At 35.8% G+C, this 63,871-nt stretch overlaps 2 protein-coding genes and 5 pseudogenes across 2 annotated transcripts; 3 read left to right on the top strand and 4 right to left on the bottom strand.

Annotated features, from left to right (window-relative positions):
* Positions 1 to 3,179: 3,179 nt before the first annotated feature.
* Positions 3,180 to 3,514, bottom strand: LOC120209216 (probable terpene synthase 2). Its single transcript, XM_039208278.1, has 2 exons — positions 3,369 to 3,514; positions 3,180 to 3,291 (listed from the first exon to the last, which is right to left on the bottom strand). Exons 1-2 carry the CDS (start codon positions 3,504 to 3,506, stop codon positions 3,202 to 3,204), a joined length of 228 nt encoding a protein of 75 aa, XP_039064209.1. The 5' UTR covers positions 3,507 to 3,514; the 3' UTR covers positions 3,180 to 3,201.
* A 17,541-nt stretch (positions 3,515 to 21,055) lies between these two features.
* On the bottom strand, positions 21,056 to 22,425 carry LOC120209267 (annotated as a pseudogene).
* Positions 22,426 to 43,876: 21,451 nt separating this feature from the next.
* Positions 43,877 to 48,434, top strand: LOC120209235 (annotated as a pseudogene).
* On the bottom strand, positions 45,128 to 45,886 carry LOC120209204 (annotated as a pseudogene).
* Positions 48,435 to 48,706: 272 nt separating the features above from the next.
* LOC120209255 lies at positions 48,707 to 50,288 on the top strand (annotated as a pseudogene).
* A 900-nt stretch (positions 50,289 to 51,188) lies between these two features.
* Positions 51,189 to 54,878, top strand: LOC120209226 (annotated as a pseudogene).
* Positions 54,879 to 56,277: 1,399 nt separating this feature from the next.
* On the bottom strand, positions 56,278 to 58,103 carry LOC120209244. Its single transcript, XM_039208301.1, has 2 exons — positions 57,402 to 58,103; positions 56,278 to 56,999 (listed from the first exon to the last, which is right to left on the bottom strand). The coding sequence occupies exons 1-2, from the start codon at positions 58,042 to 58,044 to the stop codon at positions 56,368 to 56,370; spliced, it is 1,275 nt and encodes a 424-aa protein (XP_039064232.1). The 5' UTR covers positions 58,045 to 58,103; the 3' UTR covers positions 56,278 to 56,367.
* Between the last annotated feature and the right edge of the window lie 5,768 nt (positions 58,104 to 63,871).

Genomic DNA, 63,871 nt, shown 5'->3' with positions numbered 1-63,871 from the left:
AAGGAATCAATGACGTTAAACAATTTAATTAATCAAGTTAATGAAATTTTAAAGAAATCAAATCAGATCGTATCAAAAATGATATGATCGTCATTTCAGCAAAAAAAAGGAAAAAAAACTATTAATTAATTTAATTGAAGTCCTCATTGCATCCATAAACTTGTTCAAAATGGGTCTAATTTATCAAACTTTCACTCCTTTATAAAAAAAATCATCTATATATAAACATATAATAAAAATCAGAATAAGTATATAAATGATCCCGATTATAACATATTGTTTATTAAGTCCCTCAACTATTAAAAGTTATAAAATTATCCTTTTTTATAGAGTATTTTTTTTTAGTCCTTCGACTATTAAAATTTACAAAATGGTCACTCGACTATTAATTATGTTCCAAAACTCATCATTTTTTCGCTAAAAAATGGATGATATTTTATGCTCAACGTTAACTGTTGACTATCATGTGATAAAATCTGATCTTAGAATCTTAAATGACTATCATATTACAATCATGTGACGTCCAACTTAAACAATCGACAAATTTTAACAGAAAATGAAGAGTTTGGAACATAATAAATAGTCGAATGATCATTTATAACTTTTAATAGTCAGTGGACTCAAAAAAACAACAATCTATAGTTAAAGAACCATTTGTAACTTTAATAATCAAATACTTAATAAAGTAATATCCTGTAATTAAGAGACCATTTATGCATTTTACCCTAAAAATCAAGTAAAAATTAAATATATTAAAAATTTTAAATAAAAATTGAATTTTAAAAAAAATTGATCAATTCGAAAAATTTTAACTCGACTCTTGATTGAATATTCATTCTAACAACAACAAAAAAACGTTTTCTGGTAATAAATATGGAGTGCAAACTCAGCACACAAGCCCTCATGCCATGAACGAAGGCAGCCACACAATTCTTTGCATTTGCCTCTTAGTAAACACACAAAATCAATACCGTTTGGGACGCTATAAATTAGACCTCAATTCCACTTAAAGTCTTAAACACTTTCCCTTTACCCCGCTTCTTCTCTTTGTTTATTCTACTTTTCTTTTCTATATATAGTTCGTTCGCCATGAGATCTTTGTTGGAGTGTGTGTCATGTTTGGGCACGGCGACACATGAAGTGTCGATGATGGAGGAGGTTGTGACGGTGGCGGTGACACCCGCGACGGAAGAGGAGGAGGAGACAAGGTCCTTGATGCCTGCGGGTACGAGGGCAGCATCGAGGAGGAGGAAGACGGATAGGAATAGGGTGAGGGTAGGGTCGACGGGTCTACGAATCCCCAGTGGAAGCCCTCCTGTGTTCCATAACGGAGGATAACATCATGGCGGAGAACAGAAAGAAAACGCCGACAAGGACAACGACGACAGTAGGTAGAGGGGTGAAGAGGAAGAGCTCTTCGGGGTCACGTTCTAACGTTCATGTTCGAAGCTATAGCAACGACCGGGTAATTTTTTTATTTATTTATTATCTAAAATACATTAAAATATTAAACTTCATTAACGATGGTAATTTTAACTGAGTTAATTTATTAGAATGTTTACGGAAAATTAAAGAGTTGTATTTGGTAAAATTTGCAGGCGAAATTCGGTGCCGGTGTTCCTACCGGCGTTTTCCCCTACACCTTTCATGTTTGGCAGTGTACAGATATAACAGTAGGGATATATGAAGTGTTGTAAAATTTGGATCGAATCGGAATAAACCTGAAATGAAATACAGACTTCCAAGTTCTTCATCTCCTCTTTGCCATACACATATTGACTGAATTCAATATTTGTTTTTCCTTTTAGCTTAATAGTATGTAATAATAAGATTCTAAACAAAATTAATATGATATTTAAATTCAAAAATAAATTATTTTTTATTAATAAAGTCAGATATTAGTATATTACGATACTAAAGTTAACATTGCAATTTTAAGTGCTTAAATTATATTTTAAATTGATTTTCTTGCATAAAGATTTTTTTGCTAAAAATAGGTGCTAAAGTTTTCAGCGTTAAGCTTTAGGTGTCTAGACCGTAACGACTTTTAAATTTGATTGTTATCTGACACTGTCGACCATATAAAAAATTTAAAAAAAATAGAAAACCTTAAATTATTATTTTTATAGAAAAAACCCAAAATTTTTGAAATTATAAAAAAAAACTCTAATTTCAATTATCTTACCACCACAATCGTTGTCAATTGATCGAAATCTAGACGACACCCAATCTCTCAAACACTCAACCACCGAACCCCCATGATTCAAGCAACGATTGCCGTAAAAATGGATTATTGTAGTGATCGAAGATAGAGGACAACGCGACTTCTAACTACTTTCTGACGGACGATGATCGACGTGATGACGATGGTCGGAATTTGATCATGGGACAATGGCAAACTCGGGGTGACATCGACACGCCACAAACAACTAGTGAAGGGTGGTTGATGGACGACGAGGAGGGTGGGGGTTTATTTTTTGTTTTTTTCTTTTTCTAAAAAAATATTTTATTATTGACAAATCAAAAAATTTAAAAATATAATGATGGACACATAAAAGTATACGTAGAAAACGATATAGACCTACTTTTAGTATTAAAAAAAATAACCACTAAAACTCAATTTAAAGTATAATTTATGTACTTAAAAGCGTATTAATCCCTTAATATTAATACGAAGATGCACGGTTATATATGATAATGTAATAAGAGAGTTAAGTTAACTGCACTCTTTTCATTACCGCTATTATTTATGGGAAATAATAGTTTAAGAACCACAATCATCAATAGGTGCAGAATTCAACATCTAAAGGTCTTGGAATTCTAAATACATTTAAGTTCTTATAATATGCAGTTACTTCATCTGAATGTTTGTCGTCAAACCTAAATTATATTTACTGGCTTGATTCGTACGGCACGGCCTTCTTTGTCTTTGTTGTTTTTTTCCTTTTGTTTCTGGGAATTTCAGGTCCACAAATGCATTACCTTCATCAGATCGACACTTGATGAATCAACAACGAAGCGATTCCAGTCTTGACAACATTTCCACGTGCGTATATCCATCTCGTTCCTTGTAAAGGAAATCCATAACTCTAGTCAGATTCAGAACGCGGGTGAGGACCGGCAATGGAACCGCAGCGGCAGCTGATGGTTCAATCAGCAACTCCTGGTTTATATCCTTCCAGGCATTCTCAACCAGCTTACTCAACTCTTGCATGCCTTTTCTTCCGAAACTCCGTGTTGCTTCATGTAGCACTCGACGGCCGACGCAACGTGTCCTCTCTCTTGCTCAAACTGCACCCCGAAATCGAACATTATGTGAACGTATGATCAGATGAAGTAGTAAAAAACAAGACTAATACGGTTGGTACCTTGCGTGAAACGATATCGTCCATGAGACGGGCGATCATCGACGAAACTCTGATGATCTTAGGGTTGTTAGATGCCCAATTGAAGGTTTCTTCTGTAACATCGTCTCCCATTCCAACAAAAGATGTGATAGTGTCCATGATGTAGCCAGGTGATACCAATGCATTTCATGTACTTTTCTACTGTTGGTACGCGGTTTTCATTGTACCATTTGGCCTCAACGAAATAAGCTTGTGATAATTGTTTGTTTCATCGGAAAATGAAGAAAAACAAACCCCAAGATATACCTGTAAGTAGAAATTATCTCTTTTATAGTACATAATACATAATGATAAATGAGATAAAAAAAGTGTTTGTTGGTGTGAATTTACTGCTGCTTTGCATAATGAACTCTGTGATTTCCCTCCTTTGTCATCGCTTCCTCCATTCTACTCCCAAATGTAACATTCCCAATCATATGTTAGGTAATGCTACATTCATGTTAGGTAATGATACATTCCAGGAATTCTACTCTCAAAGGTAATCTTACATACCATGAATCTAATGCCTCCTAAAATATTGTGCTTACTGTATATTTGCAATTACATCTTTGTTGGCATGGAACATCACTACAACAAAACAAGTTTGTAGCGAAGCTTTTAGCTGTGTTTTTGAGTAAAAATCGTTAATTTTGTACATATCGCATCGTTTATGGAAATGTGCTGCAATAGACTGATATATGGTAACGTTTTTGGAGAAATACCGCTATAGACATATTTTAGTGGCATTTTTATAATAAAACGTTGCAACATAATTTATATGTAGTGGTGTTTTGTAGTAAATATTGCAATCGAAAAGTACTTTAGTGGCGTTTGTAAAAACAATCACCGTAATTATTTAATTCTGTAGTGGCGTTTGTATTAAAATACCTCAAAATTTCTGTAGTGTCTTTTTTTCAAAATGCCACAAATAGCTTCAAATATTTAATGAAATGACGACATTTTCTGTGTTGATTTACTGCTCGATCATAGAATTTTTCTGAAACAAAGAGAGACGTGCAGTCGTGAAAACGCAAATCTTCATAAAAGTCCTAACGGGGAAGACCATAACCTTAAAGGTTGAATCCAACAACACCAACGACAATGTGAAGGTTAAGATTCAGGATAAAGAAGTTATATGTATCTCTTTCTCTTCTAATTTTTTCTTTCTACTTGTATGAGCAACAGTGTTTGCGTCACGACGGGTAAACACTTTGATATTCGGATGTGAAGCAAGAAGACATCTAGCTTCTTCCAGGTAAAGACCAGTAACTGAGAGATCAGGGTTGTTATTCGTCAAGCTCTGAACAATACTTCTAGCATCCCCTTCAATGATGATCGAATCCCATCCGTTTTCAATGGCAAGGTTAACACCCTCGGTAAACGCTCGACCTTCGACAATTTCAGCACCAACCAAATTTTAGCCTTCTCGCATGGCCCCCAACAACCAGGCCATGATGATCTCTCGCGATGACACCAATGGCTGCCGCTCTCGAGTTTCACACCATGCACCGTCAACATCTATTTTCAGGCAACCATGCGGAGGGCGAATCCAACAAGTTCTTTCTGGAGCGACTGGGGCTGGTCTTTGAATTGGGAGTGATTGGAGATCAGAGAGGATGAACTTTGCATAGTCATGGACCACTTTTGGCGGCAGCAAAATCTTTTCATGCTTCAGCTTGTTTCTTCTGTTCCAAATGTTCCAGAGTAGGGAGAGTTAAAGAGCAAAGTGCTCACCATCTATAAACTCCAGGACGTAATTAGTCAATCCTTGCAGGTGAGAATATTAGGGTTGAATATCTTGTTGTTCCAATGAGTGAAGGCGAGAGCATCTCTCGTAAGGGGACAGTCTCGGAGTGCATGGAGACTAGTTTCAATAGCAACACCACACAATTGGCAGATACCACCATCTAAGTTTGCAGCAAGAAGTTTCGAACCAGTAGGGATTGCTTCATGAAAGACGCGCCAGCCAAAAAATTTGATTTTTGGAAGGACAGGAGCAGACTCCAAAGCTTGCCAGAGTTTTGATGTTCTTCCTCCAAATTTAAATTGTTTAGTAACCAATGATAAGCAGACTTCGTTGAGCAGATCACCGAGCTTGACTCGAACTCAAAAACTTTAATTATAAGCTTGACTCAACTCAAAAACTCGTAAGCCTAAAATTTTCAAACTAGACTCAAATAATATTGAAACTCAACTTGAACTCGAAAAAACTCGAACTAAAAAAATTCAAAAGCTCAACTAAAACTCGAGACTGAGCTCAATTCAAGCTCATTTAAAACTCAATTCAAGCTCAATTCAAGCTCGACAGGTTAAGTATAATTTGCTGAAAACTCATCCCCTTTTATCACTCACTTTACCCCTTATTCACCCAAGGACCACCAATGTGGGATATCAACTCACAAATGCATAATCCATATATTCCAAGCTTCTTTTCACTCTCATCTTTGATCTCTGCTTCAAAAACAAAGCTTCCTGAGGAATTTCAGTCCACTTTTTTGTCTCTAAATCATACTCCTCGCCGCAAGTGAGAACCCGTAGATCCTTCCCAACTCCACCAATTCCTCCGATCACATAAAATTTCTTATCCATAAATACCCCACTACACATTTTCTTGGCTTATTCATGCTTGGTAAAGTCTCCCATTTCTGAGTCTCAGAATTGTACATTTCTGCAGAGCTCAGGATATTACCCTGAGAATCACAACCACCAGCTAAAATTGCAATCTCCCCAAGACTAGTTGACCCAAACAAGCACCATGGAGCATTCATACTAGTCCCAGAAGTCCATGAATTTGTTAAAATATTATATCTATATAACCTGAGAAGTTACCTCCTTCCCAAAGACAAGCAACTCAGTTCCCACGGCCAATGATTCCTTATCTGAAAAAAATGAAACATTCATTGGGAGGCATCCTTGGCAAATGCATCCACCTATGTCTAATAGGATCAAATGCCTCCCATTGAAGGAGGTGCAAGAAAAGTAAACCCAATGCTCAGCAACACCGTTCTGCTCCTCAACTTATAGATCTCTCCACTCCTGATCAAGGAACGAAAACTTCGATTCAACATGGCAATGGAACCATAATCAGACCTCGAGCACTTAATCAGACAATTGATGGACTTATCTCGCCCTATTGATTGGATTAATGCAACCGAGTAAGATGAAAAACAATAATTAACATATGCAAATTTGTTGAAGCAGGAAAAAACCGAATTCACGATCAAACACAGCTTCAAACAAACGAGTACCAGATCTCAAAATTTCATTGAACACAAACAAGAACAAAAACAAAATAAAATAAAATGACAGTCAGATTCAAACGAAGAGAAGAAACAAATCTAATCAGATCTGCTTATAATTTCATCTCATTAATCATGAGATAAACACAAAGCGGTAAATAAAATAGAAACATAAAAATGAAAAACAACAAAAGTAAAGAAGTGATTGATAAAGAAAACAAAACAGGAATAGTAATACTAATGTTGTGAGCGACTTACTGATTGGATAAGGAGAAGTTTGGCAAGGAAAAAAGAATTCAAATGAATCTCTTTTTGCCAAACAATTAATACACTATCTCACTCTTTTTCTTTCTTTTTTCACTTGTTGTTCCTTTGATTTGTTGTTGTAGTTCTTGGGTTCTATTATCAGATCTTAATAGGATTAAAAAGTACTCGGTTTCAATTTCAGGATGTTGTTGACCCTGTAACAGTAGAAATGCTTGCACAGTTTGTAGTTGACAGCCACTTCAGGTCACAACCTAAGGGTGCTAATATGGATGACAAAGCCTTCAGTGAATCCCAAGAAGAGACTCGAGCCTCTTCTGGACTAGCTGATTCAAAGGTTCATAGTGGCTGTTCTATTATGCTGTTTTAACTGCTTGTAGTTTTCATATCTTGTCCTCCAAATAATATGTTTACATTGCAGATTCTTTCTCAAGAATTGCTGAGGAAATATCTAAGCTATGTCAAGTTGAACATATTCCCAAGATTCCATGAAAAGGATATGGCCAAGATTCTTTCTCAAGAATTGCTTGTTTTCAATTGTGTCTTGTAATTTTAATTATTTGACATTGTAATCCCTTAGTTGGCTTGTTTAATTTAATGAGTAATTTTTATTTTGTATGCCTATTTTCAGTTTTATATTGTTTTGGTCCTTCATGGCATTTTTAAAATATGAGTTTAAGTTATTAATAGTAGGTTTAATCTTATATTGTTTCATCTTAATGTATGTGCATTCGCATTTCATTCGTATGCATGCATCTATCGTGTAAGCACACTTTAGTTTAGGTAATAATTTAGTCCCTGTTTAGGATTGTCTTCTTTAAGTAGTTGTGTATATTTATTTTGCATGTTGATATGTTTATGTATAAGTATGTGAATGATTTATTTAGGAGTCACATAACATCATTTTGCATAATTTCTATGTTAGGTTAATGTGCATAACTTAAACCCTAAATCCTAAACCTTAAACCTTAAACCTAAACCCTAAACCATAAACACTAAACCTAGGGGTGTTCAAAATTTAGTTTTAACCGAATTAACCGACCGAACCGAATTAGTTCGGTTAATTCGGTCGAACTAATTCGGTCAGGGAACGGTTAAGGATTTTTTTGGAATTTGGTTAACGGTTAATTCGGTTCGAAATCGATTAATTAACTGAATTAACCGAATTAACCTTTAAATATAATTATATTAAGAGGCTCAATCCATTTAAAATCCATTTAAAACCCAAATCAATATTAATTAATTAAAATAATATCAAAACTAAATGCAAATTTGAATCAAATTAATTAGATATTATTTATAATTAGATATTATTTGAATTAATTGTAAATTATTTTTTTTAATTAAAAAAATATTAAATTCTAAAATTCTAAAAAATTTCGGTTAATTCAAAAATTAACCGAAATTTATTCGGTTTGGTTAATATTTCGAAAAAAAGTTCGGTTCGGTTAACGGTTAAAGAAAAAAAAGTTCGGCTAATTCGAAAATGGTAGTTCGGTCGGTTCGGCCACCGAATTAACCGAATGAACACCCCTAACTAAACCACAAACCTTAAACCCTAAACCCTAAATACTAACCATAAACCCTATTATATAATTATAAGGGATGAGATGTCTTAGTTGTATTATAGAATTTTTAATATATTTTTAAAAATTTTATAATTATCAATAATGTATTTTTAATAATGTAATTTTAAAAAATCTAAAATTATAATATAATATTTTTCGAGTAACTCACGAGCTTTTCGAGTCGAATATCGAGTAGCTCGTTTCGTCTCGTTAAGAACTCGAGTCGAGTCCATTCGATCCGAGTATTTATCGAGCCTTGATCAAGTCGATTTCGAGTAGCTCGCGATCTGTCTCGTCTCATTTACAGCCCTAATCAGAATAAGGATTATCGAAAACAATTTTTGAAGACCCACCCCAATTGTCAGCATGAATTTTTGCTTTACTTTCAATATCGATCCTCCCGAAGAAACCCTGCCTGAGAACTTTTGTTTTGAAGATGCTTTTCCAACCGTAAGAGCGCTTTGAAGGCTTTGCGTCAAGGATGTCACATTCTGGAAAAATTTAGCAGCCAGGACCTTATAGCAAAGGGTATTTGTATGATGAGTAATCTCCAGACTTGTTTTCCAATCAAAGCTTTGTTGAAAAGGTGAAGATCCCTAAAGCCCATACCACCTTTCCGCTTGGGACGACAAAGATTCTGCCAGGTAACGTTCGCCCATCCCCTCTCGTTTGCCCTTCCAGACCACCAGAAAGATCGAATTGTGCTCTTCCCCCTAATTTTGTTGAATTATGGATCTTGGTTTGATGTATGATTCTTTGAGGGTTGAAGAATACCTTATGGCCACATATAAAATTACATTATCAAATCAAATGGCTCGCTTTTTGTATGAAATCTTGTCTGATTGACTCATCCGTAGTGAAAATTTATCGATGAAGGGGCATATCTTTGATGTAGGTGTTATGCTCGTCTGCATCCTCGTGCTGTGATCTGCAGGAAAAAGAAGTGTGAACACAGTAACCAGGTAAACCATCTATGTCCATCCCATTATTCCATTTGCACAAGCAGTTATCTAAAGAACATTTTTGTAAACTCATTCAAGTTTGTGGTAGTTCAATACACTTGATTGACATTTGCTACTTCGTAAATGACAGTTGAGGCCAAAGAAGAAGATCAAGTAGATGCTTATCATGAGTCAAGTCGGTGTTTATTGATTCAATCCTTACACTTTTTGTGGTGTTTGAGGATCAAAATGTCACTAATGAGGTATACATTTGTGGTGTTTGAGGATGTATATATATAGCAACGTTTACAAATCACAACGTATAGCGGCATTTGAGTAAACAAATGCTGCTAAAGACAAGGGAAAATTGAGATGTTTGAGAACAAACAGCACTATATATCATGACAATAGCGGTGTTTGTCAAAAATCCATTATAACCTGACCTTTTATAGCGTTTTACTTTCACAAGCGTCATTGACTATCATGGCATTATCATCTAATTATATAGATTATATTGAAAATATGAATAAATGATCCATGGATAGGCTCTTTCTCCATTCATTTCATGACTTAAGTAGACAATTTTTTATACATTCTCATCGTATATCTTTCTCTACATTTTTCCTTTTTTTTATTTTTCATATCTTTCGTTCAATCTATTATTATTTCTTTCTTTTATGCTCAACCATCATCTATACTTGTATGATCAACTATGATAGATGTTTTGATCACCAATGATCTATGGTTTATCATCTATGATGTTATTTTATTATAAGTTTTCTTTCTTTTCTTTATGAAATAGCGGATCACTACAACAAAATTGGTTTTTAGCGGCACTTTTTCCATCATATAGCAGCGTTTTTAAGCGTCGCTATATCCTTTGTGCGCAAACACAAAAGCCAAAAAAGAACCGCTGAAACAAGCGCCGCAAAAGATAGTGACGTTTGTGAACAACAAACATCGCTAAAGGTAATGATATTTAGTAGCGTTTTCATTTTATCCGGACAAATTTTAATATCCCTTTTATAAATGAGAAAATCGCCTCAGTGACCAAAAATGCCTTATAATATACGATTTTAACCAACTTTTTTTGGATTTGCCAAAATGACCAACAAAATCGCAACGCGAAATAAAAATCGCAACGCGATCCCCAGAATCGCAAATCAGTTTCCAAAATCGCAACGCGATTCTTGAAAATCGCAATGCGATAGTACAAATTCGCATTGCGATTTCAAGAATCGCAACGCGAATATGAAAATCGCAACGCGAACACATAAATCGCAACGCGTATCCGTAAACCGCAACGTGTATCCGTAAATAGCAACGCGTATCCGTAAATCGCAATGCGTATCCGTATATCGCAACGCGTATCCGTAAATCGCAACGATAATCCGTAAATCGCAACGAGAATCTGTAAATCGCAACGATAATCCGTAAATCGCAACGAGAATCTGTAAATCACAACACTGAAATTTTGGGTATATAACTACGCAACAGCAGCAAATCATAAACTAATCCCTAAATCGCAACTCATTCCATCTCCATCTATCACTCTCTCGGCGACATCCGTTCCTATATCCAACGACATCCTTCCCAATCCGGCAACAGGTTTTAGTTTCGCAGCTCGTCTGTTTAGTAAATTAATTTACAACCATGAAATCATCTAATGTTGATCATGTTTGGATAGATTTGTGTTTTGGAGGGTCATGGGATAATGTTCATGGTGTTTTACAATATATGCCTTTACCCATGAATCTTCAACTAAAATTGTCTTTACAAAAGTTAACTTATGAAACTCTAATGCTACGTGTTTCAAATAATTGAATTTAGAGCCCCTAAGTGGATTTAGGCTATCTTATCAGAGAAATGGTAAAGTTTATTTGTTAACCGACAATGAAGATGTTGAACGATTCATTGCTTACATTAGTGTTTCACAAGATGATGTTACATTGTATGTTGTTGAACCTAGAAGTAGTATTGTTGGGTCAGTAGCGGGTAGTAATCAACTAAGTTTTTCTCAAAACCCACAACCTTTCTCTAATCCAAATCCCAATCAACTTTCGCACCAAATTCCGGTTTTCGTATTGACCAGTTAGACGATGATGAGCCAACAGAAAAAATTGTGAGTACTAGTCAGTATTCGAAATTTGGTCTTGGTCAATATCCGGACTTTGATATTGGTCAATACACGGATTTTGATGATGTTTCAGAAGAAGAAACAGACCCTGCGTGTAATGATTTTGATATTGGTCAATACCCGAATTTGATGATGAAACAGTCGTTGCCGAAGAATGTATTGTTGATGATAATGAGGAGGAAGTTACGACTGTGAATGAACATGTTGAACATCCATTCTGTAATTCATATAATCCTGAAGAAGAAAAAGAAGAAAAAAGTCCCCGAAGAAAAGAAATGCCACGGGCGTATAACTGGAATATGCCAGAATTACTTCAGATACCGGAAGAAGAGTTGGTAAAGAAAGCAGTTGATTGTTACACAAAAGTTATTCGTATCAAAAAAGATGATTGTTTTGATACAAAGGAAGACTTGAAGATAGCTTTGTATACGAAATGTGTGGAAGATGGCTATCAACTAAAAGTTAACAAATCAAGCAAAGATCGTTTCGAAACAAGGTGTATGATTGACAAAAACTGTACGTGGCGTATGATTGCAAAGAGAATAAAAGATTGCGAAATGTTTCAAGTTAGGACTTTTATTGATAAACATACATGTTCAAGAACCCAAGTTTTTCCTCACCATAGACAGGCAAACAAAAAGGTGTTGGGTGGTTTTCTGGCTGAGTTAATGTTTTTGAATGGCAGGGTATATCGGGGACATGAAATTATGACTGACATGAATGCTCGGTTCAAGATATATCATATTCTCAAGCTTGGAGCCAAATGTTATGCTTTGGAATTGTTGAGGGGGGTCGCCAGAAGCATCGTTTGCCCAACTGCCGGCTTATTGTCACAATTTAAAGCTGAAAAATCCTGGGTCGGTAACTCATATCAAAACAGATAGAGATGGACACTTTGAGTTGCTGTTTATCGCCATTGGTGCTACGGTTAGTAAATCAATATAATTTTGTTGACCATTTTTGTTAGTTACATGCATTTCACATTTAAATGATTATATTCTTGTGTATATTATTTTGTAGATTCGTTCGTTTATTACTTGCATGCGCCCAGTTATTATAGTTGACGGAGCACATTTGAAAGGTCGATACCTTGGAGTAAACTTATTAGCAGTAGCCATGGATGCTAACAATGGGATATTGCCAATAGCTTACGGGGTTGGCAAATCTGAAACCTCTGATTCATGGACATGGTTTATGGGGCATCTTAGGGATTGCATAGGTCCTATTAGCAATCTGAAAATCATATCCGATAGGGCAAACTTAATTGACAACGCTGTTAGAAGGTGTTTCCCAGATGCTTTTCATGGACTTTGTGGTGTTCATTTGTATAGAAATCTAAAATCAAGGTCTGCTGGTATAAAAAAGCACAAATGGACATACTGGAAGGCTGTAAAAGCTTATCGGGAAGTGGATTTCAATAAGCATATAAATTGTTTAAGACGTGTTTTGCCTCAGTGTGCTCAAACACTAGAAGATGTCGGGTTTGAAAGATGGTCAAGAGTACATCAACTTGGAGCAAGATATGGTTTCATGACGTCTAATAGTGCAGAATCAATCAACGCTCTAAGTCGTCATTCCCGGAAATTACCCATTACTATGTTAATGGAGTTTTTTCGAGCCTCTATTCAACAGTGGTACTACAAGAAAAGAAACCATACAGGTATTATTTCTTTGAATTCGTAACTTATCATATTTATATATTTACTAAGTATTGTTTATTTAAATTTACAGGAACATTGGAACATCGTGTTACACCATGGACTGAAAAAAAGATAACGAAACGTGTTGTGAAGTCAACGTCATGGAGAGTTGAACCATGTTCAAACACTTGTTTCAAGTACTGGATAATAACTTAAATGGGCTAGTCGATCTAAATGCAAAGACGTGTAGTTGTATGAAATGACAAACATCGGTTATCCGTGTGGCCATGTTATAAAAGTTGCTCTTCATTTAAACCAAGATGATTCAAGCGCATACGCTATGGATTGCTACACTACAGAAGTTTATCGACAGACTTATGCCGAGATTGTCTACCCTATTCCACATCCTTCTGAGTGGGACATACCAGATGACTTACAAACAGTTTTGCCACCAGCCATGGACAGAAGGCTACCTGGCCGACCAAAAAGTCACGATCGTATACCGTCTAAGGGTGAAGAGAAGAAGAGATCGACATGTAGTCGGTGCAAGGAAAGTGGTCATACAAGGTTGACATGTGGATCACCAGTGCCATCAAAATCATCTTTTCCTCTACCAAAATATGGATCCTCATCAAAATCCAAAGCTCATATGGTATCAAGCAAAAGGCAATCATCTTTAAATCCCAATCACAATTGGCTTCACCTTTTGGGACTGTTAACTTAGGTGATTTTTAAATGCAAACGTTGTATTATGTGGATTTTATGTGTGAACTTTTAACATTTTCAGTTGAATTAATGACTCAGGCCAACCATTTGACTTAACCAACTCTTGTTATTCAGTTGTTATCACTTATTAGGCATGCATTTGACTATCGCAACACGGAAATTACAATCGCAACGAGAGAATCACAACGCGAAATGAAAATCCCAACATGAAAATCGCAATGCGGAAATGAAAATCGCAATGCGAAATGAAAATCGCAACGAGAGAATCGCAATGCGGAAATGAAAATCGCAATGCGAAATGAAAATCGCAACGAGAGAATCGCAATGCGAAATGAAAATCGCAATGCGAAATGAAAATCGCAACGAGAGAATCGCAATGCGGAAATGAAAATCGCAATGCGAAATGAAAATCGCATTGCGATTCTCTCGTTGCGATTTTCATTTCCGCATTGCGATTTTCATTTCCGCATTACGATTCTCTCGTTGCGATTTTCATTTCGCATTGCGATTTTCATTTCGCATTGCGATAGTCATTTTTGCCTTCAACATAATGCAGATTGAAATCAACAAAATCAACCATTACATTTCAATCAATTAAACAAGCACAAATAAGAATTATGTTCGCATCAATTACACAAATCAACTTTTACAAATCATCTTTTACAAATCAATTAAACAATCAAAAAATAAGCAATAATTCTTATTTCCAATCATCTACTATTGAATCAACTTTTACAAATCAATTAAACAATCAAAAAAATCAATTAAACTATTGAATCAACTTTTGCAGCCATACATCATTTTCACGCAGTTCACTTCTGAGATTAACCTGCAGAAACCAACATTTGCTCAAACAACACTTTCTACACATCTAAAACCTACAAACAGCAAATTATTGAATTCTAGGTACTTAACCAAACATTTTCAAACCAAAAGTCTATAAACTTACCAATTGTTTATGGACATTTTTATAACGCGGATGCAGGTAGGCAGCGTCTCGTATATATCGATTTAGCCATATAATGCCGAAACCACAAGCCTACTGCAGCTCTATCTCTATCGGTGGGAGGTAGATACTTGGTGCTTCCCGTCGTCAAACGCTCCAACGCCAAGCATACGAGAGGACCACAATCTCCTCTGGCTCCTCCCGTTTGTTGTGGCGCGGTCTCGTCTCTAATAACTGTAATATTGAGCTTCTTTGGCTTCTTGTTTCCAGAACGAGTCCAATAATTGATCGCATCCAAGAATTTAGCCAAATGAGAGCTCCATCCCTTAATAATATCTCTTAAATCAGCCAATGATATGTAATTTATCATGCTGTCATACACTATTGTCTTAAGGGATGGGAGCTGAAGCTCGACGAGAATCCAATGTTTACGTTCCAAAACAGGGATAAACACCTACAATCATAAGTAATAATTCATTCATTTGCGCACTTATTTCATAAAACCTTTAAACTCAATCTAAAATAAATACTAACCTTATCGACCTCCCACCATGCAGGATAAAGTTTAGCTTGTCCATTGCCCAAATCAAATGATTCATCTCGTGCATTCTTCAAGTGAACGGCGTTAAAAGACGTCGGCATAATTGTATATCGTATATTTTTATTTTTCTTAAGTTTTCTTATTATTAGAAGACGTGTCACCCACGCATCGATATGCTGTTTTACAAAAAAAGACATATATTAGTGACTTACATAAATTTAAAAAAAAATTAATCAAATTGAAATATAAGAAAAATATAAGACTTACCCCCCCATCGAAATAGCCATTGTCTTCGACCCCTAATAATACGCCCCACCAAGACCGATCAAGCAACAAATAGATATCATCGGTGAGCTTGCATATGTCAGTGAAACACCCCTGGCTCCGCTCATGTAGATAAAAATCAACTGCGGTCTTAGCCCAAAGGGTGTTATCCATAATTGTGTCCGGTAGTTGTTTCCTCTCCTCTTCAGATACCGGTATGGTACTGGCCGGTAACTCATACGAGAGCCAACTTGAATCCATCATGTCCGGCACGTCAGAGGGTTTCTCAAGAAGCCTACATATGACGCCATGTGAATCGGGCTCTTGAATGGTGGAAAGGACCTCTTCAATGATGACAGTGGCCTCTTGAACGGTGGGAGGGGACTCTCGAGGAATGATAGGGGGGGCCTCTTCAACGATAGGAGTGGACTCTTGAGGGATGACAGGCGAGTCGGGCTTCTTCTTGCGGTGTCTTCGCACTATTGGGGTGTACGGAGACTTAATAGCACGTGCACGCTGTCTGATGCGTGAACTCCGTCGTGCAAGCATAACCCGACGTAAAGCATCCACTCTATCGGGCCGCTAAATAATTAAATACAAAAATCAGTAAAAAACAGACATGATATTTAAACAGTGAAAACAAAGACAAATATGTTTCAAACTTGCATTGTATTCACCCAAGTCATTATTCTATCATAGTTCACAAAATGCATCAGATAACAAAGAAAAATATGTTTCAAACTAATACCCTGAAATTAGTATTTGTCTTTGTTTTGTCTATTGGTTGAAGTAATGCAATCCATTCAAGTTTCAATTTGCAGAAGAAGAAATAGTTACTTTCGCAACACGAAACTTAAAATCGCAACGCGAAATGAGAATCGCAACGAGAAACCAAAATCGCAACGCGAAATGAAAATCGCAACGACAGAATCGCAATGCGAAATGAAATCGCAACGAGAATCGCAACGCGAAATGAAAATCGTAATGCGATTTTGGTTTCGCGTTGCGATTTTGTCGTTGCGATTTTGGTTTCGCGTTGCGATTCTGTCGTTGCGATTTTCATTTCGCGTTGCAATTCTCTCGTTGCGATTTTAAGTTTCGTGTTGCGAAAGTAAACTATTTCTTCTTCTGCAAATTGAAACTTGAATGGATTGCATTACTTCAACCAATAGACAAAACAAAGACAAATACTGACTTCAGGGTATTAGTTTAGCAGAATTGGCAGCAACCGAACAAATTTACTTTCAACCAAAAGACAAAACAAAGACAAATACTATTTTACAGTGTTAAAGAATACACAGTTTAGCAGAATTGGCAGCAACCGAACAAATTTACTTTCAACCAAAAGACAAAACAAAGACAAATACTATTTCACAGTGTTAAAGAATACACAGTTTAGCAGAATTGGCAGCAACCGAACAAATTTACTTTCAACCAAAAGACAAAACAAAGACAAATACTATTTCACAGTGTTAAAGAATACACAGTTTAGCAGAATTGGCAGCAACCGAATAAATTTACTAAGCAATCTAAGTGAAATGACTAATCTAAGTGAAATTACGAGTAAATTTATCATTAAGTTAAATATGGAAAATCTTAAACTTACCTCGTTGCGTAGATTATGAACCTCATTCTGCAACGATACTATCATCACGTAGAGCGGCAACCTCACCACGTAAAGTTGACACCTCCACACGCCATGCACCATCGTTATCGCGTAGAGTACCGATCTCCTCACGCAAGGCATTGACCTCATCACGTAATCATCCCGTGGAGGTGGAGAACAAGGAGATAAATGTCGTGGCCTCTTTACCGGTCGCCTATCATGAGGTGATGGTGGAGAAGAGGCTCGATGATGTGACGGGATAGGTGATGGCTCTCGTTCTAGAGGTGTATAGTCGGGTCGATCGGGTGATGACTCTGGGTGAGGTGATGGCTCTCGAATTGGAGGAAGTGGATGCTGCTCATCATCTGTGCCATCAAAAAAACTCTGACTAGCTTGCCACCAATCAGTGGCAAGCTCTTCCTCCGTGGTGTCAGTCTTTGTAATGGAATGTTGGCCTCCTAACAATATAAAAACTCAAACAAAGTTAAACGTCTACTATTAATAACTTGTTTATATATACGAAAGTATTTGTGTTAACTTACATTATTTATTGTCGCATATGGTATTAAGTCTTCCCAATCCAACAGATTTTTCCTCTTCCAGGAAATAGCCCTGGGAATATCATTTGACGTTTTTATTGCATATGTACGCATGCTGGGGAAAGCCTCGAATATCCAAATCTACAAACAATATAATAACAAAATTAGTAATTGTTAAATAATTAATTATAATTTTAGAAACATTATATAGAAATTCTTACCTTAAAGGCCCAAACAAAGCCTGACAAAGTGTATTTCGACCCATCGCCACGCAAACTTTTGCGGTCATCAAAGGCAGTAGACAACTTAGTCCAGGTAGCTTTCCATATATACGAACCCCACGGAAACAGATTCCATGCATTCAGGTCCTCTACCAATATTATTAGCTCCCGAGGAATAGGTTGTCTGGCCTCTCTGCCTAAAAAGCCGGCATACACAAGTAGTAGAAGGCATACTCGGACAACATCGACGTCATCCATCCGAGTGAAACCAGCTTTCTTATTAAACAATTTCTTCAGGTCGTCGACGTGTAGGTTCGGCTTCTCCATTGACTCATCCAGAAAAACCCGGGATAACCATAATGGGCGGGCGATATGACGAGTGTACCGACCTACATCATCGTGTCCGAATCGTAGACCAGTGATTAAGCAGAACTCCTTCCGCCCAAAACAAGTATACGCTGGTGGAAAATGAAACCATATCTCTTCCTCACCACGTTGTATACTGTCGGGTAGATTTGATGTCATGGTCTGAAGCCACAATGGGTCAAATTAGCATCTCCACCCGGATGCTGTACTCTCAGCCATGGCCCGAAGCAGGTTTCCTCAAACAATTGTCTTTGTGCAGGTGAAAGCTTCGAAGCAATTGTAGTGGCTAGGCTAACTTTATTCCTTAATGTCAATGAAGCCGAAAAAAATTTCTACAAAAACAATAAACATACCAAGTTAGATATACCAAAAACTACACTGTGAAGATATACCAAAAACAATAAACATAAAAGTAGTAGTTTATTCTTGAAACTAAAATTTGCAACACTGTTTGTCTTTTGGTTGAAATGAAAATCGCAACGAGAGAATGACTGTCGCAACGAGAGAAATGAAAATCGCAACGAGAAATGAAAATCGCAACGAGAGAATCGCAACGCGAAATGAAAATCGCAATGCGATTTTGGTTTCGCGTTGCGATTCTCTCGTTGCGATTTTCATTTCGCGTTGCGATTCTCTCGTTGCGATTTTCATTTTTCTCGTTGCAGATAGTCATTTTCACGTTGCGATTTTCATTTATCTCGTTGCGACTCTTCTGCAAATTGAAACTTGAATGGATTTCATTACTTCAACCAAAAGACAGAACAAAGACAAAGATAAATACTAACTTGAAAATCGCAACGAGAGAATAGCAACGCGAAATGAAAATCGCAACGAGAGAATCGTAACGCGAAATGAAATCTAAGTGAAATGGTTAATCTATTATTGAAATGACCAGTAAACTTATCATCAGTTTCAATATGAAAAACCTACAATAATGCAAAAATTTCAAAATAAAAATAATTAAAAAAACTAACCCTCGGAGGTTGATTTTCCATTTCTGAATATTGTGAGGGATTTCTGACCGTGAATGGTTGTGAGGGATTTCGCCGGAGATGGGACGGAAATCTTCGGAGATGGGGACGGATTTCGCCGTAGAGAGTGAGAGATGGAGATGGGACTGAGTTGTGATTTTAGGTTTAGGTTATGAGTTGCGATTACGGGATTTTGTCTTAATATTCGTTTTTGTAATTTGAAAATAAAATACGCGTAGCGATTATAATGGCGCTTTAAAAATCGCGTTGCGATTTACGGATACGCGTTGCGATTTTACGTATTGTCGTTGCGATTTACGGATACGCGTTGCGATATACGGATACGCATTGCGATTTACGGATACGCGTTGCGATTTACGGATACACGTTGCGATTTACGGATACGCGTTGCGATTTATGTGTTCGCGTTGCGATTTTCATATTCGCGTTGCGATTCTGGAAAATCGCAATGCGAATTTGTACTATCGCATTGCGATTGTCAAGAATCGCGTTGCGATTTTGGAAACTGATTTGCGATTCTGGGGATCGCGTTGCGATTTTTATTTCGCGTTGCGATTTTGTTGGTCATTTTGGCAAATCCAAAAAAGTTGGTTAAAATCGTATTATAAGGCATTTTTGGTCACTGATGCGATTTTCTCTTTATAAATTAAGTTATTTTTTTCCTTTTAAGAACAGTTTTATCGGAGGCAAATACACTAAGATCTCATAAGGATCAAATATATCATAAGGACAAAATACATTCTTTTTCTGGATTTGTCAATGATTTTGTCATCAATTCTGAAATGACGCATGATTCATAATTATTTTTCAACATATCTATTTTGTCATTTAAACAAACTATTTTTTTTATTTTGATTATTATTAATAATGTATCACCTTTCTAAAAGAACTTAAGTTTAACCGTGTCGAACAAACTTAATAGAGAGTAACATTCATTCATTTTTTTATTGTAAAAGAATTTTTTAATGTATATGTACAGTTGGTTGGATGAATCTATCTCGTTCGACGAGTACTATCGAACACGATGAACATCATTAATTTAATTTGTAAAATTTAAAATTTTAAAAAACTCAAAGTATAATTATAAAATAGTTAAAATTTTAAAATAAATTTTAAAATGAAGTATTAGTTACACTATTTTTCATAATTTTTTGCTAACAACATTTGGATCAAATATCAACTCTTAAATTAACAAATCCTAAATATTTTTTCATTGTTTAAATAATTTATAATTATACTTGAGTCCTTTAAAATTTTTACATTTTATAAATTAAATTAAATTAAAATTGTTCATCGGTTCTCAAGTACTTTTCCCAATATACGCACGTTTTTCATGCCCTGACACCGACTAGTATTCAAGTCAAATAAATTTACAGGATAGAGTCGGATCCTATGCTGATCTTGTTTGATTTGTTGATTGATTTTCCTTTTCCAAACAGACCAAATTAATAGATTCCGAAAATAAACATGTTTTTGTTACAAAATGAGGACCCATTCTTTCTTCTGTGTATAATACATTGAATCATAAATCAGAACAGAACATATCCCTCAATATTCTTACACACACATCCAATCCGATTAACAAAAGGAAACAGTGGTGATTTGCTTAATCGATTCATAATCATGTTATTCAACATCTATTACCTATAAAAAAAATTCAGCTGATTATTTCGTGTTCTACCTTTGTATGAATCTCAGTGCCAAGCAGAAGCTGATATGAGGTTCCTATCTTTCCATCCCAATAACATGGCACCATCCTTCTCCGCCAGTGTATAGTGTTCGGAGTAACACTTCAGCAGGCTTCGTATCACCGACTTTACATAAGAGCTTAAAGGGTATTGTCGAAATCCGGCCATCGTTAGCCTAGACTTCCACTTACCGAAGAGCTCGTGGCGTTCGACCCTCTCTTCTCCCTCACAAGCAATGACATTCACTATATCCCTGGCCAGGCAATGTTGCTCCACGTTGACTCGTTCCTTTCTGTCCCTTGTTAGTGTCTCGTCTATGGACTCGAACATTGCCAAGTAGTACTCCAGAGTCTCGATGAATCTAGGAGGAAAGGGGCTGTGTTCGTGTTTGATTCTTGCTCTACCAATGTGGTGACCTTGGGAGAAAGTGACTTCACCATTCGTAGAAGCCCGTCCCTAGGATTGTTCACGTCGACGCTCTCGTCAGGGGTGTGATGGAGCTGCAGAGGGAAGTTGACAGCCAGAGCCTCTCCGGGCCTAACATCAAGCATGTCCCTTGTGATATCTGCTGCAAAAACCGGCATTCCTTGAAACTCAACTGGAATATTGAACTTCTCGGACAGAGAAGCCAACGTCTTCCAACAGTTTCCAATCCATCACCACGAGCATATTTAGAAAGAGAGTCATCAATTCCGGTAATCCGAACATAAGGAGCTCCACCCGGTCTGGCTGCAAGTGCCTGCAAGAGAGTCACCCATTGTGTTCCCTGAGCAATCTGGAAATCAATAATGTGAATGCGATTTTCCATTCGGCATGCTTCAGCAATGGCCCCATTGGCTGCCATGTAGCCGAGCTTTAAGTATGGGCAGGTTTCATACAGGATTTGTATGTAGGAGAGCAAGTCCTTGCCTTCAGGCTCTCTGTAACGAAGGGCACGATATATGCTCGACCCCGATGCTTCTTTCCTTGCCACCAAACCTTCCACCAAGTAAGCACCAAGACGCTGGATCGGTTCCCCGCTGATGGACACAGCATCCTTAGCCTTGGCAATCAACTTATCAAATTCAGCCATATAGTTCTCAGAGAGGGCCTTAGCACAAGCAATCAGCAACTGCTTCAGATTGCCGGAAGGAATACCCTGCAGAACCAAACCATCGATCGATTTCCGATGTTTCTCAAAGTGACCAACTTCACTTGATTGTCTATAGCTAGAGACAAAGGATGTCTGAGGCTGAAGCACCAAAGATCGCTGGCCGGTTGTCTGTGCTCTACTACTTTCCCCACGGGAAACAGTAGGGGCGGTTATCTCTTCGTCCTCATCGGGCTCCATAAGCGCAGTCTCCAATTCCTGCAAAGTGTATATCAATTTGTGACCAGAATATGCATCTTGTGGACTCAATCGATGGAAATAAGTGTTGGATTCGAGTGAAGAGTTGCAAGAAGGGCTAAGTCCGGAGAGATTCTCCGTGGAGCTATCACTCAATGTGGTGTTGGTATCACAATCAATTGAGTCGAAAAGGGCGAGTTGGGTGAGTTTCCTATGTCAGGTTTCAAAGAACTAAATAGCCTGTTAGGTGTTGAAGGAAAAGTTGAATAAGAAGTTGTGTACGATAGGCCATCACCGGCCACACTGTATCTGAGAAGCTGGTGCGAGTCCATTCTATGAGTTTGGCATAAGCTTTCCTAGTCAATGATGAGATCTCAGGAAAATTATAGGAAAACAAAATTGACCTGCAAAACCAATGCAAAGAACGCTATTAGAACATTCCACAAACACATGGTAAACCAAAATAAACCTCAAACTGACAAAAGAGAATCCATATACCAAAATTTCCCATAAACGGAAAATACTAATAAAAAACTTTGTTTACATAATGAAAACTAAAATGTAAGCACTTAAAATACCAAGCACTCAAAGTCAGCCGCTTTTTCATTTTCCCGGCGACCCAACACAACCCAAAATGAAAACCCAGAAACAAATATAGAGAATCTAATCCAAATAAAGGAGAAAATCACCCCCAAAAAAAAGTCAATTTTAATACAAAATTTGCAAAGTTTACCTTGAAATTCTTGTTTCTGAGGAATCAAAAATCAAAACCCAAATCTCCAAATTAATAAAATGAACAAATTTCTTGTTCTTTCGGTAAGACTTGGACTTTTTGTTTTTAATCTCTTTTTTTTCCAAAGTTTGAAATTGAAGAAACAGGATTGACGCAGGCGAGTGAGTTATCAATTTATAGGAGGGGAAGCAGTGGACGATTATTTAACGGAATTTTAGATGAAGATTGTAGCGGCAAGCGTTTTTCAAAATGTTGGGAGGTGTCGTTTTTCGTTTTTGTACTGCTTGACTTAACGACGTTAAAAGGAAACTAACGGCCCCGCCGACCACGTTCACACGTTGGACTACATTCTTTGATATTTCCTTCTTCATTTTCTTAAAATGCGTGGCGTACGACAATCGCTGATTCCACGCGCCTCCCTAGACTGTTTGAAGCAATCTCCGTCATATTTTGTCCACAGCCTTCATTTGATATTTTCAATTTATATGTAAAAGTATATCAACAAAATTTTATTCAACAGATAATCTGATAATAAATTTATTGACTATAAAACGATGCTAATAAAACTAAATCTTATTCCGCTTATTCTTTTGAACTGGAAGGTGACAGCAAACAAATAATTTATTGACATCAGTCAATGTTCAGAGTAAGGACTTCACAACAGGTAGTTCTGTCGTACGACAGTTTAATATATGGTTAAAGAAAGACGTTATCGAAAATATTAATATTTTTTAATATTTTCAATTAAACGCTACCTAAAATATTTTTTTTTACCAGAAATATTAATTTTAGACGCTACCTAAAATGTTATTTTTCTACCGGTTTTTCTACCGAAAATTAGGTAGCGAAATTAACATTTTTGATAGAAAAAATAATGTTTTAGGTAACGTTTTACCGAAAATGTTAAAAAAATTAACATTTTTAATAACGTCTTTCTTTACCCGTATATTAGGTTGAGCTATGGCAAAACTACCCCTATAAAAGGTTTAGTATGAGTTGGGTAATAATGATGATGTGATCTTAAAAACGGGTGTTAATTACTACATGTTTTTTTTTATAATTATAGTGTTTTAAAGTATAAAGGTTTAACACTTGCCAATTTAATTAACCAAGATGCTGTTGGATGCAATTTGTCACTTATCATCAACCTTCCTTGTTCATGGAGCTTTCCTCATTCACAGTTCAAATTAGCATCTTTTTCTAATACATGCACCACCTTTTAAACATTCTTTATCATACATCACCTATAAGGAATAACGAATACAGAAAAATTTTATATTTATGGGATGGGTCAATATAAATATAATAAAAAAATTACATAAAATCAAAATTAATCTCTAATATTTATTGAAATAATTATTTTGACTCTTATCCTTTTAGGAGTATTTTGACTCCCAACGATTTATTTTGGGATAAAATGATTCATCCATGAATAAAAATTATTTGTTAATAAACAGTTAAGAGTTAATAAACAATTAAGCTCCAAAATAAGGGTATTTTCACCATAAAATGAAATATTGAGGCTTAAAATATTTTAGAAAAATAAATAAGGGTTAAAATAATTATTCGGACAAACATTATGTGATTTTTTGTCTTAAAATGAAACATTAAGAGTCAAAGTACTCTAAAAATATAAAATATGATCAAAATGATCATTTTAATAAACGTTAGAAACTAATTTTAATATTAAGCCTAAAAGATTTATCTACCATAATTTATATATATATATATTAATTTAAATATAATAACTATATATATTTAAAATAAATCTAAAAATATATATCAGCTAAACTAATATAATTTTAAACACAATTTATATATGTTTTTACCTAAATTATATACTATATTTTAATATTTGAGGCATGGGGTGGGCCATAGTCTAGGTATGCCCACCTTGAGATACGCCCTGATTCTAGGCTCTACTTTAAAGCAAATAAATTTATTATAATTATTAGTAAAAATATTAGTGATTTTCTCGATATATCATCGTCCACCGTTTTTGTTTTCGATAAGGCACCGTTCAGACTATATTTTTCGATCTAACACCCTTTGCAGAAAGATGCGCCCTTTGCAACGCGCTTAACGCTGATTTGACGCCACGTGGGGTAAGGTGCGCCCCTTGTGGCATGCCTTATGCTGACATGTGATATACGTGTGTATAGCGCGCCTTGGGACGCGCCTTCGGCCACCTAAGGTATAGCGCGGGGCAGGGACTGCGCCTTACCTTTAACACAATTATGTTAGGCGCGAACCAGGGGCCGCATCTTAGCTTTATCTAATATAATTATGTAAGGCACGGTGCAGGTACCGCGTCTTGTAGCTTTTCCCGACTATAAATTCCATTTCCCCCCGGTAACTCCTCACATCTCCTCTCGATTATAAAAAAAATTAATACAACAATCCGACAATCTTTTCATATTTGATTCAAAAGTTCGTGCGATTTTTCGTTATTGGGTAATTTTGTGATAATTTTTTTATTATACTTACTGTTTATTATGATTATTTGAAAAAATATTATACTAATTGTTGTCAATTAATTTCTGTGTTCGTAAAATTAGAATGTGAGAGCATACGTCGAAATAGTTTTGTTGTACAGGTAATAATATAAAATTATATTATTTAAATTATTTACGTTTATGTGTAAAAAATTTATTGTGTTATATTTTCGTTCATATATTATTTATTTAATCAGATTTGTTTTAGTTGTTTTTTTTTACAAATATAATATTGCCGCACTTTTAAACTCAAAGAATGGCGCGACTTTCAGCTATTGTTTATTATGATGGTGAAATTCGAGAAGATGAAACCGACGTTATTTTCGTATCAAATGAGCGTGTTAAAATATCATTGAAGAGAAACATAACTCTTGAGGAGCTGATAACGAAGATTTCAATGAAGATTCATGTTGGAAATAGTAGAAGAATGTCGTCGTTGCAGTACAGATTTCCAACATCATTGTTGCCATTAACTTTTACAGCGTTCGAACTATCGAATAATGATGATGTTGAAATGATGGCTGATTTGCAAAGTAATTATTCAGACGACGATATTGAGATGTATGCAAAGTTTGTTCAAGTGCGTGCTGTTCGGGGTCAATTATTAAGCTCCCACTATGGGCTGGCTGAACAAGTTGATCAAGTTGACAGCCCGACGACAGTAATGTGTAATGATTTTAATGCCATAATGGCGAGACATTCATCTGTAACTCCTTACGATATGTACTGATGTGGGTCGACAAACAATCTGTATGGCAACATCGCGTCCAGTTCAAGGGGAAGACATTCATCTGCAAATCCCTTTTACCTAATATGGAGATGACATCGACACAACAATCTATGGAGTTTCCGTTTGACACGATGGCTTTAAGCTCCAGGGGGAGGCATTCGACTGCGAGCTTTTTTGATTTGAATGTCGATATGCCTTTCAGTTCAAGGGGAAGACGTACAAATAGTAGGTTCTTCGACCTAAATGTTAAGAGCATGGAGGAACCATCATCTCCACCAGAAGAACCGCTTTGTGAGACTGGTACGGATGGTGCTGAGACTGGACTATTCATTCACCCAGAATCACCGCAATTCAACTCTGATGATGATGATGATGTGGATGAAGTTCCAACAAATGTGGCACAAACTGACCCTTCAGCACACATGTATGAAGCTGATTATGGTGTAATGTATGCGCCAGAATTTGCGGATATACCTCATCTCGGTGACTATGGATATTACTCATCAATAAATAATGATGAGTTATATTTAGGCATGGAGTTTTCAAGCAAAGAAGAAGCGGTGATGGCTATAAAAAATTACAATATCCGTAATTCTGTTCAATCGAGAGTCGACCACTCCACGACAGAAAAATATGTATGTTACTATGCCCGAAGCGAAAATGGATGCAATTAGATGGTTCGTGTATCAAAGAGGAAGAGAAAAAACAACAGATGAAAACTAACAGTATACAACGATCATCACACATGTTGTGCTGGAGGGGTCAACCTAGATCATCCCAACTTGGACTCGGAAGTGATATGCCAAGCCATCATGCCTATGGTAAAAGCAAGCTCTCATATAGATGTTTCTGTGTTGATTTCAGCTATACAATCACAGTATAGGTACACTGTCTCCTATAAAAAAGCTTGGTTGGCAAAACAAAATGCCATTGTCAAACTTCATGGCGAATGAGATGCGTCTTACAACGAACTTCCAAGCTAGTTTAGGCTGGTACGGAGGTTGAATCCTGGGATAATTGTGGACTTCGAAACCTCCTATGCATACCATAATGATCGAGTTCTCTGCGATCGATGCCAATTCTACTGGGTTTTTTGGACTTACCCACAGTGCGTTAATGATGTCAAATACTGCAAACCTGTGGTCCAGATCGACGAGACTTTATTGTATGGAAAATACAATCAAGTTTTATTATTGGCAGTTGTCCAAGATGACAATCGCAATATTCTTCTAGTTGCTTTTGCTCTTGTCGAAGGAGAAGATACAAATTCTTAGGCTTTTTTTCCTCCGAAATTTACGTGCACATGTTATCACGAGGGAAAAAATATGTGTCATTTCATATCGCGGAGCTGGGATCAAAGCAGCAATGGAGTCTTTGGGTCCAATATGGCAACCACCCTTTGTCCAACATAGGTATTGTCTCCGACACATTATTGCGAACTACCATGGAAGATACAAGAAGAATGATGAGCGTAATTACTTGTGCGCATGGGAAAGTGAAACTGATGTAGTTTGTTTTCTTTCGATCCGAATAGTAAGTTATACATTTTTTTGATCAGGTTACGAACTTCTTCCTCTAACGTTTGAATCAATGCTTCAAGATTTGTGGGCGAAGAACGAGGAAGGACACAATTACATCAACCTCATCGATAAAGAAATGTGGACGAACACATATGATGGTGGATATCGATATAGACCCATGACGACCAACTTGGCAGAGGCAATCAATTCAACTTTAAAGGGTGCACGTCACTTATCTGTAGCTGCTTTGGTAAAGACTACATATTTTCATTTGGGGGCGCTTTTTACGAAGCTCGGGGGGCAAACTCAAACCTGGATGCAAGGCGGTCATGTCTATCACCCTAGATTAGTTGCAGATCTACAGAAAAAAAAATTGTTGCATCAAATGGGATGTCTGTAACAAGCTTCTTTAGAAGGCATGAAATGTTTCGTGTCACAGAGTTGCCGCGACCTCTTCAAGGGATTGAAGCTGTGTCGTTAAGAGTAAATCTAAGGGATAGAACGTGCAACTGCGGGTTTTTTCAAGCTCTGAAATATTCGTGCTCTCATGTGATAGCAACTCGCTCGCATATACATCAAGATTATAACCATTTTGTGGATCACGTATACCTACTATCTGAAGTTTTTAAGGTATACGAATTTGAGTTCCCCCCATAGGTAATGACAAAGACCCTGATGGGGTTCAAGATTGGCTTCCGATTGTACCAAATACGAGTTTATTGAGGGTGCATGGTCGTCCAAAATCCAATCGAATTCATTGCGATATGGATATTCGAGAAAGATATAGACAAGACAGAAGATGTGGGCATTGTAGAAACCCAGAACACACTAGAAAAACATGTTCACTTCTGTTGTCATCAAGTAACAATTGATGAGGAAATGATGTAGTTGTTTATCAATTAATAATTATTGTACTTTAATTTGCATTTACTTCAAGTTAATGTTATTCGATAACCGCTGATGAAGATTAAAAAAATGATACAATTATACGAGATTGGACGTTTGTGTTATATTAACGAATAACTGATTTTAACGATACAATAAGTATTAAATGGTAAATGATAATCAAATTACAATAACTAATATTAAATGGTAATAAACAAAATTAAGCAAAATAAATTAACAAAAAGTCCAACAAATTTAACAAAATAAATTAAAATAAATCCAACCATATTAACGAATTAAAGTAAGTATTAAATGATAAATAAAAAAATTACAATAAAAAAGTCCAATAAACAACTACAATAAAAAGTACTAAATATAAATATAATAAAAAAACAAAATCTATCGATGCATGCGACGTGAATGTGTTCCACAAAGCGGTGGCTGTCGGTCTCGAGGATGATTTCTTCGTATCACTGGTTGTGACTCCTCGCTGACATTATCATCACCATCATCGTCGTCCTCGTCCTCGTCCTAAGCAGCTAAATTTTGTTGATGAGGATGAAACACCTCCATAGAATAAGGACCCTGGAGGTGTATCACTGATTATCCCATCGGCCTACGAAAACTGGAAAAACTCATAAAACCCAAACATCGCTGAGTGTGAAAACTGTACAGGAGGTGTCTGTGCTGCGGCCATGGATGATGAGGATGAACCCGCCAAATATCCAATATATGAACCCCAAGTCGAATCTACAAACATAGACCCATAATAGCCTCCAGGAGGGGTCATAAAACTCTGTGAATGTGGCGACGGCGGGGTCATAAAACCAAGTGAAGGCGGCGGTGACGACATCAAGTAATGGAAAAGCGGTGACGACATCATATATGGTTGCAATATGTAAGTCGCTACAGACGGTGGTTACTGTGAATGTCCTGCTGGTGCAGCTGAGGATGAACCGGAAGCACCTGCTCTCCGTCTACAAGTCGGGGGACGATGGTGCTATGTCGGTGAATGTCTCTGTCGACGTCGTAGAAAGGTCCGCCCTCGGGTAGCATAAATGGTTTCCTGTTTCTATTGAACCACTCATAATAATCATCACCAACCGTCAAGTCATCAACATAAATGGACTCTCTACGGGGAAGGCACCGATGTCGATCCTCCCACAACACGACCCACTCATGATGCCTCACCAGCCAATCTGTATCGGTCTTGCCACGTCTATCTGTGCTATGCAACTCGTCCATATTACGAGGTGCTTCCGAAATTGGTTGAAAACAACCAAATTGTTGGACCACACGATCAGTGGAGTGCCACTCGACTGTCGCATAATATATCAAATTGACCATCTCCATCCAAACATCTGATGGGGCCCTTAACTCAGGTGGGATCACCGTCCTCACATCATCATTAGAATATGGCACCCATTCAAACTAAAACAAATATATATAATTTTTATCAAAAATAATAATCTAATTATATAACTATAATCTAAAATCGATTTTTAAACATGAAAATTCATACTTGTGTATAAAATGATTAATATACGAAATCAGTTTTATAATTACCTCAAGAGTAGCAAAAATACGAATGGTGTTAAAAGTTTCAAAGTTTGGCAACCAACTTTGGAAAATGTTTTTTTCAAAGTTTGGTAAATGTTTCTTTGAAAAATGTTTTTCAAAGTTTGGTAAAATTTTGGTAGATGTTTGTTGAAAATAGGAATGGGTAAATTCACTTTAGTCATTGCACTTTAGGGTATTTTCAAAGATTAGTCCCTAAGTTTCTACTATAAATACCCTTACCCATTTAGCTTCAAAATCATCCCAAAACATTTCTTTCTTCCTATACTAGAGAGCTTTCTTGTGAGTAGTGAGTGTTTTGTAAACACCTGTAAATTTTCTCTCTTAGTAAAAGATCTGCAGCAGCCCGGAGACGTAAGCACAATTGGCTGAACTCCGTTATCAATTTTCGGGTATTATTTTTCCGCTTTTATTTCGCATTCTCACTAATCTGGTTATAGGGAAATTACTTGTACTCGGTTTATTTTCCTAACAACTGGTAATCAGAGCTTTTGGTTGTGAATTTTGTCAATTTTTCTGTGAGGTTACTATTCATTACTATTCACATGAATAGTGAATTTCGTGAATAGTGAAATTTCGGTCGGCGATACGAGTTTGTCGACGGTGGTGTTCTAATACACGGTGGTTCGCAAGAATTGTCAGAAACGATCCAAAAGAAGCCAGATTCGAGTGGAAGCGATGGCTGCAGACGAAGGGAAGGTGAAAATTGAAAAGTTCGATGGTGCGGACTTTGGCTTTTGGAAGATGCAGATTGAAGATTTTCTGTACCAGAAAAATCTTTATCAACCTCTCTCAGGAAAGCAACCAGAGGGCATGAAGAATGAAGATTGGGCTCTTCTCGACCGACAAGCCCTCGGAGTCATCCGACTGACGTTGTCCCGAAATGTTGCTTTCAACATAGTAAAGGAAAAGACCACGGCGGGTCTTATGGCGGCTCTCTCCAGTATGTATGAGAAGCCATCGGCCTCAAACAAAGTTCATTTGATGAGGCGATTATTCAATTTGCGGATGACGGAAGGGGCATCGGTGGCACAACACCTAAATGAACTCAACACAATCACAACCCAGTTGAGTTTAGTGGAAATTGAGTTCGATGATGAAGTTCGAGCTTTAATTCTCTTATCATCTCTACCAGACAGTTGGAATGCTACTGTTACAGCAGTCAGCAGTTCGTCGGGAAACAGCAAATTAAAATTCGACGATGTTCGGGATCTGGTACTGAGTGAAGAAATTCGACGGAGAGAATCGGGTGAAGCATCAACCTCCTCAGCCTTGCACACGGAGTCTAGAGGAAGAACTTCAGAAAGATATTCAAATCGTGGCAGATCAAAATCCAGACGGGAAAAATCTAGAACGGGAAAGAAAGATTTTACCTGTTATAATTGTGGCAAGAAAGGTCACTTTAAAAGAGATTGTCGAGCACTGAAGAAAGATACCGGTGCACAGGAATCTGCCAACGTGACAGAGGAGACATGTGATGCCATGATTCTAAGCGTCAACAGTCCGATTGAATCATGGATCTTGGATTCAGGGGCATCTTTCCACTCCACCCCATGCCAAGAAATCATGGAGAACTATGTCAGTGGTGATTTTGGGAAGGTTCATCTTGCTGATGATGAAACCTTAAAGATCGTCGGAAAATGAGACATCCGACTAAAGTTGCCAAACCAGACCACCTGGAAGCTGACAGGAGTGAGACATATTCCTGGCCTCAAAAGAAATCTGATTTCTGTTGGACAGCTTGATGGAGAAGGATATAGCACAACCTTTTCAGGCTGTGAATGGAAGATTACCAAAGGAGCACTCGTCATTGCTCGTGGTAAGAAGACTGGTACTCTCTATGTAACCTCAAATTTAGAGAATATCATTGCAGTAGCAGATGCTGATGGAAAATCAAACCTATGGCACCAAAGGCTTGGCCATATGAGCGAGAAAGAGATGAAGACACTTTTGTCAAAAGGGAAGCTGCCGGATCTAAAAAATGTAGATGTCGGACTATGCGAGGATTGCATCTTTGGCAAACAAAAGAAAGTCAGTTTTGCAAAGATTGGCAAGACACCCAAGGCAGAAAGGTTAGAATTGGTTCATACTGATGTATGGGGACCATCCCCAGTTCCATCTCTTGCAGGCTCACTATATTATGTCACCTTCATCGATGATTCAACAAGGAAGGTGTGGGTTTATTTTCTGAAGAAGAAATCAGAAGTCTTCGATATCTTCAGAAAATGGAAGGCCATGGTGGAAAATGAGACTGGTTTGAAAGTCAAGCGGTTGAGGTCTGACAATGGAGGAGAGTACAGAGACAGTAGATTCAGAGATTTCTGCGCAAACAATGGGATCAAGATGGAGACAACAGTTCCCAAGACACCGTAACATAATGGTGTAGCAGAGCGCATGAACAGAACTCTGAATGAACGTGCCAGAAGTATGAGGATACATGCCGGCTTGCCCAAATTTCTATGGGCTGAAGCAATCAACACTGCAGCTTACTTGATCAACCGTGGGCCCTCAGTTCCTTTGGATGGCGGAATACCAGAGGAAGTTTAGAGCAAGAAAGAAATAAACCTTTCACACTTAAGAGTGTTTGGTTGTATTTCTTATGTACACATAGACTCTGCTGAAAGAAGTAAGCTTGATGCTAAGTCCAACAAATGTGCCTTTGTTGGTTATGGCGGTGATGAGTTCGGTTACCGGTTTTGGGACTATGAAAATCGGAAGATCATCAGAAGCAGAGACGTCATTTTCAATGAAAATGTGATGTACAAAGATAGATCAACCGCAGAATCAAGTAATACCGAAGCTGAAACAAAGGAATTTGCTGAGTTCGAGGAGATTTCTGGAAATGATGTTCAGATCAATCCTGAAGCAGTTCAAGAAGAACCAGGCACACCAGAACTGAGACGCTCCTCCAGAATTCCTAAACCAACCCAACGGTATTCTCTTTCTTTACACTACTTGTTGATGACTGACAATGGTGAACCAGAGTGCTATGATGAAGCAATGCAAGTGGAGGATTCAGTCAAGTGGGAGTCTTCCATGAAAGATGAGATGGACTCGCTTATGTCAAATCAGACATGGGAATTAGCTGAATTACCACCAGGCAAGAAAGCGCTCCACAATAAGTGGATTTACAGGATCAAAGAAGAGCACGATGGGAGCAAACGCTACAAAGCAAGATTGGTTGTCAAAGGCTTTCAGCAAAAAGAAGGTATTGACTACAATGAAATTTTCTATCCAGTCGTAAAATTGTCTACAATCAGACTGGTGTTGAAAATTGTAGTTGCAGAGAATTTACATCTTGAGCAGTTAGATGTAAAGACAGCTTTCCTTCATGGTGATTTGGAGGAAGAAATCTATATGAGGCAGCCAGAAGGCTTCATAGAGGCAGACAAGAAAAACCTGGTATGCAGGTTGAAGAAGAGCTTGTATGGTTTAAAACAAGCTCCTAGACAGTGGTACAAGAAGTTCGATAGCTTCATGAGTAGCAGTGGTTTTATCAGATGCCAAGCAGATCATTGTTGCTACATCAAGAGGTTCGACAACAGCTTCATTATTTTATTATTGTACGTTGATGACATGCTCGTTGCAGGCTCAGACATGCAAAAGATTATACACTTGAAGCAAAAATTGTCGAAGCAGTTTGCTATGAAGGATCTGGGCGCTGCAAAGCAGATTCTTGGGATGAGGATCAAGAGAGACACAAAGTCGGGGACTTTGATGTTATCACAGGCTGAGTACATCAACAAAGTACTCTCCAGGTTCAACATGCAAGATGCTAAACCAGTAAGTGCACCTTTAGGTGTTCATTTCAGACTCTCCAAAGACCAATCACCAAAGACGGAGGAAGAACGTGCACACATGGTGAAGGTGCCGTATGCCTCAGCAATTGGAAGTCTGATGTATGCCATGGTTTGTACCAGACCAGATATTGCTCATGCAGTGGGAGTTGTTAGCAGGTACATGAATAATCCGGGCAAGGTACACTGGGAAGCAGTCAAATGGATCCTCAGATATCTTCGGGGTACCACAAACAAAGCACTTTGTTTCAAAGGTGGAGATATGATACTGACAGGCTATGTAGATGTTGACTTAGCCGGAAATGTCGACATCAGAAGGAGCACTACAGGGTATGTCTATACTCTAGGAGGAACTGCAGTGAGTTGGGTTTCTCAACTACAGAAGATAATTGCTCTCTCCACAACTGAAGCAGAATATGTCGCTGTTACGGAAGCCAGCAAGGAGATGGTTTGGCTCCAAAGTTTCTTGGAAGAGTTAGGCAAGAAACAAGAAAACAATATCTTGTATTGCGACAGTCAAAGTGCTATCCATCTAGCAAAGAATCCGTCTTTTCATTCCAGGACAAAGCACATACAATTGAGATATCATTTTATCCGGTCTCTTCTGGAAGATGGGATTTGAAACTTGAAAAGATTAGTGGAGCTCAAAATCCGGCAGACATGTTGACAAAGACGGTGACTACGGACAAACTGAAGTTGTGTTCAACTTCAGTTGGCATGCTAGAATAACAAGACCAGACATGCTGCTGCATTGATCGAGGTGTGAAGACATATTAAAATCAGTCTTCAAGTGGGAGATTGTTAAAAGTTTCAAAGTTTGGCAACCAACTTTGGAAAATGTTTTTTTCAAAGTTTGGTAAATGTTTCTTTGAAAAATGTTTTTCAAAGTTTGGTAAAATTTTGGTAGATGTTTGTTGAAAATAGGAATGGGTAAATTCACTTTAGTCATTGCACTTTAGGGTATTTTCAAAGATTAGTCCCTAAGTTTCTACTATAAATACCCTTACCCATTTAGCTTCAAAATCATCCCAAAACATTTCTTTCTTCCTATACTAGAGAGCTTTCTTGTGAGTAGTGAGTGTTTTGTAAACACCTGTAAATTTTCTCTCTTAGTAAAAGATCTGCAGCAGCCCGGAGACGTAAGCACAATTGGCTGAACTCCGTTATCAATTTTCGGGTATTATTTTTTTGCTTTTATTTCGCATTCTCACTAATCTGGTTATAGGGAAACTACTTGTACTCGGTTTATTTTCCTAACAAATGGATTCTTCACAACGGGACATAAAAAGGGCAATCGATACCATGCCCAAGACTGCAGTAGCAGGAGATATCCGCCGATAGCATTACGCCTGTAGTCAGTGGCTCGACACATCTCCCTGTACAGGAAAGCCAAAACTGCTTAGCCCCAATTGAGTAATCCGACCAGACAAAAGTCGACAAGATGTCGCAACCACATACAGTGAACTTGGTTGCGCGATTTGTCCGGCATTAACAACCCTCCTATGAGCTGCAGTATGCATGCTCTTGCATATATTTTAACTTCGTCATCTGACGCGTTCTCGCTCAACTCCCGAAAATTGGCATCTAACCAATTTAACGGTATCCGACCACCGTTAAAACTTTATGGGACACGTCCTAGATTATCCCGACACAAAACAGTCCAGGAACCCTGCATGATCCCCGATATCACATCTCCATCCACCGAAAGCCCCAGGTGCATAGAAACATCCTCAAATGTAATCGTGCACTCTCCGCACGGAAGATAGAATGTGTGGGTCTCCGGCTTCCACCGCTCTACTAAGGCAGAAATAAGGTCTGATTCTATGTTACAGTGACCCTGATATCTACATATGTAACCGAATCCATCCTCTACTAAATACGACAAGACACGACTAGGTATCACTAACTTAAGGTTCCTAATAAAAGGATCTAATACACGGTTTTTTCCCTAAAATTATATAATTAAAAAATTAATTCTTAATCTAATAATCATGCATTAAATAAATCAACAAATTATTACTAATAATTTTAATTAAATTAAAACGTTAAAATGTTACCGTATCAGCAAAGTGTCGAGATATATGATTTTCATTCAAGTAAAGTAGATCGTCTTCCATTTTATATCTGTAAAAAAATTAATTAAGTAAAATATTAAATATATTAAATATTAAATATTAAAAATATAATAAAATATACATTAGACAGAAATTATAAGAGTCTTTGAGAGAAGTTGAGAGAAATTGAGAGAATTTTGTGTGATGAAAGTGATTGAGGATGGGGGTATTTATAGGGTGTGAAACGTCGGGGTAGGTGGGCAATTATACCTAAGGCGTGCCGCAGGGGGCGTGCCTTACTGACGCATGGCAGATTCATAAGTAAGGTGCGACTCCTACCCCGCGCTATACCCTACGTTGCCTAAGGCGTGCCCCAAGGGCCGCACTATACACACGTGTATCCTATGTCAGCATAAGGCGCGCCTCAAGGGGCGCGACTTACCCCACGTGGCGCCAAATCAGCGTTAAGCGCGCTGCAGGGGGCACGCCTTTCTGCAAAGGATGTTAGATCGGGAAATATAGTTTGAACGGTGCCTGATCGAAAAAAAAAACGGTGGACGGTGATATATAGGGAAAATCGCCAAAAATATTTTATTAGAAAATAAAAAATAAACATGTAGATATCATCTAATAAAACATAACATAATATGATATCAATAAGTTTATTTAGTGAAATTGTATATTAATTTTTTTAAGCAAAGGTCGTGAGTTTGAATCTCGTTTGCAAATGGAACAAACTCAATTAGAAAAGTTATCTCGCCTCTGTAGTATCCGATTCGGATTAGTCGATTATTAATCGAAAATAGGGGTTATTAAAAACATAATATCTCTTTTTATTAGTTAATAAAGTGAAAGAATAGAAGTGAAAGATAAATCCTAAGAAGAGATTCTCTAATACATAATTACTTTTTAAAATATTTTTTATAATAATGATATTTATTCAATTAATTTAAATTAAATAATACGAAAAAAAAATCATAAAAGCAATCATTTCAACAATTTAATAATTGATATATATTTAGACATGAACTATATATATAATGGAGAACTATATATATAATGGAGAACTATAAGACTTGGTCATCAGATCCTTTAAACTTAACGTGTTACATCAGATTAAGATTACTACAATTGGGTATTGTTTTGTCGCATATGTTTTTGCTACTGCTGACTGTTGAGTCGGTGCCATTTATTCAGTACGACTTGGTCATGGAAATGGGAACAAAACCAGTGTTCCACTTAAATTAGTGAAAACCGACACATTAACAAAATCTTATGGATCCAAGTTGAATTATATATATTTTTGGGGCCCAAAGTGCAATTTTACCTCTATACTAATTCATAACTTCATATCTGAAGGGATTAAACAATAAATACCCCATCTTAGGGGGAAGAGCAGGCTCAACCTCAGCTTCCAAGAAGAAAATTCATATTCTAAATTTGGTAAAAACATATAAAAAATAATAAATTGTTTTTACGGTAAATTACGAGTTTAGTACGTAAACTTTTATTTTTTTCAAAACTATGTCTAACGTTTAGTTTTTATTTCATTTTAGTATCATGCCGTTAAAAATTTTAACACATTTAGTACCTAAACTATCAACCTTGATCCATTTCACTACTTAAACTTTTACTTTTTTCAAAACTTTGTTAAGTTTTTAATGGGGTACTAAAATGAAATAAAAACTAAATGTCAAGTATGATTTTGAAAAAAAAAATGAAAGTAGGTGCTAAAATAACCCAAAATTAATATTTTAAATATTAAACGTATAATTTACCTTAATTTTTATTATTTAACTATAATATATATTTGTCACCTTTTTACCATTACACATTAGGGTAAACAGAATATATATATATATATATTTAAATTTATTTATAATTAATATTATATGAACTCTGACACCTTGATTTTATTTTGTACAATGTTTTTAAAATCGGATCGGACATTGAACCAGTGAAGGTACTGGTTCAATCGGGTTCAACCGCGGTTGAACCGGATTTTATATAAAATATTTTTTTTAATTTTACATAATATTCAAAGCAATATTAATATATATGTAATACTTTTTTTAAATTTACAATATTAAAAGGTATAAAAATATCATAAGTCATAACATATATAAATTAAAAACCATAAAATCAAGTGAAACAAAATGATTCAAATCAACTACAACATAATATTTAAGGTAAAATATATTAAATAATAAATATAATTATATAACTATAATCAAAAAAATAAAATTGGGCTTAAAAAATCATAACAAATGATGTCATTTGGTTTAATTTTTAATAAAAAAAACAATCCAACATGGCTAAGAAACATAGAAGGGTATCCTAAAAGTTTAAAGAGTAAAAATATGAAAACAAAACAATCTCACATGGCTAAGAAACATAGAAGAGCATCCCAACTTACTTCTATAAATAATATATGTAATTTGACATTCAAAATTATAGAGTCTTTTGGTAAGCACAGAGCGAATTATTCTTTCGCTTTAATTGAGCTCAAATTTTTGGCTTTAATTGAACTTCTAAATATTTTTTGAGTTCGAGCCTTTTTGAGTTCGAGCCTTTTCGAGTTCAAGTTTTAATATTATATTTCGAGTTCAAGTTGAACTTGATAATTTTTAGCTCGTGAGTTTTTGAGTCGAGTTGAGCTTACTTTTAAAGTTTTCGAGTTCGAGTCGAGCTCAGCAATACTCGAATTTGACTTGGCTCGTTGAATAAACGACGTCGATTGATTTAATTTTTTTTTAAAAGAGAAAAAGTAAACCGACGGTTCAAACCGATTTTCAGTCGGTTCATCCCGGTTTTACCAGTTTTCAGTCGGTTCTACTGGTTTTCAGTCAGTTCATTGTCAGATCGATTTTGTGAGATAACCAGATCGGATAGACTATCGATTTACGGTTCAACCGGTTCAACCGGTCAGTCCGATCCGATTTTGTTAACCATGATTTTGTATTATTTCCATAATATAATGTGTTTATTATCATGTAAATACGCCACATTAAAAAAATCATAAAATCTATTAAAAATTCCTTGGTCAAACCAAGGGAAAGGAAAATGACACTTCTCAACCGTCACATGGGAAATGCAAACAAAGCCGGAATTAGGGAAGCCAAAGGAGATTGTGTTCTCATTTCTCACCTATAATACCACTGCACATATTAAAAAAGAATATCCCATTTGCTGACATTTTTATATAAATTATTTTAAAACCAATATTTTAATTTAATTTATCATTAAAATAATATTTATTTGTATTACAAAATATAAAGACGTGTCTTATTAATTTTATTCATTAAAAGTAATTATTATTTTTAAATTAAAACATTATAATTTATTAATTGAATAAATAATTTATGTAAAAATGTTATTGAGATGAAAAGCCTTTTATATATACCACGTCGGCAATATATAAAACGGGTTTGACTGTTTACATATATGAGGGAGAGCTTATCTAATAATTGAATTAAAAAATATAAATTGAATATTTTTTTATTAATCTATACTGATTATAAATGATAGTAAAAATTCTCAATTATTTAATAATGAATGTTCAAATCTCCTGTAGTCCCTAAACCAAAATTTCTAAAAATAATAATCATCTATTTATCAACTGAATCAGAAACAGACGTAAAAAGTTATGTCAGGAGGTATGAATATAAAAATTTATATTAAAATCTTTGAGGTACGAGATTATAAAATCTTAAAGGATGTAAAATTAAATAATTTATATAAAAAATAAAAATTTTAAAATCTCTAGGACTACGACCGCACCTCGAGCACCCTGGTCCATCCCTAAACTGAATATTTAGATATAAATTTCTTTTCCCTTTATGTTTTCTAAAGAAATCATGCTAGGAAATTTATGATTATCTAATATTATTTTTAAATTTTAATTATTTTTTTATATAATATGACTTACGATTATATCCAACACTTATCCATAGTCACTATAATACTTTTATCTTGGATAGTATATTCATATTTTTATTTTAATATTAATAGAATTATATTAAAAGCAGTCCACATACATGCTAGGAAATTTATGATTATCTAATATTATTTTTAAATTTTAATTATTATTTTTATATAATATAACTTACGATTATATCCAACACTTATCCATAGTGATGCAGGGGGATCCGAGACAGTTGATGCTGAACTGTCAGATTACACCTTGATGGCGTTGAGATACCATGAATTGGCATATTAGCGCAAAGGCGGGAATTGATTGTGACATGTTCCTCATTGGGGTCGTTTTGAGTATGTTTCAGTCTTTTGGCCATAACTTTGGCTACAGGTGTCAGAATCGCGCATAAGACCCCAATCTGGAAAGCTCTTTTCGACGCGCACGCTCTCCAATGGCCTTTTTTTCAACCTCAAATTCTGTCGTTTTTCCCTCCGAATCACTAGAATTATATATTTTTTATTATTTATGGTAATATTTCGATTGTCAATTAGGAAGTCAATTTAAATCCGATTTAGGCCGGATTTTTTGGAGATTGCTTATTTATTTCGAATTTCAATTTAGAGTGATTTTCGGGATTTTGCTAATTTTGGCAAAATTCGAATAAAGACGATTTTTAGCTATAACAGTCCGGCTTGTGGATTGATTTTGGATTTTTTGATTTGATAATATTTTATTAAATCCTAGAGACTTTTTTCTCTGGATTTTTTTAGACGAATTTTCTCTTGTGAATCATCTGTTAGAGCGCTTGCAGGATAATCACTATTCTATCTGGCGTCACATAGCCACTATAATACTTTTATCTTGGATAGTATATTCATATTTTTATTTTAATATTAATAGAATAATATTAAAAGCAGTCCACATACAAATCACCAACCAACCAAATTCTTGCAAGTGGTGAAATTTTATGTTTCCGATAAGGTCAGGTAGAATATCAGGGTTGATGTGGAATTTTTGAACATATAAAAATTTATAGAGTGAATTTGAAGTTATAAAATTTTATGAGAGGCGAAAACAACTTATTTTAATATAAAATATATAAAAAATCTAAAACATATGATAATTTTAAATTTTTAAAAGGGACGAATGTTACTATCAACTCTGTCTAGGTCGATATATGATTGTGAGTTATTGGGGGGGGGGGGGGAAATCAACTCATTGTCATCAAGATTTGCAAGTTTTTTTTCTCGTCTTTTTGGGATAAGAATCTTTGGACAATAATTTGCAATGATCTAATATAAAATGTTAAAATACCAAAACTGATAATAGGAAATATAATAAGAATATATTTATTAAAAAACTATAGACAATTATTGGATATAGTGGTAAGACATATTACATTTTCAATAAAAAAATTAAATTTAAATCTTTGAAGACGATATTGTTAAGATAAACAACTATAAACATTAAATAAATAATGTAAAATAGACGTAGAAGATGTCTATTTATTTTTTAAGATTGAACAATTTTACTAAGCTTACAGTTACTCAATATACAATAAATGAATGTTCAAATACCTAAAAAGAAAGTTAAATTTTGTTGGCCTTTCAAATGTAGAAAAGATACACATAGCAAAGCAAAACTAGAGATGGACATGAAACTCGAACTCAACCCAACTCAATCTGATCTGGTCAGATTTTTTTTTAAATCAAGTTCGGGTCGGGTTGGATTGGATTATTTTAAAGATTATGTTCAGGTCGGGTGGAGTTCGGGTTTAGAGTGAAAAATATTTGATCCAACCCAATTCGAAAAAAATTAGTTTTACTATATATATTTTTAGGGATAATTGCAACAGTATCCCTCTATGTATTATTTGTTCAATTAAATCCTTATTTTTATTAAATAAAAATAATATTTTTAATAAATATATTATTTCAGGTGTGGTTCGGTTCATGTCGAATGGAAGGTATATATTTTTGAAGTTAAATTCGAGTTGGGTGGAAGATATATAATTTTCGGATCGGGTCGACCGAAAACCCGAACCGTCCCTACCCATGCCCTTCCCTAAGCAAAACCCACTAGGTGTCCTTTGAAAAGATTTAGGGTAAAGTACACTGGTTATCACTTAATTTTTAGAATGTTTATATTTTGATCATTAGACTTTTAAAAATTGATATTAGAGAAACTAAACTTCCTTTCATTGAGCACAATGCAAATGATTTCATTTAAATTTTAGAAAACGATTTAATTATTGACCGAAAATATAATGCAACGAGCCTATTAAAAATGAAAGAGAAGAAGAAGAATGTGGTAGAAATGTGACGACTCAATTTCCTTTAATTGAGCATGGACCAAGGCTGGTGCAAGTTGTCCCAACATGGACCAAGGCTGGTGCAAGTTGTCCCAACATGGACCAAAGTGGATCAAATTTTTCAGGACCAAAGTGGCAAAATCAAATTTCCTTTCTAAATGAAACTTCCTTGATGACGACCTCAAAGGGTACAATGGAATGCCAATTGAATCTGGTGGAAAATCTTTAATAGTTTATCTATAAACTGCATCAATCGTGCAAGCCCAATCCCATATATACTTATCCTTCCCATCTATATGATATAATTCATTTGGAAAGAACATTATACTAAACTCTCTTTTTGATCTCTTATTACAATAAATCGCGTAATTATAACACTGAATTTCAGCTTATATGTAATGTTATTGGACCTCATGATGTTTGTCTCATTTGAGATCTTTGCATTTCTAAATTGAGTGAAGTAACCTCCCTCTACCTCACCTTCATGTTATAATATATTTTGTTCAATTTTATACACATTTTATATTACATCACCTTCTATATATTTATCTTGTCAATGTTGCATTTAAAAGCATTTTCTTCATTTAACAAATATGTCAAAATCCCCACCATATTACATAAATAAATAATTGAATATTTCCATAAATTTTGATCATGTTGTAAAAAATTGGTAGGACTAACAATAATGGAATTCATTGGGTGTAATTTAATGGTTTAGATTTTGATGCGATAGTCAACAGTGATTGATGACGTGACAAACGGACTATATTTATTTATTTAGAAAGGAAAACTTACAGAAGATCTGTTTATATCTCTGTCATTGTCATATGAGTATACAACAAACAATGAATCAATGAAATTTATAATTTGTTTTTTTTAATACAATACATTGATCCATACTAATAGGTTACTTTTTTATATTTTTAGAGATAAAAATATGGAGTTGCAAGTTATTATTTTTACTTTTAATAATTAATAAATACATTTAATTTATAGAAAATAAATTCTGGGTTTCTTTTTTGTTATTCATTTCTGGCCCTGTTGTCATGTTTTCACGGGTTAAAAGTTTTCTGCTTCTGGGTGTTTTTTATTCCCTTCCTTTCTTGCTCTGCACTCTGGTTGGTTGGTGAGAAAGCTTAGGAAGATAATTTGGAAATTGAAAGTAAAAGAAACTTATAGGTTCACTTAAAAGCTCTTTGCTTTCCTGGAACTCTCTTGGAGTTCATTAACTCTAAATTCTTTTTTCTTAGTAACCATACAGATCAGCATATGTAATTCTTGAGTTTTTAATCATAATCAGCAGAAAGTTTCAGTTTTTGATTCATAGTAAATAATAGGTTTTTGACATATGCTAATCAGATCAAGTATGTTTTGATAGTTTAGAATTGGCTTGATATGACCCAGAATTGTATTTGCAGTTGTTTCAATGGACGGGAGCTTGAATAGCAATTAACAAAAGAGTAGAAATGAGAGGAGAGTCCTCTGGTTTGATCATTGGGATTTCTAAGGAGTGGTGGTGATTGGTTTGCTTTTAGCTATTTTCGCATTGTTTTGTATCAGGTATCATAGAAAGAGGTCCCAGATTGGAAACAGCAGTTCCATAAGAGCTGCAACCATCCCTATCAGGGCTAATGGAGCCGATTATTGTACTATGTTATCCGATTCAACTATCGGCCCCGACTCACCTGTGAAACCTGGAAGAAATGGAATGTCTGTGTGGCTTGACGGGCTTAGAAAAGCAATGTTGTGTCTATGTCCGGAATACCCGAGTATTCATACAAGGCCGTTTCTATGCATCATGGTAGTTGGTTTTGAGTTGTATTTGATGAAGTGTTGCAGGTCCAACACGATGGCCGGAAGCCGCCGAACGGCGGCAACCAACAGTGGAAGAGAAACCAGTAATTAGAGAGTGTGAAAAATACAAATGAAAGAGAAATAGGGTTTTACTAAACTGATAGAAAAGATTACAAAAGCCTGTTTCTTAGCTCAATATTCAATAGGCATATATAGCCCTTAATAAGATGCTAACAAACTAACTAATTTCTAACTAATCAAAACAACCTAACTGATAGTTCAACATTCTTCCTGCTTCTTCAATTTTCTTGATCTTCTTCTTCTTAAAAAAATTCATTGTCCTCCCTCACTTATTCGAACTTTCTTCAACTTTCCTCGGCTTTTCTTCTTCTTCTTTTCAAGAGTTGTTTCTTCATCTTAACTGTTCTTCCTCTTCACTTATTGGGACTTTCTTTTTGTTGGAAGCAAGGCGGTTAAGCTATGAGCTCCCAGATGCAATCTGAAGCCTCTCTTGGGCAAGAAAACTCCCTATTTTGTCTGGTTAAGGAAGGCAAGGTTGTTAAACTCTCAACCCTCCCCAGATAATTTTTCTTTCCATGAAACCTTAGTTGTTAAGCCTCAAAGTCTCATATTCACCTTGTGAGAGAAGCAAACAAGTAACAAAGAAACACAAGCTGAGATTAACTGAGCAACCCAAATCTGTAGTAGAAATGTCCATAAATCAACAGCAACACCAGCTTAGAACCAAATCAAAATGCAACATACAACATACGTCTGTAATTTGAGAAGCATCACACGTCAACAACACATTAACAGTAGTGATGAACAATTATCACATCTACCAGCAGTAACCCAACTTGGAACTCAGATGATCAAAATCCAAATATGAAGAACCATGAATCAATATCAGCAGTAGAAATCGCTCATGCATTGCTGCACCAATCTTTGCAGGAAATTCCAATCTTACATTCCTCGGGTTTAATGATGCCAGGGCAGTTTAGACCAATTAACCTGGTTTTTGATTACTGATTCAGGGCAGCCTTCACACGGACCATGTCATGTTGAGGAATTCCTTCCGTGATGCAAACAACCAGATCCAGTTCAGCTTCCATAGCCTCCATGATAGCAGCTGCAACACAAGGTGGAGGAACATAAAAGACAGAAGCATTGGCCTTGGTTTCAGCTTTTGCTTCCGCTACTGAATTGAAAACAGGAAGTCCTAACTGCTCTGTGCCACCCTTCTTCGGTGTAACTCCACCAACCATCTTAGTATCATATTCGATGGCTTGCTCGGTGTGGAAAGTTCCATTCTTTCCCGTAATGCCTTGACAAATAACACGAGTATTCTTGTCTACGAAAAACGCCGACAGAGACGCTGGAGCCGCCGAGAAAGCCCGTGACTGGGTCAGAAATTGAGAAGAGGAGGAGAGGGAACTGAGTGGGGATATCTGAGAAGACAAAGATCAGATGAGTTGTGAGGCTTGTCTAGCCATTACTGCTGCTGTTGATTCAGTATTGGATCTCCTTTGCCTCTCTCGTTGCTGTAGAAACCCAGAAAACTGTACTCCGACTGAGAAAGAGGCGACAGAGGAATCTTCGAAGCGATTGAGGAAACCGATCAAAGAACAGAATGGAAACAGCGGAAGAAAGATGACGTCAGGATCTTTGGCGAATGATATCATGATGAAGTGTTGCAGGTCCAACACGATGGCCGGAAGCCGTCGAACGGCGGCAACCAACAGTGGAAGAGAAACCAGTAATTAGAGAGTGTGAAAAATACAAATGAAAGAGAAATAGGGTTTTACTAAACTGATAGAAAATATTACAAAAGTTTGTTTCTTAGCTCAATATTCAATAGGCATATATAGCCCTTAATAAGATGCTAACAAACTAACTAATTTATAACTAATCAAAACAACCTAACTGATAGTTCAACAGTATTGATTTTAACAAAGTATTTTTCTTTAATTTATGTATATGTGATTATCTGTCAAGAAAATATGTTAGTAATTGGTTTGTTTTGTTACGCATTTTATATGATAAATGATTTAACGGCTCTGGGAAGTTGTTTTTGCGGTCCAATCTTAAACTTTGCTTAGGTTTTTCATGTTGTGCCCCACGATAGATAGATAGCTCGATGGAGGTTTTCAAAGAATTCCAGTTTTGGTATCTGTCAAGTTGTGTTGTTTTCAGTAAAAGTGGGCATTCTTGATGAGAAACTAAGTCGATTTCTTGCGGTGCTATAGTTTTTCAGAATCAGGCAACTTCTATCCCTAAAACCGAGCTAATGTCCCGAACTTAAGAATGTGTTTCAGCCCCTAATACTTTCATTCATGCTATAGCAAACTAGTAGGATAGTTGGGTGGTTTGAGACATGAATGAGTTTATTTCATAGTTTGTTAATTTGTCGCTGTTGTTACCAATACAGGGATTTGCAAAAAGCAACTTACAATTTTACAACACTAATAGGACAAGGAGCCTTCGGTCTGGTGTATAAAGCTCAGATGTCAACCGGTGAGACCGTTGCAGTGAAAGTGCTTGCAACTGATTCTAAGCAAGGGGAGAAAGAGTTCCAGACTGAGGTACGGATGTTTATTAGTTTGCTTTTTATTGCTCCTTCCTACTCTCTACTGCTTGTTTAATGTTTCATCGTCGTAACATTTCAGGTTATGTTGTTGGGAAGACTGCATCACAGAAACCTTGTAAATTTAGTCCGATATTGTGTAGAAAAGGATCAGCATTTGCTTGTCTATGTGTACATGAGTAAAGGCAGCTTGGCTTCGCATTTGTACAGTAAGTATGCCGTCAACTCTCTCCATAGAAAGATTAGTATAATTTTGAACGACTAAGACCAAAAACTATACTATCGACTTGTATATCAGCCGGTCTCGCTCTTCTATACGTTAACACTTTTTCCGAAACAAAGCATTTCTGAATGTTTGGTGTTCAATATTTTCTTCGTACATGCTAGGCATCCAACATAAAATCGACCGTTAATTGGTGGACAGGTCCAACTTGAATATAAGACCCCAGGATATCCAGTACTGACTATATGTGGAACAACACAACAGTTAAACATACTTGAATTGTGAAAATCAACTGTTGTAGTGAAAATAAGCCTATATAAGTATGCTTTGGATAACAATTAGCGTCAAATTACTATAAACCATCAATAGATTAGGGTTTAGGAGGAACTTTGTAGTGCCTTCTAATTGAAAATATACACATACACTAGATTCTGTTAAAAACAGCATTTTCTCTTTGTGCAGGTGAAAATCATGTAGCGAGGGGATTGGAATATCTTCATGACGGGGCAATATTTCTACTTATTCGGACCATACTTTAATCCGTCTGCGTTTGCAGGCATGTATCTGCGGAACATTTTGTGTTTTTGGAAAAACATTTATGAATTTGTTCATACTTCGGTTTCATGCATCTCCCCCTACAATACATCGGGACGTTAAGTCTTCCAATATTCTTTTGGATCAGTCCATGAGAGGCAGGGTATGTTCTTGTAGATTGTTAATTATATATTGTCATAACACAAGCATGAGATTCTATTAAGATTCGATCTTAAGCAGGTAGCCGATTTCGGGCTTTCAAGAGAAGAGATGGTAGACAAACATGCAGCTAACATACGAGGAACGTTTGGATATCTCGATACGGAGTATATATCTGCAAGGACCTTTACTAAAAAAAAGCGATGTTTACAGCTACGGGGTATTGCTGTTTGAACTCATAGCAGGCAGAAATTCTTTACAGGGGATCATGGAATATGTTGAGCTAGTAAGATCTCTCTTTCACATTCTCTTTCAAAAGTTGAGTTCATATCCCCCTTTCACATTCTCTGTCAAAAGTTGAGTTCATATCCATTAAATATAATAGTGATGTGACCAACAGGCGGCTACGAGTAGCGAAGGGAAAGTCGGGTGGGAGGAAATCGTGGATTCACGATTGGACAGGAAATTTGACATGCAAGAGCTCAACGAAATAGCAGCCCTCGCGTATAAATGCGTAAACCGTGTTCTAAAGAAACGACCTTTCATGAGAGACATCGTGCAAGTGCTAACGCGAATCCTTAAGACAAGACACAACAAGAAACACCAGAAGTCCCAATCCGCAACTGCAGATGATGTTTCAGTCGACTTAGAGCAAGGAGAAACTAAGAATCAGATAATCGAACACCGGAGACTTGTGATACATGTTCAGATGTGGAGGGTATGTTTGTAGTATTTTCCTCCTTTCATCTGCTGTTCTAATTTTGTTTATTAAACACTTTAGTGATGAAAGCATAGATAATCAAAGTTAAATCATAAAATTATACATGAATTTTTGTAAAATAAGTGATATTATACATAAATTTTGATTTTGTACAATTATATATAAAAACAATTATTTTGCTTTATTTTTAACCAAAAGTTAGTCCAAACTACGTCGTTTCCATCATCGTCTATCTTTTATTATCCACAATTTCCACACACACCATATTTATCGTCATCGTCATCGTCAAAACAGTAGCTCTCGACAATCAATTTACAGAACCGTTGAAGAAATCGAAAATGGAAGCCATGGCTGCGTTGCAAAGCTCGATGACTGATCTTTCTCTTTGCTCAAACTTCTTTTTGGGCCAACGTCTCTCGATTCCTTCTTCTCTCTCCCCTCTTCATGTAAATTCTCTTCTCTTTTTTCCCTTTCGATTCTTCCATCAGTTATTTTGCTCTAATCTTCACATGTTTCAGTTCTTTGGAGGTTATATGGAAATGGGTGTTTCATAAATTCCACTATTCTTTTAATTTTTACCTTATAATTTGCTGGCCAAGTCTAAAGCAACCTGCTTTATTCTTTTGGTGTTAAAAGGACCAAACTTTTGACATATAAATGCCATACAATTTACTAATTTATTCCATTTTCTATGTTTTTATTGATGATTTGTTTAATGTTTTGGTTAAGTGTTGATGTGCTATGCATTGTGCTTTGTAAGATTGATGAATGTTCTTCATGCGCTATACAATTCACTGTTTTTGTTTTCCTGCAGATCAAGCCAAGCGAGAATCCATGTCTCATTGTAGTGAAGGTTGGTATTGCTGCCTCTTGTTTTTCATATTTGAACCGAAATTTCTGTGCTTTGAGGGAAAAGCATGAACCATGGAAACTGTAGAGCAGGACACTCGCTGATTCCTTTGATTAAGTACCTTGAAGAGTTTTTGTGGCAATAACACATTCAAATTAAACTATTTTCATGGTGGAATCTTCAGAGGGAAGAATTTCGTCTTTCATCGATTGATAGAAGGGATTTACATTCATATTCATATTAGATTTCCTAATCCGAATTACGAGTCTGTTCATGCCAGTAAATGCATTGTTAGTTCAACATATGAGCTCCAGCCTTATAGACTGTGGGCTTATAGTGAATTTTGCATTCTTTTTGAAAGAGTATTATTCAGGGACTCCTTTTTTTGCCATGTCTAACATGTTTAGTTACTATTTCTTGGTTTCTTCCCCCTTTATCTTGCAGCTTAAACGATGGAACGGAAGGAATGTAAACCGAATAGCCTTCCGGTTCTGCATAAAATGCATGTTAAGGTTGGGGATATCATTAAAGTAATCTCAGGCCGTGACAAGGGCAAGATTGGAGAGATATCCAAGACCTTTAAGCATAACAGCACCATTGTAGTCAAAGATATCAACCTGAAGACTAAGCATATGAAGAGCAGAGAAGAGGGTCAACCAGAACAGATAATTAAGGTCATGTTTTTGTTTATTTTTCCTTTTCCTTCATGGCGTTGATCGGAATACGTTCTCTGCATTACTAATTCCAGGTTTATTTAGACTAAGGTTATGATTACTAGAAACTGCAGTCTGCAGGCATCCTTCCGTTGCCTCCTTGTATGTATGTTCACCTCTTTTGCCTTTCTGATGCTTTAATTGTGGTGGTGTTCCAGATCAAAGCGCCGATCCACAGCTCGAATGTGATGCTCTATTTTCGAAAGAGATGTGACCAGCCGGGTGGGTCATAAAGTGTCGGATACCGGGAAAAAGGTTCGGATACCAAGACTGTTCCAGTGCTAACCTCTCTCGAGGTCCTAGCCGCTACTTCGTCAAAGCCCGGCTATGAGGACACCAAGAAAAAAAAGATAAGAGAATGCTGAAGAAGGTGTTGCAGCCACCTTTTTTTAAGCTTTTAGGGTACGTTTGGTTCACAGAATGCAAGATTACTAGTGGAAATGTAAGATTATCAGAGAATAAAATTACTAGGAATGTTATATTTTGTGTTTGGTTGGTTTAGCAAGAAAGAACGTAAGATAATGTGTTTGGATAAAGGAATAAAAGATTATTGGAATGTATATTTAATCAAATTGTCTTTATTATATATTTTTTTTTTAACAAGGTGTAAAATATTTATATATTTTCTTTGAAAAATTAAATTCATAAAATTTATATATATATATATATATATTTTTACAAAAATTAAAAATATAAAAAGGTTTAATGAAAGGGTAAAATTTTATTTTAACCCTGAATTTCATATAAAATTTTAATTATAGACTTCTTTTGTAAATCTAAAATAGTTTAAGGATAAATTTGTAATTTAATTTTCGTAGAATTTTTATTATTTAATGACAGAAGAAGAATATTTTTGAAAAAAATAAAAATTTAAGGACATTTTAGTCCAAAACGCCGGTAATCCAACAATACCTAAGGAAATGGAGGTAATGACATTCCCAGTAATATACCAAAAAATCTATTATAGGTAATAAAACATTATCGGGAATGAGATTCCCGGCCAACCAAACATGAGAATGTGGATTTTATTCCCATGAAAATCTCACATTCCTTGATCCAAACACCCTCTTAAGGTATGTGAGAGTGGGAATCTCTAAAATGATAGGCATAATGTGCTATTTATAGTGTGGAATTTTTAGGGTTTAGTGCCTTTGAAATTTTCTCAACTACTCTTAAATTTATGTCCATTTCGTGAATAATATGGCAGCTGACAGTGGTTATAAATCATTGGCAGGGGCAGAGGTTCATGTGAGGTGCAATAGACAGCTGCCCACGCGAAGTCAAGAATTTTATCTCGTACCGCGTCAGACTTGCAAGATAAAACTTGATGTGGCGAAAAATTCCTCATGGTCATCGTCTTCAGTTCTTTTGGCTCTCGCACAATTTTTTTCTCGATAAATATTTTCCTCCTCGATCATTTTCTATCACCTGCTTCATCACAACTAACACACAACTCTTCTCATCAGTAGCATCAGTTTTATAAAAAAAAACTAATTGAGACAAAACATTTCCACCACATGCAATAAATGTCTTAAATGCAACTATAATGTTATGACAATTGATTTTAGATCATCAATAACTTAAGTAAAAAAAACCTAAAACATAGTCTTTTTACGGAGTTTTCAATTATGTACGTGGAAAACCAATGTCATTTATCAAAATCCTATTTTAATTCATTTTAATGTTTTATTTTAGTGAAATTCGGATTATAATCCTTATATTATGCTCAAATTTAGAAATTAGCCTCTCTCTCTCTTATTTGACATAATTTAATTGGGTTCAATATAAAATAAGTGTCTAGACTATACTTAAAGTTAATTTTTGGTGTCTAAAGAATTTTTCATTAAAAATAGATACCTAACGTTTCTCCCGTTATATTTTTAGGTGTCTACCACTAAAAAATTGTTAAGTGACACATTTTATGTTTAAATTTTTAAAAAATATTTCTAAATAATATTTTATTTTGTAAAAATTAAAAATATATATAAACATAACGTGTGTCACTAAACGAGATTTTTAATAGTAGTCATCTAACAATGTAATGGAAAAAATGTTAAACATCTATTTTCAACACCAAAAAGTTAACTTTTTTTATTGGTTGCCCTCCAGTTTTTTTATTGGTTGCCCTCCAATTATAAGGATTCACCTTTATTAATCTGGATCGACCCGGATCACACATTTAGTTTTGGTAGGTGAATCTTTCAATGAGGATTTTTTACATACACAAAGACTTGAACCTGAGATTTTACTTAAACAATATGAATTGCTTATCACTTGAATTAATCACAATTATACCACCAAAAATTAACTTTAAATATAATTTAGATACATATTTTTACATTAACCTATATAGGGAGAACCAATTTATGTTTGGGCCCACATTCAATCAAAACAAAAAAATTGAAAAATTTCAAAACAAAATTGACCCAAAGTAAAACACCCAAAACTTATATCAAACATAACCTAAACCCAAAAGAGAAGTTCTACAATGCGACACCTTTAATATACAGTTAAAAAAATACCGGTTTTGTTATTATTTAAATAACAAAATCGGTAAAAATTACCTAAAACATCAATGTTTTTTAATATTTTCGGTAAAGTGTCCAACAATAATAAAATCGGTAGAAAAAATAATAAAATCGGTAGCGCTTTACCAAAACCGGTAAAACGCCCAATAATAACAAAACCGGTAGAAATAATAATGTTTCCGGTAATTTTTTACCAGTTTTGTTATTTAAATAATAACAAAATCGGAAGCGTCTTTTTTTAACTGTATATTAAGACTGTCGCTCGTGATCATTTCCCAACCCAAAATCGCAGGAAACCCTAGCACTCTCCCTCCAACTCGACTGTCACTCCTACCCGTAATTAAGTTTTGGATAAACTATGTATTTAATCATTCAATTATCATTTTAATTTCGTTTTAATCATCTAACTATTTTTTTAAATCATTACTAACGTTTCATTTTGGTTATATGTCGTTAAAAATTTAACATAACTGTTGATGTGTCATTTTTTCAATAATGACATGACATTATCTTATAGTGATACATCAATATCACCACTACTTTTTAATGTCAGGTAACAAAAACGTAAAGTTAGTGATGATTTTAGAAAAAAAATAGTTAGATGACCAAAATGATAATTAAATGACTAAATATGTAATATACATAATTTACCCTTATGTTTTTTATGAATTAGATAGAAGATTAAATGAATATTAAATTATTTAGACATGCATGCATATTTATGTTTGCGATCTACTACAATTAAGCACCGACACTGATTTCAGCTCACTCGATAACTCGAGCTGTTCGAACTCAACCGGCGTGTCTTTGTTGAAAAGTTTACAGTAAAAACTAAAATGAAGCCTAATTAAATTTCAGGCAAGGCTTTACATCTGTTACCATATTGGAATGGAGGTGGCCAACTGAGATTGTCAAAGCCGATTTGCTGGAAGAAGTAGCTTTGATGAGGCTGTCAAGGGCTGCAATGGTGTATTTCATGTGGCAGCTTCGATGGATTTCGATGTCAATATAGATGAGAACGTGTAAATTCTGCATTTTATCTTCAAAGCATTTTCATTCACATTTCAACAGTTCATCAATCTAAAAGAGCATTTTTTTTTTTCAAAAATCATATGTTAGATCAAATATCGACCCTGCAATCAAAGACATTGAAAACCTCCTCAAATCTTGCTTGAAATCCAACACTGTATATGTATATGTATATGTATATGTATATGTATATGTATATGTATATGTATATGTATATGTATATGTATATGTATATGTATATGTATATGTATATGTATATGTATGTATATGTATATGTATATGTATGTATATGTATATGTATATGTATATGTATATGTATATGTATATGTATATGTATATGTATATGTATATGTATATGTATATGTATATGTATATGTATATGTATATGTATATGTATATATCGTTGGTTTTTAACAGGTTTATGTCCTCTCCAAGCTTTTAACTGAAGAAGCAGCATACAAGTTTGCAAATGCGAATGGTATCGATCTTGTTTCAGTGATAACCACGACCGTAGCTGGTCCTTTTCTCTCGACCACCGTTCCCTCAAGCATTCAAGTGATCCTGTTACCAGTCACAGCAAAAGGGTTCCGATTCATTTTCGAGTTTATATGTATGTATATAACATCATTGAATAGAAATCTACATTTTGGTTTAATTTATGCATGTGATTCCAAGTAATTCTCGATACTGTCTGCTGTATACGCTGGAATGGGGTCTGTTGATTTAGTTCATATAGAAGATATATGCAGAGCCAGCATGTTTTTGATGGAACAAACCAGAGCAGAAGGTAAATACACATGCTGCGTTCGCAGCTGTCCGATGTCTGAAATGATTAATCGCCTTGCTCGAGAGAATCCACGCTCATATAGTCAGAGGTAAGGTTGTTGATCAATGATTTTAGAACGATGAAATTCGGTGTTCCGACATGTTCCCCCCTTTAGTTTTTCCATGGTTCTAGGTTGGAGGCTGAGGAAGAAAGTTCGAAGCATCCCGAGATTTCTTCAAAGAAGTTAAGGGATTTAGGCTTCACTTACGAGCATGGACTAGAAGATATAATCCATCAATCACTGCATGTGTAGATTATGGATTTCTGCCCCCATACCAGAAGATGATAAATATTGCGTCCCTACTTTCCTACCATCCCAGTAATCAAAATTCAAACCAGTCATTAATGCATGCAACAAAGCGGACCGTGTTTACCGAATCGTGAGCGCGTCATGCGGCATTAACAGATCGAATGGCGTCAGTTTCGGCACCAAACTTGCCCTATATTCTTGCACCAGACGTGGAATAACTGATGAAGGGTTGAGCAGTCTAAAACACTTCATGCTGACTGACTAACTTGCCTTCATGAAATGGGAACTTGAGGGATGGGCCACAACAAATAAATATAAAGAAAGGCAAATGGCTTGTAAAATTGTTGCAGAATGTACACATAAGCTAGATCTTTAATGTAAAAGCTACATCTTCAACCAACTCACCAAACTTTTTCCCTTTAATGGTCCAGTGTTGGTTATATAGATTATTCTATCCCACCTTGCTTGATTTGGGACCATTTTTAGGACAACTTCAATTTTCTTACCAACCCTATTTTGGTTGACAAAAGTAGCTTCAAGAGGTATTATGAACTCACAAAACCCAGATTGTCCTAAAGTATACTCTAAAAGTTCTGCAGTTTTTTATTCAGTTGAGCCTATTCATGCCACTGCAGTCAACAAAAGTATAGGCACCGATGAGTACGAGGATATGACCTTCCAAAGATCCTCAAATTCATAACTCCGTCGAATACATAGCCGTATTCGAGATATATAACCGAGTTCGAGTATAAGAAAGAATGACTTCAACAATGGCTCGGGGAGGTGACAACACACTTGAATGGTCTAAATCAGTTCTGAAAATGAAGGGAAATAAATATCTTTCATTTGAGTTCATCTGCTTCCAAACTACCCCCAATCCAATATTTAAGACAATTGAATGGTTACTCAAAAAAAAAAAAAAGACAATTGAATGGAATTCAAAATCTAGAATTTATGTTTCATTCAGACAGGTGGAATGAGAGGGGGTTTGCATTCATTTATGACATGCATGTGCCTTTAAAAGCTATCCTGATGTTGCAACAATGATCACATGTGATTAAAAATCCATATTCATATAGAAGCTGTAAAGATCCTTATATTTAACCAGTGAAATTCAATAGTTTGAAATTCAAGAGAGGGAAAACAAAGAAGGGTTGTTTATTTTGTAGCAGTTTGAGATAAAAAAATGAAGAAGAAGACAGAATTACAGATGTCCATGCTAATGTTTTCCAAGGTTTTTGCCTCTTGTTGGTAAGGACCACAAGCAAGTAGACACATTAGCACATTCATTAGTATTTTTTTTTCATTTGTTTTTCTTACCAGACAACACAAAAACATGCTTAGAAGAGTCCCATGTTCTTAAATCACCATACTTTATGAAATGAAATCAACATGACAATAATTAAACTTGTTCTCTAAGCAATCATGCAACCGGTTTGAATGCTTAACCAATGGTCAAATTATTCTTCCATGAATTTTGTAAGATATTTTATCTTTCATTGAAATCCTGGATTTGTCTTCATGTATGTGAATATCTTCATCTCTTATCCAAATATTTGGACATTTGTCATCTACAATCACAGTTTCTTAAACAAGAAAAATCACATGAATCTGATGTGCACAAACCAGACATATTAGCAATTAACAAGAATATCGCAACAAGAATGAGAATTCTCTCAAGAAAGGGATTCACATAAACATCATAGATTCACAAATTCTAAGTTAAAAGCACTTGAACGTGCTTCTTCAAGGTTTGCAGATTACCACAAAACAAGGAAGGAGAGCTCTAGGATTGAGCAGATAAAGTTCTTCGATGTTCGAATACAGACCGACTTTCCCGGCCAATGAGTCGAATCCGGTTTGGCCTGCCATTTCTTGTATGTTCTCCAAAGGTCTATGAACTCTCCCGGCTATCACTCTGCAAACTATCAAAGCTTTCCTTATAGACGGATCGTCTTCAACAACTTGAATGGACTCGTAAGCTCTTCCACTTGTGGAAGTCGTGAAAACACCAAGTCCTTCCTTGAGTTCCTTCTTGGCGGAGAATCCGTTCCTAATAATCCGACAGACACAACATTTTTCGGATATGCAAAGACTCGAGGAGCCATTTAGACCGAGAGAACACGCCACGGTCGTGCCATAGAACCTCAACAGCTCGTTTCCATCGGCAATGCACCGAGGATGTTTCTTGGGGAGCTTGCTTGCTTTAATCTTCACCATGTCCCTGTATCCCTCGAATCGAGCCAGGGTTTTCTGCATGTTGTGTACTTTCAGAATCCTTTCGATCCGGCCGCAATGGTTCTCGGACTTCAACCAACTCGTCCGGCATATGATTTCAACAATCTTCCTGGATGAGTCACCTTCCACAAGCTCAGTAACTGCCAAAAAATGAGAGAATGTTTAGATAAGTCTACTACAAACATATATACAAAAGAAAATTTGCAGGGAATCAAGATTCAAGAACCTTGTCCAAATTGATAGAAAAAGAACAAGGAAAAGGGTATCTAGGAAATATGTTAAAAAGTAAAGAAAAAGGCTTGGATTGTTCATTGGTAAAGGTAAAATCTTGGATTGTTAATTGGTAAAGGTAAAATCTTGGAATGTTCATTTCAAAAAGGGGGGAAAAGGCTAGATTTTGAGGTGACAGAAAAGTGAGTGGTTTTAAGTACCAAGAAGATAAGAAAACAATGGTGGAAAAGCAAAGTCCAAAACTTTCAATAAATGGAAGTATGGAAAGACTGTATTTTTAAAGAGATTCAACCAAAAAAAAAAAGAGTTACCAGCATGCTTGGAAAGATGGTGAGTTTCAGCAGCTTTGAATTTGGTAAACTGCTCTCCACATTTGTGACAAGTGAATATAGAACATCCATTGGAAACTGTCTCAAGTGGAACCCTATTGCTTGAATGAACATTGCCACCTCCAAAACCAGAACTTTTCCTTTCAGATAAAAGGAAAGGTGATTTCTTTGGAGCAGTAGCAGAAGAACTCTTAAAATAATGGATTGTCGGGTGGCCACCAGGCCCTGGTGTTCCAGGCCTTAAGGTACCAACAAAAGTTGAACCGCCGCCGCCACCACTGGAATCACTATTACCACCACCATTGGTGACACCATCTTGGAACCCTCCAAAGCCAGTGATTTTCAGCTCACACCTTGAGTTGCTGAGAATAACTTCATGGGTTATGGGGTTAAGAAACTCACTGCTACCAATGGATCTCGGACTGCAACTCGGTGGCTTCTCTAGATGTCTCTTCCTTCCATGGATTACATCTTTGAGATTTGCTATGGACCTTGAACACCCTGACCTGCCTGCTTTTCTAGTCAGTATTGTACTCAATTGCTTCCTGGTTTTTGGGTCATGAACATCTGATGGCTCTGATTTACAGTGTAAAGATCTCTTCAAAGAAAACCAAACTGTTGCCATATTTCTCCTTCAAAAATTAACCAAAAAAATTCAAGAAAAGATTCAAACTTTCTCTTCTTCAGCAATAATGATATTCCTTTTCCATTTCTCCACTATTAGTACTACTTTTGCCATGAAATCTGGGTTTTCTAGCTTTGTATTTTACTCCATTTCCAAGCAGTTTCTTTTCCATTTTTGGAACCATATGAACTCAGCAGCTGAATCATGTCTTGTAGAAGAAAACATCATAAAAAAAACCTGCAACAAAAAACCAAGGATTTTTGAAAAATAAATTAAAATAAAGAAATCAATCTAAGAACTTCAATGTAGCAGCATGCTGCTGTACGGCAGTTTTTACATGAAAAGCTCACGAAAATATGTTTTTCAGCCTTGTCTGAATTAAATAAAAATCAATTTGAAAATTTTCAAAGTTTCTAATGTGGCCCCTAAGTTAAATGCAAGACCATTGGTGCTTCAGTTCTACTATACATCCCGTGAGTCATTTTGTAAAAAATATATAACATTTAAAGATGATGTAATAACTTTACTGTGCAATTAAATAATATTGTTTTTTACTACTGAAGTCCTTGTCAAAATATACCTTTGGTCCCCAAAAAATGTATCATAGTGCAAATAAGACAAGTTTCGTGCTTTTATATGTATATTATCCATATAGGAATTAATTTCTATTACTGTTGCTTGTGGATTTTTTAAGATTCGTTATTATTTTATTTTTCGTTCATACCAAAATATTATTTAAATTTTGGGTAAATTATGTATTTAATATCTAAACTATCAATTTTAATTGTTTCAGTATTTAAACTTTGAATTTTTTTTAAATTATACCTAACGTTTAATTTTTGTTTCATTTTAGTATCTTATTAAAAATTTAACGTTAAGTTTTGAAATAAATTGAAAGTTTAGATATTAAAATGGACAAAAAATGATAGTTTAAATACTAAATGTGTTAAGTTTTAGTGGTGGGATACTAAAATGACATAAAACTAAACATTAGTTATAGTTTTGAAAAAATTAAAGATTTAAATACTAAAATTAACTAAAAATGATAGTTTAGGTACTAAATAAATAATTTAACCTTAAAATTTTATCCTAAAATTATGGGTTAAAGAGTAACAATAATGAAGTTCCAACCGAGAAACCAAAGTGGAGTATTCAGAAAAAAGAGTATACTCATAATTAGCTTTGGACAGACAATGGAACACTGATCTCAATGCTACTTTTGAAAAAAACACACTCTGCGTTTTACCTAAATATCACCCTTACACGTAATATATACATGTCAGGCACCCTTTCCCTAAGTATTACCGATCTAACACTTTTTATGACATGGCGGTAATAAAGTGTGGATCGGCAACCTTGACTTCGCAGGTTCTGTCCGAGTTGGTGCCACGTAAGGGGAAGGTGTAGATCCCAATCTGCGCCTTCGCGGGGTTTTGACACGTATGATCCACGTCTTCCATTATGCACGTAGAAGTATTGGTACTCTATTATTATCCGAGCCTGAAAACTCGGCTTTTAAACGCTCCTCATCCCCTATAAATAACAGCCCCTCTAAATGCAAACATCGCCACACCAAAGTTACTTGGTTACTCTCACTTCTATCAATTTATTCTATCAAACTAAGTAGATTTTGTTATTGTTTTTATAAGGTAAAATTATTTTATATTATATTTATTTTATATTTAATTATTTGAACAAATTTTATTGTACTAATTATTTTATATTATTTTTTGCGATTGTAAAATTGGAAAGTGGAATCATACCTCGAGACATTTTTCCGATACGGTAATAATATGAAATTGTGTTATTTAAATTATTGTGATTTTTTTAAATTTTTTTGGATTAGTTTATATTTTAATTAATATATTATTTATTTAATTAGGTGTATTTTAGATATAAGACTCCCAATCTTTTAAAGTCTCAAAATGACTCATATTTCAACTATTGTTTACTATGATGGAGAAATTCGAGAAAATAAAATCGGCGTCGTCTTCATATCAAATCATTCTGTCAGAATATCCTTCAAGAGAAACATCACTCTTCAGGAGCTGATCACTAAAATTTCAAGGAAGGTTCATGTTGAAAGTTCTAGAAGATTGTCCTCATTCAGTACAGATTTCCAACCGCATTATTTCTGTTAACTTATACAGGGTTCGAACTCTCCAACGATGACGATGTTGCTATGATGATTTATTCTCATAATCAATATTCAGACGTTGATACACAAATGTATGCGATATTTTTTGAAGTACATGTGGTTTGTGGTATGTCATTATGCTTCAACTATGGGCTGGCTCAAAAACTTTATCAAGTTGATAGCCCAACTCAAGTAATGTGTAACGATTTTAACTCGTTAATGGGAAATCCACAACATGGTGCCATCCCATCAAGTTTAATGGGGAGACATTCATCAGCAACTTCTTACAATCTATACTAAGGTGGATCCACAAACAATCTGTATGGCAACATCGCTTTCATATCAAGGGTAAGGCATTCATCTGCCAATTTATTTGACCTGAATATGGATATGCCCTCAACGTAGCAATATATGCAATACATATTTGACATGATGCCTTCAAATTCCAGGGAGAGGCATTCAATTGCGAGTTTCTTCGACCTCAATGTCGAGATACTTTCAAGTTCAAGGGGAAGGCATTCAACTACCAGTTTTTTCTACCTAAATATCGGCATCGTAGATGAACCCTCATCTCCACTAGAAGAACCTCTTCGTGAGCCAAGTACAGATGGTGCGGATACTGAACTATTTGTTCAGCCAAAATCATCGCAGTTCAACATGGACTCCAATGATGACGATGTAAATGAAGTTCCCACAAATACGGTACACACCGAACCTTCAACACACATGTATGAAGTTGACTATGGTGTAATGTACGGGCTAAAATTTACGGATATGCCTAATGTTGGTGACTAGGGATTTAACTCATCAGTCAATGATGGTGACTTATATAAAGGAATAGAGTTTTCATCCAAATAATAAGCAGCGATGACAATTAAGAATAACAACATTTGTAATTCTATTCAGTCCAGAGTCGACTATTCCACCACCGAAAAGTATGTCTTCTACTATGTCCAACATAATAACGGATGCAACTTGATGGTTCGTGTATCGAAGAGGAAGAAGAAAAACAATATATGAGAACTAATAGTATACAACGATCCTCACACATGATGTGCTGGAGGGATAAACCAGGACCATCCCAACTTAAACTCTGAGATTATCTACCAAGCCATCATGTCCATGGTCAAAGCAAGCACCCATATAGCTATTACGATTTTGGTTTGGGTACACCATCCTATATAGAAAACCATGGAAGGCAAAACAAAATGCCATTAAAAAACTTTACGACGAGTGGGATACATCTTACAATGAACTACCAAGTTGGTTTAGGGTAGTGTACATATTGAATCTTGGGACAATTGTCGACTTTGAAACTTGCCATGCATACCACAATAATCGAGTGTTTCGTGATCGATGGTAATTCTACCAGCTTTTTAGACTTACCCACAGTGCATTGATGTTGTGAAATGCTGTAAGCTTGTGGTCCAAATTGATGGGACATTTTTGTATGAAAAATACAAGCAAGTTTTACTATTGTCCAATATGGTAATCACAACATTCTTCCAGTTGTTTTTTCCCTTGTTGAAGGAGAAAATATATTCTTTGGGTTTTTCCTCATAAACTTACACTTACATGTTGTCACGAGGGGAAAATTTTGTGTCATTTCAGATCGCAGAGCTAGGATCAAAGCTGCAATGGAGTTTTTGGGTCCAATGTGGTAACCATCCTATGATCAAAGAAGAATGATGAACGCCAATTACTTATGTGCATGAGTATGTAAAAATGACTAATTTTATTTCTAAATCTTTTTCATTTTTTTATGGAAACTTAACAGTAAGTTTTACATTTGACGCTCAGGTTACGAACTATTACATGAAATATTTGAGTCCATGCTTCAAGATTTACAAGGAGAAAATGAGGAAGGATACAATTACATCAGTCTCATCAAAAAATAAATGTGGACAAATGCATATAGTGGTGGATATCGATATGGACACATGACGACCAACTTGATTGTGGCTATCAATTCGACCTTAAAGAGGGCACGCCATTTACCAGAAACAACTTTGGTTAAAACGAAGTATTTTCGTTTGGGAATGTTTTTTGCCAAGCTCAAACTTTGATGCAAAACGGTTATGTCTATCACCCAAGATAAGTTGCAGATCTACAAAAAAGAATTGTTGTATCAAATGGAATGTCTGTAACAATCTTATCTAGAACCCATGAATTACTTCGTGTCACATAGATGACGAGATCTCTTCAAGGGATTTAAGCTAACTCGTTCAGAGTTAATCTACAAGACAGGTGGTGTGACTGTAGGTTTTTTCAAGCTCTGAAGTATCCATGCTCCCATGTTATAACAGCTTGCTCTTAGACTCGTCAAGACTATAATCATTTTGTGGATCCCGTACACTAACTTTCAGAAGTATTTAAGGTATATGAATTTGAGTTCCCCCATAGGTAATGAGAAAGACCCTGATAAGGTTCAGAATTGGCTTCCGATTGTACCATATTTGTCCTTATTAAGGGAGCTCAGTCATCCAAAATCTATTCGAATTCATTGTGATATGGATATTTGGGATACGTACAGAGAAAACAAAAGATGTGGGCATTGTAGAAATCTAGGACACAAAAGGAAAAAATGTTCATCTCTTTTGTCAACAAGTAACTGTTGATGTTGTGAGGATGTAATAGTTGTTTATGAAATCTAAGTTTGTGTTATTTAATTTTCACTTTTTCAATTAATGTCATTTAAGCATCACCAAGTAATGGGCTACTCAATTGAAAATTAAATAAAAATATTACAAACTAAATACAAGAAAACGATACAATTCAAACAATAAAAACAACTAAATAGAAACATTAAATGCCGACGATACAATTCTAACAATTAAATAATAAAAATATTAATAAAAAAATAAATAAAAATTCCATAATTAAATAAAAACTTTACAATTACTGGTAAACAAACAAAATTAAATAAAAGCATTAAAACTAAACAACTCTATCGATGTATGCATCTTAAATGTGTTCCGCAGGGCGGTGGCTGTCTGTGTCGATGAGGATTTCTTCATATAAATTGTTCTTCCTTCTCACTCTCATCATCATCATCAAGAGCAGCTACATTTTGTTGATGAGGGACGAATGACGATGTAGCACCTTTATAGAATAATTAAATAAGGACCCTGGAGGTGTATGACTATCTCACCGTTCATAGAAAATTGTGAAAACTACGAAAACACCAACATCGATGAGTGCGAAAACTGTGCCAGAGGTGTCTGTGCATGTGATCCACCTATACCAGCCAAATAAGCAATATATGAACCCCACGTTGGATCTACAAGCATAGAAGTATAATATCTGCCATGAGGGGTCATACAACCCTGCGACGGTGGCATCTGACCCGGCTGTGGTGGTATCTGATATACTTATGGTGGCATCTGATATGGAAACGGTGGCGTTTGACTCGGCTGTGGATATCTGAAATAGCTATGGTGTCATCTGATGTAGCTACGGTGCCATCTGAAATGTCTGCAGAATATATACCAGTGTAGACGGTAGTTGTTGTGATGGTTCTGGTACTGCATCTGAGGATGAGCTGGAAGCGCCTGTTCTCCTCCCACGAGTCATGGGATGATGATGATGTGACGGTGGACGTCTTTGTCGGTGCCGATGTGCCGATGAATGCTCCCCCCTCGTGCTTCCTCAGAAAGTAGGAACAATTTCTTTCGTGTTGAACCACTCATA

Source organism: Hibiscus syriacus, unplaced genomic scaffold (assembly GCF_006381635.1).
Source record: "Hibiscus syriacus cultivar Baekdansim isolate YM2019G1 unplaced genomic scaffold, ASM638163v2 tig00000652_pilon, whole genome shotgun sequence".
In the NCBI taxonomy this organism is placed as follows: Eukaryota; Viridiplantae; Streptophyta; class Magnoliopsida; order Malvales; family Malvaceae; genus Hibiscus; species Hibiscus syriacus.
Note: the sequence above shows the minus strand (reverse complement) of the source record. Positions and strands in the feature narration are given on the sequence as shown.

Bases quoted from the DNA above. Each gene is read 5' to 3' on its own strand.
- LOC120209244 (XM_039208301.1), bottom strand. From the start codon at position 58,044: ATGGCAACAGTTTGGTTTTCTTTGAAGAGATCTTTACACTGTAAATCA. The intron at 57,000-57,401 runs GTAACTCTTTTT...ATTTTTTGGCAG, and splicing joins CCATCTTTCCAAGCATGCTG to TTACTGAGCTTGTGGAAGGT.
- LOC120209216 (XM_039208278.1), bottom strand. From the start codon at position 3,506: ATGGACACTATCACATCTTTTGTTGGAATGGGAGACGATGTTACAGAA. The intron at 3,292-3,368 runs GTACCAACCGTA...TTCGGGGTGCAG, and splicing joins ACGATATCGTTTCACGCAAG to TTTGAGCAAGAGAGAGGACA.